Source organism: Stegodyphus dumicola, chromosome 2, assembly GCF_044657685.1.
Source record: "Stegodyphus dumicola isolate Sdum_Otavi_A_Nest chromosome 2, ASM4465768v1".
In the NCBI taxonomy this organism is placed as follows: Eukaryota; Metazoa; Arthropoda; class Arachnida; order Araneae; family Eresidae; genus Stegodyphus; species Stegodyphus dumicola.
In genome coordinates this window covers 182,952,340-183,024,428 of record NC_140769.1, presented here as the reverse complement: position 1 = coordinate 183,024,428, position 72,089 = coordinate 182,952,340, and the positions used below count along the sequence as shown (strand labels likewise).

General features: G+C 34.8%; 1 protein-coding gene across 3 annotated transcripts; it reads right to left on the bottom strand.

Moving 5' to 3' along the window:
* Positions 1–39,170: 39,170 nt before the first annotated feature.
* On the bottom strand, positions 39,171–69,000 carry LOC146998669 (uncharacterized). 3 transcript variants are annotated; one of them, XM_085811492.1, is made up of 5 exons: positions 68,788–68,998; positions 66,741–66,919; positions 51,677–51,833; positions 43,443–44,089; positions 39,171–39,666 (listed from the first exon to the last, which is right to left on the bottom strand). In XM_085811492.1, the coding sequence occupies exons 1-5, from the start codon at positions 68,834–68,836 to the stop codon at positions 39,388–39,390; spliced, it is 1,311 nt and encodes a 436-aa protein (XP_085667618.1). In that variant the 5' UTR covers positions 68,837–68,998; the 3' UTR covers positions 39,171–39,387. The 3 variants fall into 3 exon arrangements, with proteins under 3 accessions (XP_085667618.1, XP_085667619.1, XP_085667620.1); XM_085811494.1 differs by lacking the exon at positions 39,171–39,666 and adding an exon at positions 42,945–43,080 and having other exon boundaries at positions 68,788–69,000; XM_085811493.1 differs by lacking the exons at positions 66,741–66,919; positions 68,788–68,998 and adding an exon at positions 52,088–52,114.
* Positions 69,001–72,089: the final 3,089 nt, after the last annotated feature.

Here is a 72,089-nt window from a genome sequence, read left to right as displayed (position 1 = left end):
AAACTAAATCTCAACCGAGACACATTGACTTCCGTCAAAACATAGAACTTTGTATTTACGCATAACATTTCGGAACAAAAGAACAAAATTTTATAGAAGATTTTAACTTATCTTTGAGTTTTCGATGATTGTAACTCCGACATCCTCTTCTGGCAGATCTGCTCCCATGTTATAGATTTCATCGACGTCAGTCGTCTCCTTAGGGTCCTTCGAGTGTCGTCCACGTTGCCTCTTCTTTTTCGCCCTCTGCATGCTGGCCTCTTGGAGTGCTAGTCGTCGGGTTGCTGTCTTTTCCGTTTTGCCCCTGGATGGCTGGTCTTGGCGTCCTCCGGTCTGGAATCGTGCTTGGATTTCTTCTGTTGGTGGTGCTCTTTTCGTTCCTCCTTCTGTCTTTTCGTTCTCGGGAACGGCGGCCTTGTTTGCACCTGACTCTCTGGCCCTGGAAGCGTTCTCCTCGATGTAGAATTTCTACTGCGATATGTTGTAAGTGGTGTTTTCCTCTTTACCAAAGTGTCTTTACGCGGCGGCTTTGCTTTCTTGTATTTCTTAAATGCTGGAGTCTGACGTTTTCATTTCTTCTTTTCGGTACCGTCGCATGACTTATAGAAGGGCTAGGTTTCTCTTCAGTTCTCTGCTTCTTGGGTTGTGGAACGGGTGACATTACTTCTGGACCTTCTACTTCTTTTACGCTTGAGTCCTGCAAGAAACTTTTAAGGATTTCAAAATCATTTTGATTATAACATTTTTCACCTGGTCGGGACTTGCTTTACAGATTTCCCCCCTCTCGTTCTTAAGGTACGATACGACTCCCTTGATTTCCTGAATTACATAGGGGCCTTCAAATTTTGGAGCTAACTTTGCAGTAAAATTGTCTGGGGCACTTGATAAAAAAAATTTCCGCTTCAACACTTTATCTCCAACTTTAAATTCTGCTTCACGGCGTTTTCTATCATAGTATAACTTTTGTCTATTTCTTGCCGTATCCGAGCTTTTAACCGCCTGGTCAATAAGTGTTTGCACATCTTTCTGTTTAAATTCTTGCTCTCTTTGTTGCACAAAGAATAATTTATCTAATGGCGTAATTAACTTTCGTCCTAAAAATAATTCTGCTGGGGTTTTCCCGTAGTATCGTGATTTGCCGTTCTTAAAGCATAAGCTAACACATTTATGTAGCCATCCCAGCGCTTGTGACGTGTGCTAACATAACTGCGAATTATTTTTACAATGTTTTTATTAACTCCTTCTGCTATGTTTGCCTGTGGTCTATACGGAACCATTTTGATATGGCGTATACCAAGTCCAGTGCATATGTTTTCAAATATTTGGCTAACCAATTGTTTACCGTTATCACTAATGACTTTTATCGGTGCACCGTATTTTAAAATGTATCTGTGTAAGAATGCATCTGCGACTGTTTGGGCTGACGCGCGTTGAAGTGGAAGAATTTCTGGCCATTTTGAAAAATGATCTACAATTATTAAAAGAAAACGATTTTTATTTAACTCACTCTGGGGGAAAGGACCAAGAAGATCTGTGCCTAAAATTTCATTCGGAAATGTAGCGCGAATGTACCGGCCGGGCTGTAATTAATATCATTTATTAACTGACATTTATTGCAGGACCTGACATACGCAGTTACTATTTTGTATAATTGCGGGAAATATACCACCTCGCGTACCCTTTTTAAAGTCTTTCTGACCATTAAATGACCCGCTGTTTTCGCGTCGTGTAATTCCTTCAAAATGCTTAATCGAAGTGAGGCTGGGATGACTGGTTTGTATTCAAGATTTTCGTTTGTTGTTCTCGTATAAAATAATAAATTATCTCTTATTTCATAGTTTTCTGCTCTATTTCTTATCGCATCGATATCTGTGTGTTCAAAGCTTTCGAGGTCTTTCAAATACGCATAGATACTTCCAAATTCAGGATCAGCTTTCAATTCAGCAATAATTGTATCTCTAGAATCTAAAATTTTTGAAGTCAACACAGCGCATTTAAGTTCATTGCCTTCATCGTCCAGTTTTATACGAGAAAGTGCGTCAGCTACATTGTTTTTCTTACCCGGTTTATATTTGATTATGAGATTATATTCTTGGAGTTTTAAAGCCCATCTTATTAACCTGGGCGTTAGGTTTTTCCACAAGTAAAGTCTACCAACAGCTGCATGATTCGAAAAGACTGTTACTGGCGCTTTGCCGAAATAAACTCGAAATTCGTGTACAAAACGAAAGTATGTTTCGATGTCCATCAAACAAAAAGTGGAATTGCTGCAAAAAATGGATAAAGACATGAAGAATGTGACAGAGAGGTTAGTGAAAACGAAAAAATTTCGATTGACAAGTTAGTCGGTATTCTCGGCACAGCAATTAACGGGACTTGAATAGCGGAACTTTGTAAGTGAACAAAAAATTATGTCTGTTTATAGAATTAAAGAGAAAGTATTATCACATAAAACGAAACAACTTACATTGAAAGAAATGTTTAATAAAGTAAACAAATAAATATTAAGCTTTTTTTTTGTAAATTTTGATACCCTTTAGATCATAATTGTTCTTTATTTCATAAATTACGGTTTCATATTTTTTATTTTAGAATTTCTGCATGCCTTAATACGGCTAATGTTTCTCTCTCTGTAGCTGTATAATTCCTTTGTGTATGATTCAACGTTTTACTAAAAAATGACAAAAGATGGCCATTTTGCATAAGAACCGCACCCACAGCATAGTCCGACGCATCTGCTGCAATTTCCAGGTTTTTGTCCCCCTCCGCGAATTTCAAAACAATGGCATTGATAAGCACTTCTTTTAACCTTTCGAATGCGGTATTTGCTTCTCCTGTCCACGTGAATTTACTTTTCTTTCTTTTAATTACTAACAAGTGTTCAACAATATTAGCAAAATCTTTTATGAATGGCCGATAATAAGAACATAACCCAAGGAAAGAAGAAAGTTTCTTGGCGGTGTTGGTAGGTGGGAAATTCTTGATTGCTTTTATTTTTTAATCTTGAGTTTCTATACCCTTTTGCGAAATTTTATAACCCAGATACAGTCAAAAGTCGTTAATCCGGACTCGTCGGGACTTCGGTGATTCCGGATTATCGATTTTTCCGGATTATAGATCATCAGTTTAAATCGCGTAAGATGGCATGCAGAAATTCTAAAATAAAAAATATGAAACCGTAATTTATGAAATAAAGAACAATTATGATCTAAAGTGTATCAAAATTTACAAAAAAAAAGCTTAATATTTATTTGTTTACTTTATTAAACATTTCTTTCAATGTAAGTTGTTTCGTTTTATGTGATAATACTTTCTCTTTAATTCTATAAACAGACATAATTTTTTGTTCACTTACAAAGTTCCGCTATTCAAGTCCCGTTAATTGCTGTGCCGAGAATACCGACTAACTTGTCAATCGAAATTTTTTCGTTTTCACTAACCTCTCTGTCACATTCTTCATGTCTTTATCCATTTTTTGCAGCAATTCCACTTTTTGTTTGATGGACATCGAAACATACTTTCGTTTTGTACGATCCTTTCGGAGCTCCAGAATCAAAAATTCTATTTGACATAATCGAAAGTTCAAGTTTACTTTTTCAATATTGCTCTTACAGTCTGCAAAAAATAATAAGCCGGATCCAATTCGAAAATTAAGGAACAACGCAATCATCAACATTAACTGAAATAGATAATTAGATAATTTACACCGTCCGTTATACATAAAACGCGCACGTGAAAACGTATTCTGCACTTGCGCACACGCAAATGCGCAGTCGTAAGTGATGCTAAAGCAAAGTTTAAAGTTATTAAACATTTAGCAGTATTAGCAATGAAAGCTCTCTGAGTTATGCTGTGCAGACATTGAAGACAATAAAAGATTTTGAACTTAACCAATTTATTAACAATATAATAAAAAAATAAAAACACATAAAATAAATTTCAACAATATTAGAGTATTAGGCAGAACATAACATAATCATCATTCATCAAATATTTCTACCTGTACTCCAAAACACTGGCATTCTATACAAACAAATTTCAAAAAAAAAAATGAAAAAAGTCCTAAATAGTGACTATGCCGCCTAAAAATAAAGCAGGCTACCCATTCCATAAGTCCATAATCAATGGTCAAGAGAACACTTGAAAAATTTAAATGTGAAACCACTTAAAACCGGCCTAACGCCGTTTGCATAAGGAATCGTTGCAGCTCACGTATTTTTAATTCCACCCTCCTTGAAGAAACATGAACGCTGCCTACGGCAGTCACTCACAGGACAGCCCCCGGAACTGAAGAAACTTCAATCTGGAACCATTATCTTGTAACCCGGAATCAAGGCATCCTTTCACCGGACTGCAGGCATCCTTTGGAAGGGGATGGAAACCGCTCACAAACCAGCCGGGAAACCAGGAACTAGAAGGGGTTGAGCCAGAGCGATGCGAGATACTTATAGCAGAAGTAGGAATGACGTCATCTCACGGCAACCAATCAGCTATCGGCACGAATCGGCTTTTCAGATGACGTAACATTGTTTCGTTTTTGCATCTCAATTAGGTTGAGACAGTCCGTTTTCAATGCAAACAGTGGCAGCAAGAAAAAGAAGTAGAAGTAACTACTATGTTATATTAAAATAAGGACTAAACTAAATAAAACATTTCAAGGAGGAGAGATGATGCATTAAAAAGTTTAAAAATAAGTATTATTTTCCAACAAATGCCCCCCACATCATCATCTCCGACCTGAAATAAAAACCGAATGCCAGTATCTCTACAAAAATTCAAAACAAGAATAAATAAATATCACAATTTCATTCAGAAATTTTTAAGAACATTTTTCTTTGGGAAAATCTTATCCCATTATTCAAAAATTTTTACCGTAGCAAGAAAGTCCAACATGTTACAAAACAATACAAAGTCATATATATGATCATACGCTCAATACATTTACCCAGGGCCCTGGTAACTCATACAACATTTTACACTATACAATTTTACATTTACCTAATATCCATCATATATGACTTATAACATATTTTTCAAATTAACAAAACTCTTAATTTAAATACACACAAAAACAAATTTCATAAGAAAATTGTTCCACAAAATTTTACCAGATTATGCTTAGTCAGCGGTTTTGTCATGGGATCAGCCAGATTATCTTTTCTTGGGACATATTTTAAATCAAAAATTTCCCTGTTCAATAGATCACGAATGAAAAATAGTTTCACATCTATATGTTTTGTCCTTGAGTTTTCAATGGGTGATTTTGTAAAACATATAGCAGCCATGTTATCAGCAAACAATATTGGCCTCGAAACATAGTTACTTGCAATTTTAAACTGAATGCATTCATCCAAAATGTTTCTAAACCAAACTAATTCTTTTGCTGATTCAGTCATGGAGATAAATTCAGCCTCCATAGTAGATAAACTCACTCCCCTTTCTTTAAACGTACGCCAAGATACAGGTGATTCTCCCAACAAAGCTATTTGTCCACCAATAGACACCATATCATCCCTGCTTGAAGCAAAATCCGAATCTGAATATATATTGAGCTTCAGTTCCTTGCATACCAGCTTGAGTTTGTGCTGTCTGGTATTGGAAACGTACCCTAAAAGTTTAAGTAATCCTTCCCAGTGAAACTTACCAGGATTGCTTTGGAACTGAGAAAATATATTAACAGCATAAGCTATATCCGGACGAGTACGATTGCAAAGAAACGATAGACATCCCAAAACATTTCTATAAGGATAATTCATCATTTCAGTCGTTTCTTCTTGTGTACTGGGACTTTGAGACTTTGAGTATTTCACACCTTTAACTATTGGAAGGGAAGTAATTTGAATTTTAAAAGACTTAAATCGATTAACTATGTCTTCTATATATAATTGCTGATGAATTAAAACACTATTTTTCTCATATTCAAACTCCACACCCAGAAGCTTTCTTGTTTTACCTAAAATTTTCAAATCAAAATGTGAACTCAGGACTTTTAATATCCTTTTGGCCTGAACTTCACTTTTCCCAAACACAACTATATCATCAACATAAACCAACAGAATGACAAAATCTTTAAAACGATAGACACAATTACACCACTCAAACTTGATGAACCCTAGGTTACACAGTGTTCTATCCAACTCGTAGTACCATAATCGGCCACTCTGATGCAAACCATACAAGGCTCTATCTAATCGACACACAAAAGTTTCTTTATCTCGCTCCACAAAACCCTGAGGTTGGGACATGTAAATTTCCTCTGATAAAGGAGCGTAGAGATAGGCACTTTTCACGTCACGTTGTATATTTGCCCATCCTAGGTGTGCAACTAAAAGGGAGAAAAAGAGTCTTATTACTGAAAAATTGACTACAGGAGAGTAGGTTTCATCATAGGTATCGTATTTAATTTGCCGATAACCCTGAGCCACTAAACGAGCTTTAAAACGAACAATGTTTCCAAATTCGTCACGTTTAATGTTAAAAATCCACCTGCAACCTAGTGGAGTCTTGTCTTTAGGAAGTGGAACAAGATGCCATACCTTATGCTTTCGCATGTTGGCCATTTCCTCTTCCATTGCCTCTATCCATTTAAGCTTTTCTGCAGATTTCATTGCCTGGTTATAAGTGTTTGGAATTGAAACATCTAGTCAGCTATCTCGGGTATACGACGTTGAAGGAGTACCAGTTGGGTCGATTTCACCACTATAAGTATTGCTTCCCTTGAAATCAAACAAGGTAGGATCATACTGAATATTATGTTCAGTGCAATACCTTTCTACATCATTTGGTGATCGTAGTCTTTGATTACACCCCCTTTCAAAATAATACACATCCGTACGAGTGCCGTCTGGCCTTGGAACAGGTTTACGAAGCCAAGTTACTTGTCTCAATGTAGATTGAGTGTCAGTGCCAATTGTACAAAAAGGTACATTGGTATCGGTTCTTTCCTCGATTTCAGGAAAATAGCCAACTGGAGTGTCAGTAGATTGGAACTCTACCCTTTCTTCAGATTCCAAATCAGGTAGGGTGCCCAGTGCAGCTCCACTGCCACTTTTCTGCATTCCAATCGACTCTTTAAAAGTAGCATTTAGGGTTTCTACTACCTTTTGCTCATTTTCCAACCAAATTTTGTACCCTTTTGTTCATACACTGTACCCAATCAATCGGCCCTTTGTTGCCTTTGGATCGAGTTTAGAATTTCTTTTAGCCTTTGGAATTCCCACATAGGCAATCGTTCCAAATGCCTTAAGATGACGTACTGATGGTTTCCGCTTAGTGTATAATTCGAATGGGGTTCTATCTTGGCCCTTATGACAAATTCTATTAAATGAATATGCAAAATACATTACTGCATCTGACCAAAATTCAGAACTCATTCCACTATCGTGTAAGATTGCACGTACATTATTTAGAGCTGTTTGATTAAATCTCTCACAAACTCCATTCTGTTCTGGAGTATAGACATCTGTAAATTCATGCTTTACACCATTTTATTACAATATGACCTGAGTTGATTGTTATCATATTCTCGCCCATTGTCAGTCCTAAAGTATTTCAACTTAAGGTTCAAAGATCTTTCTGCACGTGCTATATGCCTTTCAAATACTTCAAACACCTGATTTTTCTTGACAATGGTGTACACTACCACATAACGAGAATATTCGTCAATAAAGGAAACGAAATAAGGTTCACTATTCCTACCTGGAATGTTAATAGGTCCCTATACATCAGAGAAAACCCTTTCAAGCGGTCTCTTTACTTGAATACCTTCTAAAGGTCTATAGGAGATTCGTCTTTGCTTATTGATTTGGCAATGTTCACAAAACAAATTAGGTGAGTGCTTTAACACAGGAAGACCTCGAACTGAATGTCTCTTACTAGTCCTGACAATAGTATCATAATTTATATGACCAAACCGACCATGCCATAATTCACTATTATTATTCTGAACTGCGGATGCCTCAAATTTTACAGATTTGCCCCCCTTTTTGATTATTTTCGGGAACACATGATAGTTACTTCCTATCAACTTAGCCTTGTACAAAGTTGAATTCTCATCATCAGTAACTTTAATTTGCCCATTTTTACCATAAAATCTTGCTCCATTGATATCCACCCTATGTCCAGATATTAAATTTCGTCTTAGTTCAGGTGAATATAACACATCTTTAAGCAAAATAACCGTATCCCCAAATTTCATTTTAACAGTACCCTTCCCATGAATTGGAAAAGTTATCCCATCAATAGCTACTAGCATATTCTCATATTTCACAGGAGAAAAAGTATCAAACAATTCACGATTTTTACAAAAATGATGAGATGCAGCCGTATCAAAGACCCAACTATCATCATTTTCTTCCAAATTGTTAACATTGGCTTGAGCTATAAAATGGGACTGTGCATGGGAATTATTACTTTTACTCAACTTGGGTTTATTCTTACACTTAGAAGATGTTTTATTACTACTAGATACAGCTGAGGAAACAGAAGAAGCAGGTGAGGGTGATCTGGAAAAATTACCTCTCATTCTACAGTATTTTTGAATATGACCTGGACGGTCACATTTATAACACTTGAGCCCTTTAATCTGCTTAAATTTGGGTTCACAGTACTTCTATAGTACTGTTCTCTGTACTTCTATAGTCTTATTGGAGTTTTCCCTATCTATCTCTCTTAAATTAAGACACGTTTCCTCTGCTAGAATTTCAAGCTCAACATTTTTAAAAATGAACTTTTCATCTGGCCACCTCAAAATATTCTGAACTACTTGATCAAATTTATCTGGAAGAAACCTAAGAAACTGGAAACATACATATACGTCTCTTAACAGCCTGATTAATATCAGCTAACTGTTCAGTTACGCGTTTTAATCTAGAAGAAAAGAAACTAATACTTTCATTTGGCTTGATTTTGCAATTTAAGAACTCTGAAAACAGGGACATATGTCTCGACCTATAATCTGGCTGGAAATATTTGGCAAGCGTATTCCATGCCACTACTGGGTCATCAATTTCACATATCAAGTTTCTATATTCAGGGCTTACATTCATATAAATTAACGATATTGCCAATCGACTTCTATTTTGAAAGTCGGTAATAATTTCTTTTGTAATACCCTTAACATCATCTAAATCAGGACATTTCTCAACACCTTTGACCAAAAGCCATGCATTTTTTTCATTCAAGACAAACTTCATATCTTTGGACCATGTAAAATAATTACATGCATCAAGTTTAGCAATATTATGCATGACACTAACAGTAGCCATATTTGAATTTTAACAAAAACCGCCCCCCCCAATCTCTTTAAGTCCTAAATTAACTTTAAACTTCAAAAGTCTGCACTAAAAATAACTCAGGAGCTACTGGGCCCATAACCAAAATGATGCTAAAGCAAAGTTTAAAGTTTAAAGATATTAAACATTTAGCAGTATTAGCAATGAAAGCACTCTGAGTTATGCTGTGCAGACATTGAAGGCAATAAAAGATTTTGAACTTAACCAATTTATTAACAATATAATAAAAAAATAAAAACACATAAAATAAATTTCAACAATATTAGAGTATTAGGCAGAACATAACATAATCATCATTCATCAAATATTCTTACCTGTACTCCTAAACACTGGCATTCTATACAAACAAATTTCAAAAAAAAAATGAAAAAAGTCCTAAATAGTGACTATGCCGCCTAAAGATAAAGCAGGCTACCCATTCCATAAGTCTATAATCAATGGTCAAGAGAACACTTGAAAAATTTAAATGTGAAACCACTTAAAACCGGCCTAACGCCGTTTGCATAAGGAATCGTTGCAGCTCACGTATTTTTAATTCCACCTTCCTTGAAGAAACATGAACGCTGCCTACGGCAGTCACTCACAGGACAGCCCCCGGAACTGAAGAACTTCAATCTGGAACCATTATCTTGTAACCCGGAATCAAGGCATCCTTTCACCGGACTGCAGGCATCCTTTGGAAGGGGCTGGAAACCGCTCACAAACCAGCCGGGAAACCAGGAACTAGAAGGGGTTGAGCCAGAGCGATGCGAGATACTTATAGCAGAAGTAGGAATGACGTCATCTCACGGCAACCAATCAGCTATCGGCACGAATCGGCTTTTCAGATGACGTAACATTGTTTCGTTTTTGCATCTCAATTAGGTTGAGACAGTCCGTTTTCAATGCAAACAGTGGCAGCAAGAAAAAGAAGTAGAAGTAACTACTATGTTATATTAAAATAAGGACTAAACTAAATAAAACATTTCAAGGAGGAGAGATGATGCATTAAAAAGTTTAAAAATAAGTATTATTTTCCAACAGTAAGAGGTCTTACGCGCACGCGTAAACGCCTATGCGCATGTGTCAATGCGGAGCATGCGCAGAAAGTTTTTAGCTTTGAGGTCCGGATTATAGATCATTCCGAATTATGGGTGTCCGAATTAACGACTTTTGACTGTATTTAAGTTCTTTAGTTGCGAACTTGCATTTTGAGGCGTTAATTGTAAGACCGGCCTCTTTTAATAATTTAAAAACTTCTTCTAGATCTTTAATATGTTGTTCCAACGTACTACTCGTTATAATTATATCATCTAGATAGATTAAAGTCGATTTTCCTAGGACAGGCTTTAGAACAATGTCCATAGCTCTCTGGAATGTTGATGGGGCCCCACACAACCCAAAGGGCATGCGTAAAAATGCATAAGTGGCCGATTTTGTTATAAACGCGGTTTTATGTATGTCTTCGGGTCTCATAGCTATTTGATAGTAGCCAGACGTTAAGTCAAAAGTAGTCATGTATCTTGTAGATTTATCTTTCTAATAATTTCTTCTATAACCGGCAAAGGGTAAACTGGGAATTTAGTAATACTATTAAGTTTTCTGTAATTGATAGCAAACCTCCAAGCCCTTTTATCCGAAGGAGGAAACTCGTTCTTTTTCTTACATAGTACGACTGGACTCGCGTACTCACTATTTATGGGCATTATTATTTTGTTCTTTAACATTTCCTGAATATGTTCTTCTATGATTTGGTCTTTTTGTTTATCATAGCGGTAAGGTTTAGTCCTACAGGGTTTGTCGGCAGTTAACCCACCGGGCGGCTCGCATTCAAATCTAGTTACGTCTCGAAAACTGCAGTAAAAATTAACCATGTTTACATTTTTTTTTCACTTACAGTGAACCAACATTGTCCTGAAAACGGCCTTTGTTAGATTTTCTTCCCCCCTCCTTGTAGGGCGATCAACAAGTCGTTTCACTTAAGTGATGGCTTCCTACTGTCCTTTGATTACCGCCTAGAGGCGATTAAGCAGATGGGCTGCTTTTGCCCCTACAGAGGACGGAGCACGTTTTGTGTCCATGCTTTGGTTAGACGAAAAAAGATATTTTTTCTGGAAAACCAAAACAGAAAAGGAAGTTTTGTATTGCATTGTTACTAATTTTGTGCATATTTCTAATCTTAATTGCTTATCAGAGCCGTGCCAAGATATTTTTTCACCTGAGGCAGAAAGGTCAATGCGCGTCCATATAAATATAAAAATAGCTACACTTGTATTAAGCAAAAGTAATTGTATTAAATCAAAATGTCATAACTCTTATAGCATAATGATACCATAATTCTTGAAGTATTTTTTAATCGTAGTTTTATTAATTCAGAGAAATAATGTAGCCAATTATTTATAATTTTCAAATGAAAACGTTAAAAGATTCGTTTTTGATAAATAAGAAATAACACTGAAATGCATATTGCGTTAATTTCCAGGTTTTCTTGCAATTTTTTTGGTTTGTTTTATTGATTTAAGTTTGACGAAGCTTATTTCCCCTAATAATTAAAGTAATTTTTGAATTCGCATAGCCAATTTGGCGCCTCTTCTAGTGATTCCCATGAGCCCGGCTTTGTTGCTATTTAAGTATAAATGTTATTAATTTTTATTGCGTTTCGGTATTTTAATGTACGTTTATAGAATGTTAATTTGTTTTTATATGCATATTTCAGTAATATAATCTTACGACTAGTGAGACAGTGTAGTTTAACTAATTTTCTGTTATTGATTCATGTTACCGAGCTTTAACGCTAAGAAAAAATTTATAAGAGGCTTAAAATACCTAATTCCTATTGAAAGGTACATGTAATTGATAATTAAATTATTATTAAAATAACAAACACATGCTCAGTGTCAGTCATTTCGACATAATGTTTGTAATTCATTTTACCACAAATTTATTTCGTTTATCTTGTTTCATATTTATAAAAGGGGAGTTTACCTTCATCGCATTTATTGTTGATTGAATATTTTGAAACAAATTTCAGTCATAATAACCTTATTAAAAATTTTCTACATATAGACAAGATGTTACAGATACCTCTCAGTTTCCGAACTAAATTACATGGTACTGAAATTCGGTGCATTTCCATATTTTTATTTTTGACAGAAAGAGTTACCTTACGTAAATCACAAAAGAACATTGTTTTAATTCTTAATTAAATATAGCACTTGTATTAAATTGCTAAAATTCATTGTTAGGAAAATCTCGCTCTAAAAAATTAGACACTTTTACCTTTCAAAGTGGAATTTTTGTGGTTTTCTCTGTGCATAATGTGGGCGCGAGTAAGTTTTTCTTAGAATGTCCTCCACGGAGGCATTCCTCCCTTTAGGCAGATAGCTCTCCCTTGCTTTGAAGGAAAAATAAAGCAAACCAAAACAAAAGCTTCAAAATTGGTGTTTAACATTTTTTGGGGTTCAAATACGCAAATTACTTAGAGATCTCAATTCACATTATCAAATGTTATTAGTTAAATAAATAAAAGCAAGTTCAGGATTTCCATTTAAATTGTTTGTTTTAAAATAAAAAAATAAGAACAGTCAGTTTTGAATAAATCTTGTCAACATCAAGCAGGGACAGGAACATGCCAATGTAAAATTTAATATTAGGCCAAAAAGAAACGCTTTGACGTAGATTTTGGATAAAACTTAATCAAATTCGCAGGTAGTCAGAGACAGGCCTTTCTTCAGTAGAGAGAAAAAAATGTTTCTGAAGTATTTGTGTATTTATTACATAAATGTTTTAATGCTTCCATAGCACTGCTAATCGATAAAATTTATTTGATGAAAAGTAGGAAGTTTGCTTTTAAAATTCCGATTTTTCAACCTTTTCCAGTGACATATGTGGCATCGAAAAACACGTCTGGCCAGGAGACAGATTAATGCTGAAAAATTCTTAGAATTTAAAGAGGCATCGAACAAGAAAATTTAGGGATGGCGAAATTCTAAGAATTTGGAACTTGACAACGGCAAAAGTTTTAGAATGTAGAGAGCTACAGAATTTAGGCAGGGCAAAATATTTTAAATTTATAGAACATCGGTCAGTAGAATTAAGATCCCACAGCGATTGCACTGAGAAACAAATCGACCTGCTTCTCGATTATGCGGATGGACGCAGATTAACTTCCGAAAGCTCTGCAGCTATTTACGATTTCTGCTATAATAAACTGAAATTTAATATAATAATTTAACACTATATATCAGTTTACGAAAACATGATGATACTTTTGAGAAATTTTCTTCAATTCCCCAGTACACTAAAAAAAAAAAAAAAAAAAAAAAAAAAGTACAATAGATTATATAATGATATTACTAACAAAATGATGTCGATGATGCATTTAATTTTTATCTTTTTATTAATCTAAATAAATATGTCAGAGTTTTCCATAACTTATAGTTTTGCAAATTAAAAATGTTCAATAATATAATATGTGATTATGGTATTACTCGGTATGGTACTATTCAAGGCAAAGCACACGAGGGTTATCTGCCTAAATGGAGGGATGCCTTCGTAGAGGACTTTCTAAGGAAAACTGGCTCGTATACACGTTACACATGGGGAAAACCACGAAAACGAAAATGCAGCCAGCCCGTTTGCGGGATTCGAACCACGGACCGAACTACCAGTGTTCAGCGCCTTTACCGCTCGGCCGCTGGTGGGTAATATGTGATTATGAAAGCTGTGTAAAAGAAGAAAAATTCTTGCACATTCGTCAGGCAGCATACGATGGGCACCTGCTTGAGGAAAAGGATGCGTTTGTAGATGACTTTTTCAGGGAAACTGGTTTGGTATATTCAACCTAAAATTCACCAAAATACCAAGCAACGAACGCATTCGCCGGAATTCAAACTTAGGCAAAACTACCAGTGTTCAGTTGCAAAAGAGAGTTAACAACATAAACAGGTAACATGTCTGAAATTAGTATTTATTGCATCCAACAGAGATATGATTTTCTGATATAATTTAATGGAATTAACTGTAAAAGAATGGGAATCTTTTTTTTTTCTCCTTTTGCAAGATTTTTTTCCGCTTTGTTTTCAACATTTGGTTGAAATGCAAATTAAATAAATATTTACAAATGCAGAATATTGGATAGTTATTGATGATTTCGAGATTCAGTTTCTGAAATCCATTTCATGTATCATTTCCTTAAAAAGGTGATACTGAAACCAACTTTCGAGGAGTAAAATGATTACTAGAAAAGAGTTTCCGATTTTTTTCATTCTTTTATTCCCATTATAAATTTATCCCGTAGTTCTTAGAACATTCTTCTATCCGTAAGTGATGATTTGCTTTCCGAGAAAATTTTCTGAAAGGAATAAATTACTTAGTCTTCAAACCATGGGAAAATCTTGCCATCGCCGGTACTTAATTCCCTTCATTTACTGAGATAACCTGCTTTGTTATAAGTATGGTACTTGTTTTCTGATTTTTACTGAATTTGCATGCTCAAACATATCTAAATAAAGAAACGCTATTGTGAATATCAGGGTATGAGTACATATATGAAAGGGTTATATATAATTTTCAGAATTCCCCTATGAGCTGTTTATTCTTAGGGCAGAAAGAGGAAAAAGCTTGCATACATCACCATTCCCGGAAACTAGACAGTACCGAAAACATTACTAGACAGTCCGGTTTACCAAACAATAGAGTTTATCTGATTCCAAGTTGTAAAAGCTGACAGTTATAAATTGTTATGTTCATGACGACCTTCAGAAGGCATCAAATTACTTCAAAAGTTCCGCTGCTATAAATTTTCAGACTGCAATTTTGTTCCTTTAAATTTTCGAAAATACCTATTTTTTAAGTATTTTTCGGTACTTATATTAATATTGATACAAATAATATAGAAAGCACCAAACGTAGCTATGATGTATTTCAATTTGTCCTTAGTATTTTCTCAAAACATCTATACTATTAAAATCTGTGTGCCTCTGTCTGTTTGTGTGTTTGTAACATCATCTCCTCGGGAACGGCTGGGTGTAGAGCTTAGCGGAAGGTACCGTTGGATTCAGAATGCCCGTGGCTCGCCGGATTGACCATCGGCATCTTCGTGCGACTTTAACTAGCCGAGATATTAATTAAAAACTGATTTTTCCCTACATTTCCCTACGTTTTGCACTTTCTTTCACGGGTTTCCCCTATTTTAGGGATTTGGCCGAGTGCCAAATTCGTTTTTCTCGAATATCTGCGGAACGGCTCCGAGTTGCGATTCGAAACGCATATCCCCGTATTCGAAAAAAATCAACGAATCCATCGATACCGGTCCCATCTTCGTAAGACAATAATCGGCGGAGTTATTAATTAAAAACTGCGAAAACGTTATTTCATTTTTCGGAGTGGCAACCGTCTCGGAATTAGCTGAGATAAAATTGCTTTTTCGAAAGCGCCGGGGGGATGACAATTGCTTCCGCTCGAGATTTGTGCTGGCGAAAGGTCACGTGTCAATTTCTTTTTTCTTAAATATCTATGGAACGGCGCTGAGTTGGAATTCGAGGCAGGTGTCTGCGGATTCCAAAAAATTCTACGAATCCAATGATACCATTCTCATCTTCGTAGGACGTTAATCAGCTGAGATATTAATTAAAAACTGTGAAAACGCTAATTTTCGGGCTCATTTTTCCGATTGCAACAGTTTCTTGAATCGCCGCAGATACAAATCAAGGTTATATTCTAAAGTTGAATAAAGCACGCGATTGCATGTTACCTAACTGTATTTTAAAAATATTTCGTTAATGTAGGCATTTTAAATAAACAGCTGCTTTTCACAATTTTTTTTTAATTTCAGGTTAGGATGATTGTCACGTTAATTCTTTTATTGATATTGAATAAAAGTTATTATATTACATTAAATTTAAATGATGACGTTCTTGAAGTTGTACAACTTTAATCAGCTGGGATATTAATTAAAAAATCTGAAAAAGCTATTTTTTAAAAATATGTTGTTATTTTTTTAATAATAAATTTGATTTTTTGGAATAATATATTTTTTTATGTTATTAGATACGTGCACTTAATTTAGATATTATCTTTTAATGCAAATGATATTTTAAATAAGTTCGCACCAATAAAAATTAAATTCACACTTTTTTTTTTTTTTTTTTTTTTTAGATTAAAGATTTTTCTTTGCTCCTTTGAGATGGTATACGGTAACTTTCGAATCCCGGTGAGCAGGCAGGCTACACTCGTGTTTTTTGTGATTTTACGCATATCTGTTGTGTATGCAGTGTCTTCTGGATGCATAAATGAATAAAGCTGAACTCTGGTAGTTCGGTCCTAATTTCGAATCCCGGCGAACGGGCTGGGTCCATGGGTGTTTGCGTGATTTTACGCATGTGCCTCGTGTACGCAGCATCTTCTGGATGCATAAGTGAATAAAGCGGCCGAAATTCGCTCAAAACCTCTGATTACTGGTAGTTCGGTCCAACTTTCGAATCCAAGCGACCGTGTTGGCTCAATGTGTGTTTTCGGGATTTTTCGCATGTGTAACGTGTATGCGGTATCTTCTGCATGCATACTTGAATAAAGCGGGAGCAGCCCGCGCAAAACTACAGAACAGTTCGGTCCAACTTTCGAATCCAAGCGACCGTGTTGGCTCAATGTGTGTTTTCGGGATTTTTCGCATGTGTAACGTGTATGCGGTATCTTCTGCATGCATACTTGAATAAAGCGGGAGCAGCCCGCGCAAAACTACAGAACACTGGTAGTTCGGTCCAACTTTCGAATTCCGGGGTACTGTACATAAAATTTGGTCGCATACGTGAATACAGCGCGCGGATACCGGGTAAAACCGCTGAACACTGGTAGTTCGGTCAAACATTCGAATCTCTGCGAGCGGGCTGGCTGCATGGGTGTTTTCCTGTTTTTCCGCATGTGTATAGTGTATAAAGTGATTTCTGGATGCATATGTGATAAAAGTGGGCGCAGCCTGCTCAAAACCTCTTAACGCTGGTAGTTCGATCCAACTTTCGGTGTCGGCGAACGAGCTGGCTCCCCGGGTGTTTTCTTGCTTTAACTCATGTGTATCGTTTATGCAGTATCCTCTCCATGCTTATGTGTATAAAGCGGGCGCAGCCCGCTCCACAAAATCACTGAACACTGGTATTTCGGTCCTACTTTCGAATTCCGGGGTACTGTATATAAAATTTGGATGCATACGTCAATAATTTCGGCACTCAGTCTTCCGAGTGGCAACAGTCTCGGCAGTCGTCGGAGATAAAAATGCTATGGGAACGCCAAGGCCGTTCGCCACTAACAAACTAAGAATAAAAAATTAAAATAACTTAAAGGAATAAACTGAAAAGCTAAAATAAAAGTAAAATAGAAACATTCTCTTCATTTAGTTGTCGTTAATTGAATGTAGATTGGTTTATGCCCTTGATAAGTTGAGTAAATGACGTCATAGGTAAAATAAAAAGTTTTGTTTCCCGGTCTGGCAACAGATCAAATAGAATCAAAAGTTTAGTTTCCTGGTTTGGCAACAAAAAATTTATTTACGAATTTTGGATTTGGAAGGAGACCGTCGCAATTTTTTCCAGCATTTCAAATTTCGTAAATATTCTTATTATTACTCATTGCACTTAATCTTTATTTCTTTTTACAGGATATTTGATTGTTTTTTGCATTTATATTTGCAGTTTTAGTAATTTAAAGTAGTATTTTAGACTTTTATATGCTCCTGTTAGTTTAGAACTTGAGAATTCTTCGGAACATTAACTTGGTGACTCTTTTTATATATTTAATGTATTATTTTGTATTTTTTTAAAGATCTATTCATTCGTGTTTTATATTTCTGTTATTGTTGCTCGATAAATTGCATTTACATTTTATATTTTTGACATTTTCCTGTGTGCGATAACAATTATCGTTTTAAGGCGATCGAATGTTCTATATTTTATTAGATTTGTTATTTTGTTAGGTTTGTTATTTGAATTTCAGAATTGATTTCAGAAGTTCCTAATTTATATTTGTATTTATACCTTTTATTTATTTTGTGTTTAGGTTTTCATTTTCTGTTTATGTGCATTGTTCTCAGATTGACCTAATTATTAGAAATATTTTCATAATTTTTATCTGTGCTTGGAATTTTTCATAATATTACCCATATTATTTCTTATTTGCCAGCAATTTTTTAACAGGGAAGTTTTTGTTTTACATTTTTGATTTTTTAAAATTAATTTGCTCTTAAGTGGAAAATTTTTCATTTAGTCTAGGATTATTTTAAAATTTGTGTTGTATACATATAGAATGCATTATTTTTTTTTCCAGCAGTATTGGTTTAATGAGCAATTTTTTTCTTTCATCTGCGTAGTCAATTTTTTGAGTCGAGTTAATATTTTAGTAGTGCTTTTTTTAACGTACTGAAATGCCGAAACGGAAAAGAGGCATTACAGGAGATGCATCAAGAAGACGAAGAGCTGAAGCACAGAGTTTACGGCGAGCTGCAGAAAATGAAGAAGAAACTGCTGCGAGACTGAGCACGCAAGCGCGTCGGCAAGCAAACCTACGCGCTCAAGAAACGGAAGAAGAAACCGCTACGAGACTCGGCAGGAAAGCTCAACATCAAGAAAATTTACGTGCTGCAGAAACGGAACAAGAAACCATTAGGAGACTCAGCAGGCAATCCCAATGTCAAGAAAATTTGCGTGCTCAAGAAAGTGAAGAAGAAACCAGTAGGAGGCACAGACTGGACTCTCATCGTCATCGTCAAGTTCGAGCGGAAGAGTCGGAAGAGGACGCTGCTACACGAAGAACGCGAGACGCTGCACGCCACAGACAAGTCCTATCCGAAGAAACAATGTCCGTACGAGAAGACAGGCTACGCATGAATGCAGCACAACGTTCACGCAGCACTCTTCACAATGCAGGAAGATGTGGACTCGAAGTTTATGTTGAGCAACACAGCTCCGGTTCAATGCAAGCTTCCTGCGATCTCTGCAACGGATTGTTCTTTACGGGAGAAAGGAATGCAAGAGGAAGACACATGCACTGCTGTAACAATGGAAAAATTGTCGAAGCTGAAAGAAGATATCCAAAAGAATGGCACAATTTAATGAATGGGAACCACCCGTTTTCTGAAGAGTTTTTTGCCAACATACGTACTTACAACTGCCTGCTCAGTTTTGCTTCATTGGGTGCCAATATAGAAATGCCTTCGGGTTCGGGTCCCTACTGCTTCAGGATTCACGGTGCCATATATCATCGAACGAGCCACCTTCATCCGCCTCATCCCGGTCAAGAACAGTATGCTCAGCTGTACATTTTAGATTCGGATCAAGCCCTCAGGCAGAGAATGAACATATTTGGAAATGTTGCCCTGAACGCCGAACTCCTGAGACAGTTGGACACAGTTTTAAGGAACGTTAATCCATATGCGGAAGCCTACAAGATGCTGAAGGAATTCGAAGAAGAAACTGTACGAGAGCAAGGTGCCGAAACTGCTGCGGATATCCGCATGTACATCAAGGGTGAAAGTGTTGCTGCAGGCGAGCACAGGGGACGTTACAATGCTCCGAAAGAAAATGAAGTTGCAGTCGTCTTCAAGAGTACGGACGGCGCTCCTCCATCGAACCGAGACATCGTGATCCATCCGAGAGGTGGCGGTCTCATCAACATCAGTACCTTAAATCCCAACTTGGAACCCATGACGTACGTAATTTTCTTTCCTCACGGCGAGCAAGGATTCAGAGTCGGACAGCAATACACAGAGTTACAGTTTTACAGTCACAGGGTGTCCGTACGACGAGATTGCTACAACCCGATTTTGTATGGCCTGAAATTGTTTCAGCAGTATCTCGTGGATGCATACGTAAAAGTTGAAGGCAACAGGATTGCGTACCTCCGGAGCCATCAGACGAATCTGAGAGTGGAAACTTACATGGGTCTTGCCGATCACATTTACAGAGTTGGTCAAGAGACGGGCGTCCGCCCTGGAATACCGGTTATACTTCCGTCAACGTTTATAGGAAGCCCTCGCTGCATGCAGCAAAACTATCAGGACTCGATGGCCATTGTGCGCGACTTTGGTAAACCGGATCTGTTTTTGACTTTCACGTGCAACCCTAAATGGCCGGAAATAACAGAAAACTTATTCCCAGGACAGAAGGCCAGGACAGGCTCACGATCGCCCGGACATCGTTTCGAGGGTATTTGACCTGAAGAAAACGGCTTTGATGCAAGATTTGACAAAGAATCACATCTTAGGTGCGACCATTGCAGATATACACGTCATCGAATTTCAGAAGAGAGGATTGCCTCATATGCACCTTTTGTTGTTTTTAGCGGAAGAAGACAAAATAAGAGATGCAGAGTGCATCGACTCGCTGGTGTGTGCTGAACTTCCAGATGCTACTCGACATCCGGAGCTACACAACATTGTGAAGTCATCGATGATTCACGGACCCTGCGGTGAACTGAATAGAAACTCTCCCTGCATGAGTGATGGTGTATGTTCGAAAGGATTTCCGAAACCGTTTCAGGCAGAAACTAAAGAGAACGTGAATGGCTACCCACTCTACAGAAGAAGGGACGACGGAAACTTTATCGTGATCAAGAGTCATGCCATCAATAACAGATGGGTCGTTCCTTACAATCCGTATTTATCGAAAAAGTACAACGCCCACATAAACGTTGAAGTATGCAGCTCCATAAAATCGGTGAAGTATTTGTTCAAATACGTGTACAAGGGTCATGATGCAGCTAAAGTTGTTCTGGAAGAATCTGGAGATAGAACTTTAATGTGGGACGAGATCAAATGCTTCTTAAATGCAAGATACGTGTCTGCCCCTGAAGCAGCGTGGAGGCTGTTTGAAAAAAGAATGCATTCTAAGTCGCACTCCATCATACGACTACCGGTTCATTTGGAAAACCTGCAGCCCGTCTATTTTGCCGAATCCGAAGAAAGGAATGCTTTCCAGAGAGCTGCCGAGAAAAATACCATGCTCACCGGATGGTTTGAACTGAACAGGACAGTTCCCGAAGCGAATGGTTACCTGTATGCCGAAATTCCTAAACATTTCACCTGGAGGAATCATGCCTGGCAGACACGAGTTAGACTTGGAGATTACATCATTTCAAGAATGTATTCTGTTAGCCCGAAAGATGTTGAGCGTTTCCATCTGAGGTTGCTGCTGTGTCACGTTAAAGGAGCGAAGAGTTTTGCCGACTTAAGAACTTACGAAGGTGTGGAGTATTCAACGTTCAAGGAAGCCTGCCGTGCAAGGCATCTGCTGCAAGACGACGAAGAATGGAAAAATACTCTGGCAGAAGCATCAGCTTTTCAAATGCCACCGCAGCTAAGACAGCTTTTTTGCTTCATCTGTGTTTTCTGCAACCCTGCGGAACCCGTCGCTTTGTGGAATGAATTCAAAGAGTCCCTTTCTGAAGATTTTGCGAGATCTTACTCAATGAACATTAGCGTTGATTGTAAACTGTTTTGCTAATTAGGAGCCTAATTAGTAGGTTCATTAAAAAAGCGCTACTACCTCATCTCCCCTTCCTAACTCTTCGTTGATGGCCTTCGACTCGGAAAGCGACGGGTGTCGGAGGGGGGAAATGGTATCCGCTCGATTGTTGGAATCGTCAAGGCCATTCGCAGGGGTTGAAATTAGCGTAGTGACGCTTTTTTATTCATTATGCTAATTAATCATCTAATTTTCCAATCCATCTAGAACAAAGAGCATCCTTCATACGACCATCCATCGGTTGTAAATTTCTAAATTTGGAGCCGATCGCATGATTGGTTCCGGAGATACAAAATTTTACTGAATTTTTCTTAATTAGAGAAATTGAGCCGGAAAAATGCACAAAAATACGTAACTTTTCAAAGAATTAACGGATTTCATTCAAATTTTGAATTTTGGCACTTCCCGGATGCTCAAATAACGGTTAGCGTTCATTGTAAACTGTTTTGCTAATTAGGAGCCTAATTAGAAGGTTCATTAAAAAAGCGCTACTACCTAACTCTTGGTTGAGGGCCTTCGACTCGAAAGCGACGGGTGTCGGGAAAGGGGAGATTGGTTTCCGCAGGACTGTTGGAATCGTCAAGGCCATTCCCCATGGATTAAATTAAAGTAGTGGACGATTTTTATTCATTATGCTAATTAATCTTCTAATTTGCCAATCTGTTTGGAACAAAGACCAAACCGCTTTTCAAAATCTGGCAATTATAAGATTGTAAATTTCGAACCGATCGGACTGTTAGTTGTTGAGATACGCATATTTTGTGCATTTTTCGAACAATTCGTGATTTTTGGATCTGAATAAGAAAAGCAACTTTGAATAATACAATTTAATATTTCTAATTGCTTAATGTTACTGAGCTACGTAATCATTCACTGCTTCTGTTATTATATATAAGTTCATTAATATATATATATACTGTCGTATTTTTGGTAACAAAGGTTTCTGTTCGCTTAAAGCTAATATTAAATTTAATTTTAACTAAGAAATTTTAATTGCAAAAAAATTAATAAAATATGAATAAACTATTTATTTAAATTCTGACTAAATTTTATTTTTCGTTCAGGGTTTTAAATTGAATTTCTGTTGCTTGAACATGGTATATGGAAAGTTTTCTTAATATAAATAATTATGGTTGATTAATTACATTAATATATATATTGATGCACTTTTGTGTGTGATTATGTTGAAGTTTATCAAAAGGAGTTTTAATAACGAATCTGCTGTTTGAATATTTTACACGAAAAGTTTTCCGCTTAAACTTGGCAAAAAGCCTGAGCAGTAAAATCGCTGAACACTGGTAGTTCAGTCCAAATTTCGAATCCCGGCAAACGGGTTGGCTCCATCAGTGTTTTCGTAATTTTGAGTATGAGTAACGTGTATGCAGTATATTGTGAATGCATACGTAAATAAAGCGGGCGCAGCCCACTAAACACTGGTAGTTCGGTCCAGCTTTCGAATAAAGGCGATCGGGCTGGCTGCATGGGTATTTTCGTGATTTTGGGTATGTTTATCGTGTATGCACTATTTTCTGGACGTATACGCCAATAAAGCGGGCTCAGTCCGCGTTGAACACTGGTAGTTAAGTCCATCCTTCGAATACCAGCGAGCGGGCTGGCTGCATGCGTAATTTAACGCATGTGTGATTTAACGCATGTGATTTAACGCAATTCGTGATTTAACGCATGTGTATCGTGGATGCAGTATCTTCTGGACGCATATGTGAATAATGCGGGCGCAGCCCGCTCAAAACCGCTGAACACTGGTAGTTCGGTCCAACTTTCGAATAGCCGTTAAAGAGCTGTCTGTATGGGCATTTTCGTGATTTCACGCACGTGTATCGTGTATGCAGTATCTTCTGGACGCATACGAGAATAGAGCGGGCGAAGCCCGCGCAAATCTGCTGATCACTGGTAGTTCGATCCAACTTTCGAATCTCGGCGAACAGGCTGCCTCCATGTATGTTTCATGATTTTCCGCATGTGTAATGTGTATGCAGTATCTTTTGGATGCATACGCGAATAAAGCGGGCGCAGCCCGGGTAAAATCGCTGAACACTGGTAGTTCGGACGAACTTTCGAATAAAGGCCAACGGGCTGGATCTATTGGTGTTTTCTTGAGTTTCCGCATGTGTGTCCTGTATGCAGTATATTCTGGATGCATAATATAATAAAGCGGGCGCAGCCCGCCCAAAATCGCTGGACACTGGTAATTCGTTCCAACTTTCGGCAAGCGGGCTGGGTGCAAGTTGTTTTCGTGATTTTACGCATGTGTAACGTGTATGCAGTATCTTCTCGATACATACGGGAGTTAGGCAAACGCAGCCCGGGTAAAACCGGTGAACACTGGTATTTCGGTCCAACTTTCGTATACCGGGGAAATTTAACACGGGAACTCTTTTACACACGAGCAATATATAGCGGGCTTCAGCCCGCTCAGCTGGCGGGCTTGCCCGCTAGTCTATACTATTAAAATCTGTGTGCCTCTGTCTGTTTGTGTGTTTGTAACATCATCTCCTCGGGAACGGCTGGGTGTAGAGCTTAGCGGAAGGTACCGTTGGATTCAGAATGCCCGTGGCTCGCCGGATTGACCATCGGCATCTTCGTGCGACTTTAACTAGCCGAGATATTAATTAAAAACTGATTTTTTCCCTACATTTCCCTACGTTTTGCACTTTCTTTCACGGGTTTCCCCTATTTTAGGGATTTGGCCGAGTGCCAAATTCGTTTTTCTCGAATATCTGCGGAACGGCTCCGAGTTGCGATTCGAAACGCATATCCCCGTATTCGAAAAAAATCAACGAATCCATCGATACCGGTCCCATCTTCGTAAGACAATAATCGGCGGAGTTATTAATTAAAAACTGCGAAAACGTTATTTCATTTTTCGGAGTGGCAACCGTCTCGGAATTAGCTGAGATAAAATTGCTTTTTCGAAAGCGCCGGGGGGATGACAATTGCTTCCGCTCGAGATTTGTGCTGGCGAAAGGTCACGTGTCAATTTCTTTTTTCTTAAATATCTATGGAACGGCGCTGAGTTGGAATTCGAGGCAGGTGTCTGCGGATTCCAAAAAATTCTACGAATCCAATGATACCATTCTCATCTTCGTAGGACGTTAATCAGCTGAGATATTAATTAAAAACTGTGAAAACGCTAATTTTCGGGCTCATTTTTCCGATTGCAACAGTTTCTTGAATCGCCGCAGATACAAATCAAGGTTATATTCTAAAGTTGAATAGAGCACGCGATTGCATGTTACCTAACTGTATTTTAAAAATATTTCGTTAATGTAGGCATTTTAAATAAACAGCTGCTTTTCACAATTTTTTTTTTTTAATTTCAGGTTAGGATGATTGTCACGTTAATTCTTTTATTGATATTGAATAAAAGTTATTATATTACATTAAATTTAAATGATGACGTTCTTGAAGTTGTACAACTTTAATCAGCTGGGATATTAATTAAAAAATCTGAAAAAGCTATTTTTTAAAAATATGTTGTTATTTTTTTAATAAATTTGATTTTTTGGAATAATATATTTTTTTATGTTATTAGATACGTGCACTTAATTTAGATATTATCTTTTAATGCAAATGATATTTTAAATAAGTTCGCACCAATAAAAATTAAATTCACACTTTTTTTTTTTTTTTTTTTTTAGATTAAAGATTTTTCTTTGCTCCTTTGAGATGGTATACGGTAACTTTCGAATCCCGGTGAGCAGGCAGGCTACACTCATGTTTTTTGTGATTTTACGCATATCTGTTGTGTATGCAGTGTCTTCTGGATGCATCTTTCGAATTCTAATTTGCCAATCTCTCTGGAACAAAGACCAAACCTCTTTTCAAAATCTGGCAATTATAAGATTGTAAATTTCGAGCCGATCGGCCCGTTAGTTGCCGAGATACGTTAATTTTGTGCATTTTTCGAACAATTCGTGATTTTGGGATCTGAATAAGAAAAGCAACTTTGAATAATACAAATTAATATCTCTAATAGCTTAAATCAGCGTGCTCATTTGTGTTACTGAGCTACGTAATCATTCACTGCTTTTGTTATTATATATAAGTTCATTAATATATATATATTGTCGTATTTTTGGTAACAAATGTTTCTGTTCGCATAAAGCTAATATTAAATACAATTTTCATTAAGAAATTTTAATTGCAAAAAAATAAATATAAATATAAATAAACTATTTATTTAAATTCCGACTAATTATTTTTTCGTTTAGAATTTTAAATTAAATTATTGTTGCTTGAACATGGTATATGGAAAGTTTTCTTAATATAAATAATTATTGTCGATTAATTACATTAATATATATATTGATGCACTTTTGTGTGTGATTGATTATGTTGAAGTTTATCAAAAGGAGTTTTAATAACGAATCTACTGTTTGAATATTAAACCCGAAAAGTTTTGCGGTTACACTTGGCAAAAAGCCTGAGCAGTAAAATCGCTGAACACTGGTAATTCAGTCCAAATTTCGAATCCCGGCAAACGGGTTGGCTCCAGAAGTGTTTTCGTAATTTTGAGTATGTGTAATGTGTAATGTGTATGCAGTATATTGTGAATGCATACGTAAATAAAGCGGGCGCAGCCCGCGCAAACCGCTGAACACTGGTAGTTCGGTCCAGCTTTCGAATAAAGGCGATCTGGCTGGCTGCATGGGTATTTTCGTGATTTTAGGTATGTTTATCGTGTATGCAGTATTTTCTGGACTTATATGCGAATAAAGCGGGCGCAGTCCGCGCTGAACACTGGTAGTTAGGTTCATCCTTCGAATTCCAGCGAGCGGGCTGGCTGCATGCGTACTTTCGTGATTTAACGCATGTGTATCGTGGACGCAGTATCTTCTGGACACATATGTGAATAAAGCGCTGAACACTGGTAGTTCGGTCCAACTTTCGAATAGCCGTTTAAAGAGCTGTCTGTATGGGTATTTTCGTGATTTCACGCACGTGTATCGTGTATGCAGTATCTTCTGGATGCATACGAGAATAGAGCGGGCGAAGCCCGCGCAAATCTGCTGATCACTGGTAGTTCGATCCATCTTTCAAATCTCGGCGAACGGGCTGCCTCCATGTATGTTTCATGATTTTCCGCATGTGTAACGTGTATGCAGTATCTTTTGGATGCATACGCGAATAAAGCGGGCGCAGCCCGGGTAAAATCGCTGAACACTGGAACTTTCGAATAAAGGCCAACGGGCTGGCTCTATGGGAGTTTTCGTGAGTTTCCGCATGTGTGTCGTGTATGCAGTATATTCTGGATGAATAATTTAATAAAGCGGGCGCAGCCCGCCCAAAACAGCTAGACACTGGTAGTTCGTTCCAACTTTCGGCAAGCGGGCTGTGTGCAAGTTCTTTTCGTGATTTTACGCATGTGTAACGTGTATGCAGTATCTTCTCTATACATACGTGAATTAAGCGGGCGCAGCCCGGGTAAAACCGGTGAACACTGGTATTTCGGTCCAACTTTCGTATACCGGGGAAATTTAACACGGGAACTCTTTTACACACGAGCAATATATAGCGGGCTTCAGCCCGCTCAGCTGGCGGGCTTGCCCGCTAGTATAGTATTAACACTTTGTCTACACGTTTCTAATGTTTCACCATAGTAAGCCTTCTCTTTCCGAATGTATTCAGTTCCTTTTCGCTTTGTTTTCTACTTCTTTTTTTTTTTTTTAATTTTATTTATTTATTTATTTATTTAATGTTACCATATCCTGAGTTTTACTCTAGCTATTAGCTAGAGTAACTACTAGGTAGCATTCATTATAGTACATTCATTATATTCATATAGCTACTAGCTAGCATTCATTATAGTACAAAAACTAATATAGCTTGTCAATATCAACACATTTTTATCTTCAATAAAATCCACTAATTCGATTGATGCTGTAAAAATTACAATTTAATACTTCAGCCAATTATTCTGATTATAGTGATTTAAATTCGATTTTAGGCAACATATGCATTCTTTCAGAAAACGCGATATATTGGAGCACCGCTGTTACAAGTAAATACTGTACATTCAACCATTTCATAATATGTAAATGTAGCATAACTTCTTTTCGAGTGCTTGCATTGAGAGTCTCCTTCAAGTAAACCTTAATGGAACTTTAATTTTGAAAATTTAGAAGTATTATAAAAGCCTCAGAATTATTTCCATTGCAAAAATTTATGAATTATGCAGAAAAATATATAAGAAATACATCAATGAGAAACTATTATCGAATATACATTTCATGACAGTAGTAAAACATTTTTTCAGTACCGACGGTGTTAAAAAGCTCAATATTGTGATAAGTATACTAATCTATAACACTCATTTGATATTTTTGCCATTAGGAACTATAATGTAATTCTAACCATTAAAGTAACATTGTATTTGTATTAACTACAACTGTAATTGTAATTTCAATTAAATTTATCAGTACTCCTTGTTTCCTGCACCTTGAGGGAGACGCATTATTATTATTATTATTATTATTTTTTTTCTATTATATAAAATACTGTCCTCAGAAAAAAATGTCTCTAGACATGATTCTGTCTCCAAAATTAATGGATGAGGTGAACAGAAATAATCTTGGAACAGCCTTTGGGCAAGTGCTGCGAGTATGCGAAATATAAGACTGTAATTAAACTTCGACCATCCTGGAGACTACACTTTCTTAGAATATTGCCATTCGACAAATTATAAGACCTTCATTTATCTTTAAAGTTTAAGCTATCTGTTATTGACTGAGAAAAGCTGGTAATTCATTGTAGTTACTTTGTAGTTAAAACTACAACTAATGCAGTTATAATTGTAATTGTCCCGCCCAGATGGTATAGTGGTTAGGGAAGCCTGACTGCGATACTGAAGGGCCTGGGTTCGAATCCCGGAGAAGGCATGGCTTTAACTGTTCGTCCTTTTTAGGAGGCGATGGTGGCCCACATATTAGATGCCTCCATAATAAAGTGACTGCAACTTCTGGCCTTGTATAGACTAATGGACTGTGTTGCACTGTAACTGTTCCCAATCTGCCATTGGGGGAAAATAATAATAATAATAATAATTGTAATACAATGATTGTTCGAATTACAATATAACTTCAAAAGCAATTAGATTTTTCGCTCAGCAGAGTAATAAGTCGTCTTTTGAATACTACAAGTTCAAATCGGATGCCCATTTTGGCAAACAATCTAAATGTTTAGATAGCTCCGTGGATTTCCTTATGTGTAACATGAATACAAATCATTTTATTTTAGAAAGTTCTCTATGAGTACATCATTCTTCTTAAACGTTTCACTGCATTCAATTAAATAAAGATCTTTTCCTGCTTTTATTAACGGGTGATGTGAACATGAGCCAGTTTCCCTTAGAAAGTCCTCCACAGAAGCATCTTTGCAGTCTTTACCGTAAACCAAATAATATGACAATCACAGGTGCATAAGAAAATTGTACTTTTATTTGTTCTTACGTGAAACAATGATGGAAAATAGTTCATGTAAGTACTTTCACTTGTAACTGAATAATGCATTTTAACTATTTATAGAAAATGTGTGTTATGTTGAATAAAAGACCAATTCGTAATTTTTTTTTTCCAATGGCAGGGAGTAGCCGTTTATAGACATTGATCACTACTAAGGCCGGTCATGTTATTAAGGAGGGAACTAATACGTGGGCCACCGTTGCCACCTACGAAGAGGACGAACAAATTACATTCATGCCCTATCCGGGATTCGAACCCAGGCTCTTCGGTACGGCAACCAGAGTCACAAACCGCTTTACTGTCTGGGCGGTAATTCATAATAAATGGATTTAGTAAAATGCCTAATACACACAGCAATTAAGCATACTGATTGCTGATCAGAATCCTTTTTTACCAGCTAAAGCAATAGGTTGGACAAGCGTCCCGTAACAAATCTTTTGCGAAAACATCCCTTTGCACTGGCATAAACTCTTTGCTTGCTTTCCCTTAATCTTGTAATTTAAGTTCACATGTATATCGAAGATCATAAACATACATATTTGCTTACTAACGTTATGTGCATTTCGGTCTATATAAAACATTTCCTTTAAATAGACTCCTATTTATGCTGGTACCGCAAACTACAAGATATGTAAGATGATTCAGAAGACATGACAGAAAATATTAGTATTTTTCTTATAGGTGATTATCCCGTTGTATTATTTAAAAACTCATTATCAAAAATGCAGAAACATTTTGAATATAATATTATTGACTGTAATTTTCAAATATTATCACGATTTCCTTAGCATATGTCACTGAAATTATAAGGAGCAGTTGTTTTTCTGATTAAATAGTTACAATTATCTGCTGCGCGATTTTATTTAAGAGGTCATTACAACTGCATTGTAATTTTTATTAAATTATATAATTACAGTTATACCGTTTATTCAATTAGATTTCACAATTAAAATGCAATTATAATTAAAATGCATTTGAGTAAATTGTATATATAATTAAAAATTGTTACATTGTAATTACAAGATAATTGCATAATATTATTCCAATTACTATGTGTTTTCAATTGCATTCTGCAATTACATGTGCAATTAAGATCATGATTTTCCTGGGCTACGTAACTGCTTTAATCAGAAACAATTGCTATCTTAATTACATTATTATAATTACTTACTGGAGTTACATTGACAGTGTAATTGTAATTAGATTATATGTTTGCAGTTGCATTGAATATGAAATTGGATTTCACAAATATAGAGTAATTGTAATTTAAGTGAAATTACGTAAATTGTAATTAAAAAAACAGCCACTTTTTAACTATAACTACTTAGTAATTGCATAATTTTATTACAATTGCATACTACACTTAGAATTACAATTATGATCATAATTTCACTCTGTTAAGTAATTCTAATTATCAGAGACAATTACTTTCCTAATTACGTAGTTATAATTACCTACTGCAATTGCAGTTAAAATTACGTTGTAATTACCTAATATTACCATAGTTGTGATTAGATGCAATAAAATTTGTAACTGTAATTAGATTATATAATTATAATGTTTGTGATTATCATTGCATTGTAATTGTAAGACTTACGAATTAAAATGCAATTACATACATTATTGTTGCATTTAAAAAGTACTTACTTTCTAATTGTAATTGCGAAGCTAATTACAATTGCAATATAATTGAAATCACATATTTCAAAATATTGTTGCAGTTTCTTGCAATTTTAATTCCAATTACATTTTGCCAAACTGCATCTAAAATTTGGAGAATAATTAGGCAGGAAAATGAAAATTCTCTTTACAAACATAAACATTTAAGTTTACTATAGCTGGTATAAGCACAGAACAGCTGGAAGTTTTGAACGAGCTATTTATTCCGAGCTGTTATTCAAAACCTAACGATAAAACCCATTTGCCCCTAGCGAATAGATAGTTTCCTCTCCTCAATTACCTCCTGCAGAGAAAAATTATAACCTGTCAGTTTACATTAAGAGCAGAGAGGGGAGGGCACTCTGAGACAGGCCGTATATATGCTGCTTTCCCGTTTCGGGCCAAAATTTAAGTTTATGTATATATGCTGCCTTGCCGCTATGAGAGCCATTATTTTCGAACGCATATATACGGCCTTGCCGCCTGGAGGGTTAACTGTATCTCATTCGTAACTATTTGACAGCTACCAGGCCGTTCTGAAAACAAGTTTGAAAAAGTACTCACCACTTGCTGGATGGCTTGACTTCCATGGTCATTCAAATGGCTAAAGTCAACTTGCGGTTGTTCCACTGGTTCCATCACCCTCCGATCCATCTCCAGCATGATAGAACTTTCCTGAAAATTCAGTTTGGCCTTCGTGGCTTTTAAAAACTCCATATCTAACATAAGTGGACTTTGCAAATTTTTTACTACAAAAATTAATACTTTAAGGCTTTCGTTTTGAACTTGAATTTTTAAAGATAGTTTTCCAATACAATGACAAGTTTGTCTTTGCGCTGCTATGATTTCTGTGTTTTTATTTTTAAATAATCGAAACCTATTAAAGTTCTTCTTAAAAAAAAATATCACTCATAAAATTAACTTCTGCTCCTGTATCGATGAGGGCTTCTACTGGTACATCGCCAACCAGGACTTGTATAATTGGTAACTGAGTTCTTTACGATGACCGTATTTAAGTGTCTTCTTGAGGGTTTTTTCAAAACTTCCGGGGTCTGGACCCTCGCTTTCACAGGCCCCTCTACTCGTTTAAAGCTTTTCTTTCAACTTCTGCCTTCTGGGTACGCGGACGGTTGTTTTCAAATTTCCTTTTTGGGCCTTGACCTTCGAGCTTCGATGAGTTGGCTTGATAGCTCTTTCCCCCATAAGAGCGGTTTGCATTTCTGGTCTGCTCATTTGAAAATTGCCTTCGGATACTTTGAGAATATAATGCCCCTCTAGCTTTTTCCACTATTCTGCGATTTTGGAACTTGACCGCTAATTCGAAGAGCTCCTGCAATGTGCTTGGGTTTCTAATTTCGAAGTAGTCTTGAACAGCAGGTAACAATCTTGGTAAGATTATTTCAATAATCTCCGCGTCGGGTTTCTTCCCATACAGCATATCCGTCAGCTTAATTTTTCGCAGAATAAAGTCCGTCAACTCTTCTATATTCCGTTGATAAAAACTATACAGTTCAGCTTCAAGCCTTGCTCGATTTTTCACTATGGGGAAGGCCTTTAATAACGATTTTTTGAAATTTTCAAATGTATATGTCTGGCCTCCGAATTCCCCTAATAAATATTTGCCTATAATCTTCCACCATAGCGCGGCCTGCCCTCTAGTGCAGATGTGGCGATGGCAACTTTTTGTCTTTCAGGCACAGGGTAGAGCTGGAAGTGATTGTCGAGGCATTCTAGAAATATCGTCACCGGATTTTTTCCGTCGAAATTGTCGTTTGGCTTGATTGACGCTGTCATCGTCTGGACCAGGTATCCAAATCCTTCCGATTGGCTTGCCATTTCTTGTTGTTGTCCAGCAACTTCCATCCAATTTTCAGCCATTTCAGTTCGACAAGTGTTGGGGCGCTAATGTTATGTTGCGCGCTTCCAACCTGCACGCAACAATAGTGGTGACTGCTAAGAACTGGAAATTAGACAAATTCTTGAGAAGGTTTTAAATCCCTTTTTATTCAACTTTAGAAACTACAAATGCGTGCTCTTGACGCTGGCAAACTACGCCGACCCGGTGGTAAAATAAAAATAAGAAACTAAAAAAAGAATAATAACAAGTGACTAACTACGAGGCTCTCTAAACGTAACTAACCTCACCGCGTTCTAAGATACCGCTGATAATTCAGCAAACTTCTGAATATTACGTTGAAAAATTAATCTGCCGAGGCAAGCACACAGGCCGAAACGCGTGGTTCTTCAATTTCTAACTAGCCACCTCCACGCTCGTGAAGCAAGAAAGCACACCTTCGAATTCTTTTCCCTTCTATTTAACTCAGATTACTTCCGCTGACAATTTGAATCCTTTGCGCGTTTTATTAAAATTTACATACTCTGGCATTGGCTATTCCAGGGGAAAGTAAGGCTTGACAGGAAAGATAGTTTAAACTTGAAATAAATGTTAGTTAAAATAAATATAAACCCTACACCCTTAATGCAAATAATTATTATCCTAATAAAAAAGTAACCAACTTTCCGTTGAAGAAAAAAAAATATGCAAAACTTTTCGGTATCTTACAAACAGTGAAATAAGCAAAAATTAACATGAAAACAACTCAAAAAAACATAAAATTCTGCGCAGAATTTTACTCTACAGAACAACTTTATCAAAAAAATCAATAAAAATGTATTATATATATATATATATATACATGACAATGAAATATGCCAATTTCTTAAAACAGTGACTTGTATTATTTAACGTATAGTCTAGTCACATGAATTGTTTTTCCTATAAATATAATTTTATACATAATTAGTCAGATAATTGTCACATCTCAACACAAGTTAATACCTGAAGCTCGCAATATGATTTTGATAAAATAACTATACATATGAAAAAAATGGCTAGATAAAAAGTACTTTTTAAACTAAAAAATTGATTCAGAAATAATTTGGATGCACACAAAATATTTAACATTTTGATACACATGAATAATACATTGATGTTGTACATAATAAAATCCTTTGTTAAATTTTACTATCTTTTCAAAGATGGACCTTTTTTTTTTTTTTTTTTTTTTTTTTTTTTTTTTGCTGTGCTTCCTGAATAAAATGTAAGAAATGCATGAATCTGAATTCTGATACCTGATAAAAATCAGAATTTGCTAGGCATTAATTTGGTTCATTAAACCAGAATAACTGTTGCTATATTTTAAAGATAGAAGCATGAAATTTTCCACAGCCCTCAGAAATCAGTTTGGATACTAAAGCCAAGACTTTTCCATAATGTAATAAAGTGAGGCATAACTTAAATATCATTCAAATTTTTTTAGAGTCTTAAGAAGTTGTTAACTCATACTTTTTGACTTGATAACAAAGTTAATAAGTTATTCATACTTTTTGGACTTCAGAAAGCTTTTTGCAGTGTGAAGAGAAAAAAAAAAAAAAAAAATTGATTTCAAATTACATTTACCATGAACAAGATTAGAAATGTCTTTCATTTATACACATTTAAATTTTAAAAAAAATGATGATTGTTCAATATTTTAAATTTAAAACACAGCTTAATGCACAAATAAAATAAATAAATAATAAGGGATGAAATAAATAGAAAATAAAACAATATTAATGTTTTTAGAAAAAGCCAATAAAAATTAAAATTTGAAAAAAAATCAGACCTAACTTGGTCACACAAATTTTAGTCTGATTGCAAATATATGAAGAATAACAGAACTGAAAATCATACAGTAATTTCTTTGACATATATATGTCACTATATATTTAGTACAAAAAACCATTCTGTATTGTAATTACAGTTTTTACTGATCAGTTAAAACTAAAAATTTGTCCAGTACAAAGTCCATAATCCGGACCTCAAAGCCACAAACATTACGCATGCGCGTAGAGAATGCGCATACATTAAGCTTGCATGCATTGAAAGAGATGTTTAATAAAGTAAACAAATAAATATTAAGCATCTTTTTTTTTTTTTTGTAAAATTTGATACCCTTTAGATCATAATTGCTCTTTATTTCATAAATTACAGTTTCTTATTTTTAATTGTATAATTTCTGCATGCCATCTTACCAGATTTAAATTGATGATCTACAATCCGGAATCGAAGTCCCGACAAGTCCGGATTACTGACTTTGTACTGTACTAACAAATAAATATAAGGGAGGAGGATGGATGTGATGTTTGCCATTAGTAATCAAACTGATTCATTTAATTACAAATGTCATTGATAAATTTAGGTAAGCAGCAATAGCAACAAGAACTCCCAAAATTGATGCCATTCTTAGGAAGCAAAGAACAAAAACGAAAAGATACTTCTTTTCCTTTTTGTTGTCTTTTTGCTATCTTTTTGTCCTTTGTTGATCAAGCAATGCGATGATCCGAAGTTCCGACGAGTCCGGATTACGGACTTTGTACTGTATTACTTCCCTATCAACACTTTAAAATCTCCACAGAAATCTGTATTTACATTTCTTTTTTCAGTAAGTCATTTCCTTTTAAAAAAATATTTTTGTCATGCATACATGACTTGCTAATATTAAAATATTTAAAGCAATCGAGAATCTGGTGTAACGTCGTCAGCTATTTTCCCACGGACTCCCACGAAGTCTGGGAAAAGGAGACTTCAAATGGGCGCCAGATGACCACCCTGATGACACTTACGAATTCTTGAGGTCGAACGTGACCCCCAACAAAGTGCGGAAAGCATATTGTTTTTACGAAAGGAGAAAACTTTCATACAAGTTCTCACGGGTTGTGGAGTGTCCATTGTGTGTATGCGACAGACTGTAGTCAACTGCCTGTTTCTCGAAATAATTCAGATAGACCTCCCAAAAAGACTTTCTGAATTTTCCCACGGAAAATTTCAGTTTCTCAGGCTGTCAAGACAGTATCTGAGAACAAATCACCGCCTGTTAACCAATGGAGAGATGCTCCGAAAAAAACGTTTAGCGAATCACTGCAGTAGACGCACAAGACACGCCCAGAAAACCTGGACATAAAAAACAGTGAGTGAAAATAATTAGATAGATTAGTCTGAAGAATACGCAGTCGTTGCGTAGAGAAGAGAGAGCCTTTCTCTTGTATTTTACGGCTCGTCCCGAGTCGCTAGTAAGCTTTAGAGAGCCCTTTCTCTCTTGTGTATTTTACGGCTCGTCCGAGTCGCTACTAAGCTCTGTCAAGAGCGGAAAAAGAAACTCTCAAAGAAGCGTAGCCAGACTTTTTCTCCGCTACCTTTGTTTGGACTTTGTTTGAACTCAAGTGATTATCGTTTCCTATGTAAACGGACTATTTTGCTAAGCAAACTACTTTGTTATGATAAGCAGTTGAACTTACCTTAAAATTCAACTTGTGTAATTTAGCACGTATCCTTCAGTTAAATAAATATTTTATTTACGCTACCCAAAATAAAAATCTGACTGTTCTCAAATCGCTACACTGGCTATACACTCTCTATAGGGTAAGAGCAGATTAGTAGAATTGGAAATAGTTGTGCCTCAGTTGTACTACGCAATTGGAATTTTTGTTATATTACATACCAAAAACTTTTCAATTGGCTAAACAGAGTATTTTCGCCCTTAAATTAAGTTTTGGTAATTGCTTATAGCAGTTATCAGTGGTAATGTTTGAGTATACACCAGAAGGTTTAACAAACTGGCCATTCTCTATTTTACCTGATATGCAACAATTCCTCCCCGTCCTTAGTAAGCCTATAAAAAGTCAGACCTAGATAATCATTTTTGACCAACCTAATATTTAATGCTTTTCCCCCTAATATATAATTTTTTTAATTGTTGACACTGTATTATTACTCTACTTAAATTTTTAGTACACATGCTGTGGTAAATAAACTATGTCAATGTATGGATTTATGAACTAAAAATTTAAAAGCATATACCATATATTCGAGAGTATAATGCAAACCTATAATTTCAAATTACTTTTTTTTTTTAATGTTTAGGTATATTCTCCATATAAAGTGCACCCTTTTCTTATGAAGAAACCTGAAATATTCATATGTGATGCTCTTATTTTTTGAAGTCACTCATTCAAACAATAATATACTGAATTGATACGTGATGTGATAAGGGGAACAATAATATGTGTGTGGAAGAATAATGCTTGAAGGAGTAAATAATTCTGCAAGCAGGATGGCTTGTATTCAGTGTAGGTGAGCACAAGAGTTCTATTCTATTTTTTTTAAAAAAGGGGGCACAAATTGGAGTAAGAAAGCATTTCCAACCAGACAACCAGAAACTGTTCACATAATTAAGAAGTCAGATTTTTTTTTTCTTTCTCCAGTCATTTGAAGCCATGCTTTTGAAATGAACATCAAAGGCTTTAGTAAATCACATTTGCTTCAGTTGAAATAGAGTTGATTTAGTGTTCTCTTTAGCAGTAAATATGGCTCCTGCCAAATGGGAAAAAAAAAAAAAAAAACAGTGTTCATTTTTCAAATGCAGAGTCATTCAATTTGAGAAGAGAAAATGGAAATTGTGCTGGAGAAAGAATGTTTGGTGTTGGTGAAAGCTTCATATGCAAGTGGAAGAAAAATGAAATCCCAATAATTAAATAATTAATATACCAAAGAATAAATGTGCTTTGAGTAAAGGAATAATGAAATGGACTATCCTTGCAGAAAGTGTTGTGAACTGGGTCCTAGAAAATCAAAAGAATGGATTAATTATAATAAGAAACAGTGTACATTTACTTGCCTTAAAAAGAGGGGGGGAAATATGCAAATGAAAGAAAAAAACTTTAAAGCAACTTATAGTTGGTATAGTAGATTTATGGTGTAGTATGGTTCATGGTATAGTAGATTTATGGTACTTATAGTTGGTATAGTAGACTTATTAGTTGGTATAGTAGATTTATGGCAAGGAATAATTTACTTCTAAGAGAAAAAAACAAAAGTTTTGCAAAGGCTTCCAAAAGATTTGGATAATAAATTGATTAGTTTCCAGAAGTATGTTATTGACCTACGAAGGCAAAAAAAGTATTTACTGTCACATAATTAGAAATATGGATGAAACTCCAGTAATGTTTGATATGATAAGAAATAAAATAATTGATACGAAAGGATTCATATGAAAATATGTGAAAAGAAAATGGAAACTGTTTGGTGTTGGTGAAAGCTCCATACGCGAGTGGAAGAAAAATGAAATTACAATAATTAATATGCCAAAGAATAAATGTGCTTTGCATAAAGAAGTAAAGAAATGGCCTATTTTAGAAGTCAGAATATCCATTATTTGGTCACGAAAAATCTTATTTCATTGTAGGGCTTCCGTGCTTAGTGGACTGTACAAAATTAAAACCCATGGTTACTTTTTAAAAATTGGCAATGCTTAAATGTAGGTTAGTTTAGTTTAGGTTAGGTTAAGTGCAAGGGCCACCTATAATTTACCCCAAGTAGGTAGGTACAGGCCGCTTTCATTAGCTGTCCAGATTAGCAACACCTTCCTGGGGCCGATGGTATTGTTCTGGTGCCAAGGTGCCACTGTTACCTGATGCAACTATCATTGCAAGATCTACCATTGCTGGAGGAGTCACCGGTTCTCCCATCTTATGCCCAGACCTACTCTGGCTGGTGGAGAACTTAATTGCATGTTCATTATGCCTAGCCATTCATTGCTTATAGATACAATCCATGTAGTTAGTTCTTTTACACACTTTGATTATTATTGAGCACTTTGATTTTTTATAGCAATGTAATTTACACATACTGATTCGTTGACTTGCTGGTGTGCTTAGGTGCCTCATACTATTTATATAGCAATGATTGTGTATGATTTAAAATGCTTTCATTGTTTGCTATGACCACTTTCAGCTAGAAATTCAAACAATAATAATTGGTGGCTTTTCTTTGTATATTGATTTGGTGAGATCACTGTGTGTTGCATAGTTCTAGACTCCTTGATGCCAGAATATCTATTATTTGGGTTATGCACTTCTTAATATGGCTATTATTGACTGCACATCTGAGGTACTGATTCACATCTTGTTCCAATCTTTGTCTTCTCAGGTGCAGATTTATTGTCATTGTGTATCTTTTCAATGTTTATTATTATAGAATTAAAAATTGCTTTTGCATCTTCTTATTAAATTTTATATAAATATGAAATAATGTGTGTTGATAGGGTGCAAGATTTCAGAGTGGTAGGGTGCTAGATTCACTTATAAGTACAACAGTTTATTATTAAACAGTTTTTTTAAAAACCAAATACATTAGTACTAACAAATACTGGTTATTTCTTTCACAAATATTTTGTTTTTTATTATATAAAATTGATACATAATAATGAAAATATAATATATTTAAAACATACCAAATAATAACAGTTTTTGCATTTGATATTATTTTCCAGGATCCAGATACTCCAGTTATAAAATCAGTCAGGACTAGATTACCTAAATATTCTTCTAAATTAATTTGTTTTTGTATTTCTCGTTATTTTGTTCTAATTATTTTGTTTTTGTATTTCTCAATACACCAATCAACTCGGGAACCTCGTTCCATAATCGTAAAGCACAAGAAAGAAGCACTTGAGTCCTCAGGTTATGCTTATTAAATTCAGGTAGCATTACTGGTCTCACTCGAAAATTTAAACGCAAGTTCATAACATAGTCAATCATCATCAGTTGATATATGTAGCGAATATGCATAGCAGTACCTTGCACCTGCTGTTGGGGGTGAATTTGTTCCAGGAATGTCATTGAAACTATGGGAACTATAAAATCCACCTGTAAAAAGATAATTATTAATTTTTTTTAATTTTGAATGTTACTTTTATATAATAGCAGCTATAGAAAAAGTCACAGCTTTCACAATTAATCACCGAAGCTGACTGCCATTTAAAATCCAATCAGATTTCAACACCTTGTGCAAGCAAATTTAACTATTGCTGTCAACAGTTATTTTAATTTATATTTTTAATTACTTACATTTAATGGATAGGAGTTCTGCCTCAAAATATATACAGCAACACAGAATAGAACAGTTAAAATTAGTAACCAGGAACCACAGAACAAATTTTCATCATAAATAGCTTTATCCCACAATTTTTAACAATGCATCTCCAAATATTTTCATCACTGATATAAATGAATTTTGTTACCATTTTTGCACACTCTGTTATGAGGTAAAATACATTTTCTTGAACAAATCCTATATATAGCTCAGCATTGCCTTCAGTTGTACCAAAATTCATGTGGCACCAGTACAGAGGAAATTAAACTATTTTGAAGCTACATTCTCTTCTGTAATATTTTTGCTATTTTTGCCTGACCTTGCCCTCCTTTTTTACACCAGGCACAATTTGTGCTCTGATTACATTCATAATAAGTTGCTATAATATTAAAGTACCATTTAAATTATTACAAAATCAGAAAATAATGAACACTGTTTAACACTTTCAGGGGCATTAACGTGATGTAGTTATTTCTGTTAACAAATATTCACTTACAAGGAAAGTGCACAACCTTTGCCCTGTTCATTTTACCTGAATTCTGCATAATTAGAGATAGAAAGAGATCTTCTCTCCCCTTAAAAACTGGCAAAAGCATATCATTTATCACTTTGCTTCTGATTTATTATTGTCGTGGTTATTAAATATTACCCAGGAATAAGTCTTCTCCCATTCTTTGTCATACTGACAAATTCCTCACATTCAGATGCTGGAGGAATAATATGACAATTGTATCATTTAGGTTTTTTTTTAAAACATTCATTTGATATTTATTCATCTTAACAGTTTTATATCTGGAAAAAAAAAAAAAAAAAAAGGTGAAAAATAGGGTTAGAAACTAACACAATAAATAAAAAATACCCAAAGTGTTGTGATGTCACCCAGAATAATGCCCAACCTTTGTAAATACAGATTAATATTGCCAAAGCAATAATTACTCCTGTTTGAAATTACACAGGGTGTCACTTGGACATCGCACTTTTGAACCTTGCTTTTGACTTAAGTAAAAATTACCTGACAGGACTTTCTAACTTATGTTTGGTGGTTATTACCAGATTTAAAAAAAAAATAATAATTTTGGAATTTTTGTTGTGAAAAGCAATTTAAAATGGGGTATTTCTAAAGTTTTACTCAAGTTAGCCATTCATAAACAATAAAAGTATTTTCTATCTATCTATCTATCTATATATATATATATAAAGTTTACTCTTTTTATGAAATAAATAGTAAATAGACTGTTAACAAAAATGTAGAATAGAAACATCTGTCAACCCTACCGGTACTGCATTTTTGCATTTTTAGTTACACACTAATTTAAATATTTGGCTCTTTAATTTGCATATGACCCTGACCTTTCTAGAAACATGACCTCAAACTTTAAAACTAAATATCTCTGTTGATTTTCATTACATAGGTGTCAAATATCTTATATTTTACTTTTTAGAATGCATATAAACTTTTACTAATTATAACTGTAGAAATAATAATGGGACCGTGTAAAAGTTAGATTTCATAACTTTTAAATTTTTTTAAATGATAAAAAGCATGTATATGTTTTCTTTAAAACCCTTTTGTTGTTGGAAATATATGAACGTGACCAACAACTGTGGAAATTAAGGCCATATAAAAACCTTTATGGATATACAGTGGATGGACAAAAATATGGAAACACCTTGTGAAATGCATGTTTGAAAAGAAAGATTGATTTTAATGAAATATGTACATGGCGCTGGCGTTTTTGACTACTGACGCCACCTATACAACTTCGTAAATGTGCTAAACAGTTCAGCTGTTGTCGGAGAACTGTTATGTGAAGTTGTCATTGCATTATGTCAGAGTTAACAGACTTCGAACGTGGGCAAATTGTTGGAGCACGTATGGTAGGTGCTTCCGTAAGAAAGGTAGCCGAGGTGTTTAGTGTTTCAAGAAGTACTGTATCGAAGATTTATTCCGCATATTTGAAAAGCGGAAAAACATCATCTGCTAAATCACAGCGCGGATGAAAGCATGTCCTGAGTGATCGTGACAGACGATCATTAAGGGCAATTGTGGCGAAAAATAAGAAGACCACAGCTGCAAAAGTTACTGCTGAAATGAATGTTGTGTTACCGAACCCTGTGAGTACCGAAACAATTAGAAGGAAGCTTCGTAAACAGGGAATTGCTGGCCATGCTGCAATTGAGAAGCCACTCATCAGTGATGCTAATGCCCGCAACAGGATAAGGTGGTGTTTAAGTCATAAAGCCTGGACTATAGAGCAGTGGAAGCGAGTAATATGGTCTGATGAGTCTTCTTTCACATTCTTTCCCACTTCTGGCCGAGTTTACGTCTGGAGAACGCCATTTCAAGCCTATAATACAGACTGCTTGTTGCCAAGAGTGAAACATGGCGGGGGTTCTGTTATAGTTTGAGCAGCCATATCGTGGTTCTCCGCTAGCCCCATGATAACTGTGTCAGGGCACATGACTGCCAAGACTTATGTGAACATTTTGGCCGATCAAGTTCATCTCATGGTACAAACTTTGTTCCTCGATGGTGATGGTGTCTTCCAAGACGACAAAGCCCCTGTTCACACAGCTCACATTGTCCAGGACTGGTTTTCTGAGCACGAGGATGAGTTGTCCCATCTCCCCTGGCCACCACAGTCACCAGACCTGAATATTATCGAACCTTTGTGGTCTACATTGGAACGGAAAGTGCGTTCTCGTTATCCACCTCCAACATCGTTATCTGAACTTGCCAACGTTTTGCAGGAAGAATGGTATAATATTCCCTTGGCAAACATACAGGAACCGTATTTATCCATTCCGAGAAGAAGACTGCAAGCTGTTTTGGATGCCAACGGGTTTCCTACACCATATTAAGCAAAGAAACATGTTTTTTTAAAGGTGTTTCCATATTTTTGCCCAACCCCTGTATATTATAATGATAGAAAGTCAGCGATAAAATTATAAGCACCAGTAGACGCACTATGCATAAATAATTTAGCATGAAAGTTTTTGAAGATAATAAGCGCCATTTGCTGAAGACTATTTAGCATAAACAACGACAATACATTCTTTATAAAATAACAAGATTATGTTTTAATTTTTAATAAGGAATTTTTAATAACAACATAAATCCAGTCTTAGAGCTATCTATCTTCTACTGAGTACACAGCAGCCATGATTACAGTCATCTATGGAACCATCTGAAAACAATCTAATTAATTACTTTCCATATATATTGCTCAGCAAAATAAATTTAGATAGCAGGCAACAGCATATTTACAATATAAAAACCTTCAAAGTAAATAATAAGTTTTAATAAAAAATGCACTTTTTTGTAAAATTATTTATCCTATACATCTATTTAGTAAACCCATTCTCAAAATTTCTTGTCGTCTATATTAGCTGTCATTTGTTTCAAATTTCTAAATTAAGTACCCATTATTTACTTAAATTAAAACTCTAAAATAGCAATTAATTAGATACTTTAGCTACTACAATTCCAGAGAGTGTTTATGACATCCAAATAAATACAAAAATCACTTTACAGAAAGACTTTGCTTACCTCGAGAAATATGGCACTTAAAGCTTCAAATGCATCAATCATTAGCAAGTAGTCAACCTCATATAACAGTCTGACAATTAATCCTTCACCTTGAAGTATATTTGACAGTCTTTGAGCTTCTTTAAAGTCCATTTCAGTATGAAGAATAAAAACAGAAATAGTATCTACTGGAGGTGCAGAAGGACCAGGTGCTCTATCTATTGAAAGGGTTGAAATCTGCTTTTCAACACAAGACACTGTTTCATTCTCATAATTATTTGAAATGCACGAAGCGTTTTGTTTTTCAGCATTAGAAACAGTTCTATTTTTAGATGTATTTGGAATACATGAAATTTGTTTTTCTAAATGAGAGACGTTATTATCTTTGGAGCTCCCTTGTATACTACTACTTTCATATACAATTTCAGATGCAACAATATTCTTTTTCATACTTTTATGCACATTGCTTTCAGGTGTTTCATCTTTATGCTGCAAATCACACTGCACAGATACACAGAGACCAGTTTTCATCAGTCTTGCAGACCAGTTTTCATCAGGATTAATTTCATTATCAATCACTACTTGGCAACAATCACAAAACACAGCATTTGTTTCTAAATAAGAACTGTCATTTTCAGGAAATCGAAGTGCTATCTTTCTCAGAATACCTATAAAAAACTATTATTTAGAAATGCATGTAACAAAGTAAAAAGTTTTTTAAAAAGAAAAGAAAACTCAGATAAGAAAAATTTAATTATTAGTAATACAATTTTCTTTTATTAATTGAATACCTGAATCATCTTTCTTAACCTGAAATTATGGCAGACAAAATAATACCTGAAGAACAGCGGAAAAAAAAAAAAAAAAAAAAAAAAGAAGGAAGCAATTAATTTTTAGTTAGTGAATTGAGATATAACTCCAGTAACCTGACAGCAAAGGAAAATAGAACAGTTTGTTTTATTATGGCACAAAAACGGGTAATTTTATTATCATAAATTAGTTTGACTTTCAGAGGGAAAAAATATGGCAATAGAAGAATAGCATTTGCATTAAGGAAAAATCTAATTCATGATTAAGCACATCAAAACTTTAAAAATTATAAAAAATTTTGGCCTATTTATTCACTAAATTTTCATTGTAGCATTTTGTTTAAAAAATAAATAACTCAAAAGAATGAAGTATTATTTGGGGTGGGGAATTAAGAGGCAAACAGCAGGCAGTCATTCATTATATTATAATAGTGAAACTACATATCGAAACTCAGACAGGAAACAATGACATAGCAATAACCTGAGTAAACAAAAACAGAGTTTGATTGCTATAGCTTTTATTTTAACATAAATGCTTTCAATAATTCAATATTATCACCTTCTTCAATTGCAACTGAATGAAAGATAAATACTACAAACATAGATATAGGTGGACAAACATAAACATAGGTGGATTTTAGTACCTCAGCTGTCGAACCTCGCAGGTGGACTTACTCTGCCCTAATTTTCATGCAGAAATCTTGAGCAATGGATCTGAGGGTCTCCTATCTCTTTTCCCCTCTCAGTAGCCTCTCAAAAGGGCTTTCAGCTCAATAGTATTTTAGTGCTCCTATGCAGAAAAGACACTACAGATGTACAAACATCCATACATTGTAAGTATTCAAATTTGACCTATTATAGTCAACTCGTCTACCGCAAATCAAAATTTCAAGAATTTACTACAGTACAAAGTCTAAAATCTGAACATTCAGTATACAAGATGATCTAATTTTTAGACACTGAGAGGAGGGGATTCTCATTAAAAGTCTTGGATTGGAGAATATAATACTTAATAAAAAGTAATTTTTCCACTGACTAACTGAGATTTGTGGAGGTTATGAGCAGGCTCTTGAGTCACTGTACGGGTCTAGCATTTTTCTACCTGATGTAAACAGTAAATGAAGTCTCAAGACATATTTTTTAAAATGGAATGTTGCTTTTTTTTGGGGGGGGCAACAAAGAAGGTAGGGGAAAAAAAAAAAGATTCTAAGGAACCTAAGCTGAATTTAACCTACCAAACTATGCTTTCTAATTTGACCCAGCTTATTATTTTTTCCGTGCTATTTTTATTGCAGCTATCTTATCAGAATTAAAGTTTGAATAACTGCCATAAAAAGATCCTCAGAGTAAAAACATGCTTCAATGCTAATCAAGCAAAAAGAGGATTTACTTTAGGAAAAAAAAAAGATGGATGAAGGTACATATGTCTCAACATTATGCAAAAATTATGGGACTGCAAAGTCAACAGAAGACAATATAAAAACAGAAAAAAGAAACTATTTGAATATCTTGTGGATTTTGATATCGCACTCAAAATGAAAAACAAAAAATTGTTCATTATACTAAAAATTCTCATCATGACAGAATGATGATTGAATGGATGAGAGAGCATCAAAATGAGGACATGTAAATTATGGGTCAATGCTAATGGTTTAACCCTAAATATTTCACGAGAAAACAGGCTAAAAACTGAATGCACGTATTCAACAGGTTGGTTAATCACATTTAAAAACTGCAATGGTACAAGGCAGTTAAAGCAGGTGAAAAATCTTCAGTTGATACTAAAACAGCTGAACAAAACATTATCTTCAAGACAAATTTCTAACACTGACAAAACTGATCTTTTCTAGCAATATATAGTCCTCCAAATACTGTGGCAACCAAACCTGATGATGATGGAAAAAAAACCTGATACCAAAGATTTCAAAGCGAGACTAATGATTATGGCATGTGCAAATGTTGCAGGAAAGCAAAATGCATAACCATGGGCATTTAACGAATCATTTCATTCCCAAGGCTAGGCAACATTTGAACCTGGATGTTACTGGAGATATAAAAATTGCTTTTCTTACTATTATGTCTGCATTATATTCTCCAATCCAAGACTTTTAATGAGAATCCCCTCCTCTCAGTGTCTAAAAATTACTATGACTATTTGTATCACATTTCACTTAAAATTGTAGTGTTCCCATCTTGTTCTTTCATCCAAATTCTACATCAATCATTCAGTCATTCAGTTAGATTTTATGCACAGAAAAAAATCAAATTTTATTACACACACACACACACACACAAAAAAAAAAAAAAAAAAAAAAAAAAAACTGAAATTACTTTCTTGCTAACCGAATATATAAAGATGACATGACAGAAGTTTTCCATTGCGATGCCTCAATCATCAATCAGTTAAAGAATTGCGAATTTTGCAATATGATTTTAAATTTGGAAAATTTCCCTGCTGATAGTGAAGAAAGTAACGAAGAGTTAATTGAAATGAAAAGATACTGAATGACAATTTAGTGAGAATTCTCAACACAGCAATTATAGGACTTCAACAATGAAATTTTCTAATTGAAAAAGAAATCACGAGTCATAAAAAATGAAATAGCTTACATTGAAAGAACTGTTTAATAAAACAAGCAAAACAAGATTGAGCTTTGTTTTTTCTTTTTGTTGTTGTTATTCCTCCCTCCCCCCCTTTTTTTGTAAATTTTGATTCTTTTAAGGCCATAAATGTTTCATTCTTTAATAAATAACTATTTTACATTTTTAATTTTAGAATTTCTACATATCATCTTACTAGATTTAAAATGATAATCTAAAATCTAGAATTGCCGAATTTCTACAATTCCAGATCTTGGACTTTGTACTGTAGTAGCTACCCATGACACTATCTATAATGGATCTTGACACAGCTAAAGCATTTGACAGGACCTGGCATACATGTATCATAATCAAGCTCATGCAAATTGATTTTGCAGCCCAATTTATTCACATAATTAATAGTAGCTGACTAATCATTCTTTCTCCTGAGTTAATTAGATTATTTCATCAACCCGTCAAGTTCTTGCTAGTGTCATGCAGGAATCTCTTCTTGAGCTAACATTATTCAACATTTTTATCAATGACATCCCAAGATCATTTAATGTCATTCTAGGACTTTATGCAGATGACACAGCCATCCTCTCACGACACCCAAGCTTGAACTATTCTGGTACAAAATATTATCTCCCCTGCCTTAAGCTCTGGCTCGTTACCTGGAAAATTACGATAAACATCATTAAATGTATTACCATGATTTTTTTCCAGATCACCCACCCTGTATTCCTCCATTAAAAGTTTTTGGATGACTATATTCCCTTGTCAAATACTTAAAGCATTTTAGGAGTGATACTTTATTCTAAATTACGTTGGTATCTCCATATTGAGTCCATCCTCAAAAAAGGGAGATTATCAAGTCCCAGTTATATCCATTATTAGCTTGAAAGAGCCATCTGTCTATTAAAAACAAAGTCTTCTTTACACCTCAATCATCAGACCAATTTTTATGTATGCTTATACAATATGGGGTACTGCAGCAAAGATGCATGTCAACATGCTTCAAGCCTTTCAAAGTATGGTCCTTTGTTTAATCCTTAATGCAGCTCAGTACATTTGTAATGATATGATTCATTCAGACCTAAAAATTACATACCTGCTTGCATTAATCAATATAGTCAAAATTTCTTTTCCAAAATTGAACAAATTAATAACTGTCTTCAACAACTCCCTGCCTACGACTCCGCGATTCATAGTTCAGTACACTGTGAATTGCAGGATGGGATCTAGATCCATCCAATGACGGATCTAGGTCCATTATGGAATCTTTCTGATTGCTAATAGGCAACACCATGCTCCCTTTATGTCAGTTCCAGTAGCGATGATGCCAATGATGGATGCAACACTCAGAGCTCCTGCTTCAAGAACTTAAAATGCTATGCTTATCATTCTCCAGCTCAAGATATCATCTACTGCCAAAAAAGAGTCCTTTTTTACACTGTTATCAGTCTGTTTGTACTTAGAATCATATCTTACCCACATAATTAATTTCTGCTTATGGATCTTACCTCACATTATAAGCCTATAAATCATTAATTGCTTTTTTCTCTTCCTTAATTTATATTGTTGTACTGTATTTAAAAAATATTTTAAAAAAAACCCTAAAATATAAAATACAAAAAGAATACACTTTAAATTCTCTCTTCATGAGCTTTCTTGAGCCATGTGGCTAGCTAAAAATTTTCCATTATTAACTACTATGTATATTTCTCTTTCTGCTCACTTTTAAATTTTCTGATGAGGAGGCAGATGTTTATTAATTGTATGTAACAAAAAGAAACAAAGCAGGTAGTGCTATGTAAGAGTAAAAAATGGAATCAGAAATCATCTCTTTGTAAATGGGTGGAACAAACATGCTAGAATTTTAGACATTGTTTAATGTCCCACATTAAACAATGTCAATTTATATAGATATGTAAAATCCCAAGCAAATCTAATTTGCCAATTCAGTTTTTCTAGAAGTATTCATTTACAAATTCATGCCACCAGTTTTTTAAATAATTATTTCCTTTAACCACTTGCGCTACGACTAAACTTCACAGTTGTGGTGCCGTGCGCTACAATATAACAAGCGGTAAAGTGCCTCATTTACGCCACTCCAGGTCTGCGTCTGCAAGTGCATATGTGCGATTATGGCAAAGCCTCGACGGCCATCTGCCTAAGGGGTGGGATGCCTTTGTGGAGGACTTTCTATGGGAAACCGGCTCGTATACACGTTACACATGGGGAAAACCACGAAAACGCCCATGCAGCCACCCCGTTCGTGGGATTCGAACCTCGGACCAAACTACCAGTGTTCAGCAACTTTATCGCTCGGCCGCTGGTGGGCCCGCATCTGCGAGTGCAATCCAGAGCTGTAACTCAAGAATAAACAATCTCGTTGTCAGGCGACGTGTGCACCACGTTATTTTAATTTTTTAGCGTGGTTTGAGACAAAAGCATCTTGACGTGCGTGGCACGTCTTTTTAGCGCAAGTGGTTAAATAGGGACTATATTTTGTATATAAATTAATCCATATGTCACTACTTGATATGGCCATAATTATTAAAACATAGTCAGTCATTCACAAACACTAAAGCTGGCATGCATGGCAAAAGAGTACTATCACTCATAATGGGAAAAACCAAAAAAGATGAGAAGTTAAGACATGCCTACATCATAAAACTAATTGCTGATCCTCTGTGGCACTCTAAATTACCTCTGCTTCTAAACTTCAGATACATAAACTTTATAAGATTTGTTTACTAATAACTGTAAAGCCCATAAAGGCTATCAATATTAGAAGGAATTTAATAAAAATGAGATTATGAATAACAGTAATGCATTGCTATGTTTGTCTTTCTGCACAGCACACATGTGGGAAAAAATAAGGCTATACATGCAGAACTACATCCTGCAGTCATCATATAGATATAATTGACAGATAATAAGATATGCAAATATACTAATAATATGCCATATTGTGTTAAGAAGCTAGTAGCTTTTAAAACAACTATGACCTTCAAGTACTCAGAACAATATTAAAATATCAGTTCTTTTCCAACTTTACTATTATTTTTATTTTTATTTTAGCATACTTCCTTAGCATCAAGAACACCAGTTTATTTTACCTTCATTTTTGATAACATTTTCCTTGCACAATTATATTTTTCATTTCATAGCTGTTTTTTCATTCAACAATCATAGCTTTTTTTCCTTTACTACAATGGATTTTAATATTTTAAAGATTTGAAATATTTCACAGTGATTATGTTTACCCAGCCTTATGACTAAATGGCATACGCATTCTTTTGAGTGCTTGTGAAATAGTGCAATAAATGCTACCCTGCCAGACTTTTGACTCATTTAATTGAATTCATGTGGCATCATATGCATCCCAAAGAAAAAAATGTCTGCTATGCTAAATGCCATCTTTTACTTTTATGCTTGTTGTTTAAAACTTTATATTATTCTTTTTATTGCAATGTTTATTAATTAACATTATTTTTTTTTTATTTTAGTTTTGCAGTAAATTTGAGTCCACATTTTGCCTTCCTTTTGAACAGGGAGAGGGATAAGAGATTTTCAGGGATAAAACCAACAGATATCAAAAGGGAGAAATTATCAACAGAAGTCTAGTAACAAGGGTAGGAGACTTAAAATATAAAACAAAAAAGGAAAGATGCTTAGTATCGAGCCAAAGAAGTAAGTGAAAATGTACCTATATGATATTCAAAATGCATTTGGTGGCTTTAACAAAGTACTGAAATATTTTTGTCAGACTTAATATTTGTACTACAATACAAACTCAATAAACACTGGGAAAAAATACCCTTGACTTGCCCTTAGAAAGTGGCTGCACTTTTGATCCAACAGCTTAGCAAACAATAGCTCCCAGCTCTGACTGGTAAATTTGGCATTTTGGGCTATACATGATATTACTTGAACAGTTGATGGCACTAGCAGTGCATTACTTATTCAACTGAACATAACCACACATTACAAACTACTACTTTGTATTGCTTTTTCCTTACACAACTCAATGCACTGAGGCCATTCGTACACCTGGAGCTCAGCTTACACATACTTCTCAATACAAAGAGACTCATTTATCATATTGGCACCAGTAAGAGCACTGTGGTGGGGGTTTACTAAATACAGAAAACAGATCTCCAACCTGCCACTGGATCATGTCACTTTCAATCTGATGAGTAAAAAGTGGATTAGAAAACAGCTGTTATCAGATTCAATTCTAGCTGGTGAAACTGACATTTTTAACACTATTCTCCTTAACAGGCAGTATTATCAGCAACATGTCACTCAACTTCAGACAGCTTGTCATTACAATAACAATATAAAAATGTAATTTCTTCAAAATCTTAACAATAAATTAGAATTTGCTTTCAAAACAGTTCTATAATAAAACTTTCATTTATTTAGGGCAGCCATCAAATTATTTTCACAGCATACTAAAATACATCTGGATAATAATTAACACTGGCTGCAACATTTTGCTTCTCAGTATTTTATGCAATTTATAAAAACAAATCTATGAACAAATTCTCATTATTTTCTCTATTACTTAGCTTCAAGTAAAGAAATATTAACACAAACAAATACTATTTCTCACAATTTTTCACCAAAATAAATGCAATTAAATATTGTAATAAAATTTAATTTCTTAAACCTGAACAATATTTTCTTGCAGAACAAGTGAAAATTTCTGGAATATTTTATTTTCTACTTTAGTAAAAAAACTTATTAAAATAATCTACAAATATTTGCTTACATTTATAATGATACATTCTATCAAGAATCTTGCATTCAAATGGAGTTTTAAACAAAACTTTTGGGAAATGCACAAATACTTACTTCGTACAAATGGCTGTATATGAACTAAAATGTCAAATCTTTCTTTAGTCAGAAAAACTCTAATTATTTGTTCCAGATATACACTTTCACTTAAAGGACCCCGCAAAGCACAATAAAATGGGAGCAGTCTGCATAATGGTGCATGAGTTTCAATCTCCTGAAATAAAATTTTAAATTTAAAGCAATACAGTCAAAAGTCGTTAATCCGGACTCGTCGGGACTTCGGCGATTCCGGATTATCGATTTTTCCGGATTATAGATCATCAGTTTAAATCTGGTAAGATGGCATGCAGAAATTACAAAATTAAAAATATGAAACCGTAATTTATGAAATAAAGAACAATTATGATCTAAAGGGTATCAAAATTTACAAAAAAAAAAAAAAAAAAAGCTTAATATTTATTTGTTTACTTTATTAAACATTTCCTTCAATGTAAGTTGCTTCGTTTCATGTGATAATACTTTCTCTTTAATTCTATTAAACAGACATAATTTCTTGTTTAGTTACAAAGTTCCGCTGTTCAAGTCCTATAATTGCTGTGTTGAGAATACCGACTAATTTGTCAATCGAAATGTTTTCGTTTTCAATAACCTCTGGGTCACTTTCTTCACTATCGGAAGCGAATTATAATGACGAGGAACTTGATTTAAATCATATCAAAGACAGAATGAAATACTACACTTAGTATGGAATTATAAACCAAATAAAATAAAAACATCTGCCCTGAAGATAAGGACAGTGTTGACAGATCAACTCCCAATCCGCCGCGTGAAATTGATAAACAGATTTCGGATCTCAAAACATACTTTCGCTTTGTAGATACAAATTATATATTAGTAAATATATATCGGAAATTCTATTTGACATAATCTTTCTAATCTATCATAATCTAATAATGACGTTTCTGCCCCCCCCCTCTGCCGCAGAGCAGCGTGAAATTGATAAACAGATTTCGGATTTCAAAACATACTTTCGCTTTGTAGTAAATATATATCGGAAATTCTATTTGACATAATCGAACGTTCAAGCTTACTTTTATAAAATTGCTCTGACAGTCTGCAAAAAATAATAAGCCGGATCCAATTCGAAGATTAAGGAACAACGCAATCGGCAACATTAACTGAATTAGATAATTTTAGCTTAGCGTATAACTCCGTTACAATTTAAACGCGCATGCGCACAAACATATTCGCAGCCGTAAGGGTCTTACGCGCTCTCGTCAACGCCTGTGCGCATGCGTGAACACGACGCATGCGCAGAAAGTTTGTAGCTTTGAGGTCCGGATTATGGGTGTCCGAATTAACGACTTTTGACTGTATATACCTAAAATACAAACTTTCATAAAACAGATTTGCTGAAAAATTTTTAAAATAAGAGAAAGGGGGAGAGAAAAATAGCTCCTTTACATAAACATTCCTACACTGCTTCCCCAAAATAAAATATTTCAAATTAAACTGCTTCTGTAGTTATGAAATTTAATTGACAAATAACAAATAGTATGAAAAATTATTGAATAACATAAATAAAGCCCCATTAACTGGAATTTTATTTTAATGAGCATTCTAATTAATGGAGGGATTTTTAAGTTTCTAGATGCTGGAAGTGCGAGACATACAGTTAGTCAATAAAGTCTGCGTACATCAAGAAAAGTAACATCAAATCCAAATTTTAAGGTGCGAAAAGGGTAGTTTATTAAAGTTTTATTTTTTAAATATTTAGTTTCAATAAGGGACTTTAAAATTATTTAACTGTAATATTTTCATATCTAATAATTTATGCACACTAATTTTTAAAAGATAAGTGGCCAGAAATCAAAGCCAATAAAGTTTGCGTACAACGCGAAGGAGGCGGGGGATTTTTAATCTAACTTTTAAACTTCAAACTTGAGAATGCAAAGAAGGTTACACTTTCAATGTCATTGACTTCCGAAGCGAATTTCACGTTGATTGGAAGTTATTTCTATTTTCTTTGACGAAAATGACAACCAATAAAAAAATTCCTTTAGTTACGAGACAACTAATTATCAAATTGGGAGATGAAGGTAAAACTCTTCGTTATATTGGTAAAACCATTGGAAAACCATTTTCTAGTGTGCAAAGAGTTATTCGAAACTATATTGACACTGGTAGTCTTGCTGTAAAACCAAGATGTGGGAGACCGAAGAAGCTAATGCAGAGAGAAGAAAGAACAACTCTTTTATGAATTAAACAAAATCCTAAATTTTCTGCTGCAAGCATTGCAAAAGAAATTTTTTTAACTAACAACAAGAAAATTTCTCCTGAAACTGTACGAAAAGTGCTGCGAAAAGCCGATTATCATGGACGCAAACCTAGGTCTAAGCCATACATTTCCGAGACAAATAGAAAGAAAAGAATTGCTTTTGCCAAAACACATTTAAACTCTTCGCAGGACTTCTGGAACAATGTAATTTGGTCAGATGAAAGTAAATTTACAATATTTAAAGTTAATGGCCACCCTATTGTATGGAGAAAACCAAGAACAGAACTGAATCTGAGAAATTTAAATCCAACTGTCAAACATGGAGCTGGCGGTGTGATAGTATGGGGGTGTATGTCGTCGAAAGCAGTTGGAAATTTTCACATTATTGATAAAGTCATGGATAAGTATGTTTATCTGGATATTCTGAAGAAAAATCTACGAGACAGTGCCCGAAATTTAAACCTTTCTAATACCTTTATTTTCCAACAAAACAACGACCCGAAACATACAGCTATAATTGTGAAGTAATATCTCCTCTATCACACTCCAATACAGTTGTGTACTCCTCCACAGTCACCAGACCTCAATCCAATCGAACATTTGTGGGCAAAATTGAAGAAATGAATTCGAAAACACAATATTACGTCGTGAAATGAGCTAATTAGTAAATTGCAGGAAGAATGGGCGAAATTTACGTCGGATGACACTGAAAAACTAGTTCAGTCAATGCCCAGACGTCTGCAAGCTGTTTTGAAGAATAAAGGATATCCTACAAAGTATTGAAGTAATGTAAAAAACTTATATTTTGCTTTTTTTGAAAGTGTATGCAGACTTATTGGAAGGAATTTCTGAGTTCTTTTAATAAAATATATTTTTGAAAAAATGTAAAAAGTATTACACTGATATTATTTACTTTTTATTTAAGCTTACAATTTTAGCTAATAGAAGAAAAAAATGCAATGATTAAAATACATTTTCCTATGCTTTTAAGTGTTTTTTTAATTTCAAATTTAGTCTGTACGCAGACTTTTGTGACTAACTGTATGTGTTCCCACTCACAGGTAAAAGTCTTAAGTGTCCCTTGAATGTCCACTAAGAGAAGGTTCAGTTTCGTTTTATAATTTGCAAGAATTCATGCTTACTTTACAAATTGTCTATATTTTTCAATTAAAATCATACCACTTGCTTGGTGCTTTTTCATTTTGGTGTATTTCCTTGACACCAGGTGTTACCAGTTCCATTTGGCTTCTTTCCTGGCAATAATTGTCTTTATAATTATTGTATAACTCATGCAACCATATTTTTCATCCAATCAGTTTATTTATTTATTAGCCAAAAAGGACCATTAGCCCAAATGGGCTATTTGTCTCAAAATGAGATTTTGCATTGAATCGCTGAATACGACGTACAACTATTCAAATTGTTGCCACCAAATATTATCGCACTTTTGCCATTTTTAGATATGTATATATCTCATATATATTATTCTGAGGTTGTGGCTCTTGGTTACGCACTGCTTCTTTTTTTTTAGCATCATTTCTCTCGCCCTCAAACGAACTCTTAAGTGGTATGCTTCTTGGCCAATGGGATATGAGACCTTAGGTAGAAGGAGTTTTACGTCCGATACAACCAAGTAGGAGCAACCTCCTTTGGCAAGTCTCATCCGACCCTCGCACTGTATTATCATAATTGCACTGTATTATTTTTAAAGAAATTAAATAATGAAAATCTGCATGAATGTATGAATGTTTTTCACAATGTACAAAATCTGATGTGTACACTTCCTTGTACGGAACTTCCACATGACTTCCTTGTACGGAATATTAAATAATACACATTTTTTCTTGCATTTCATTTAAACTTATTGGATTGAATTAAATCTACTTCGCCGACAGCGCACAACCACAACAAAATAAATGCATTCTTTAAAATTCACTCTAGTATTTGTTTACCATAGCGACACTCTGCCGCGAGGTTCACTTAGCAGTATTATATTTCGTTCATATTATAACTCATAATGCACAAAATTTATATCATTTAAAGAATAGAATTATCTAATCGTTGCCACATGTTCTATTCAAATACTACAGTCAAAAGTCGTTAATCCGGACTCGTCGGGACTTCGGCGATTCCGGATTATCGATTTTTCCGGATTGCACAGTGGTAAAAGGTCTTACGCGCATGTGTAAACGCCTATGCGCATGTGTCAACGCGGCGCATGCGCAGAAAGTTTTTAGCTTTGAGGTTCGGATTATGGGTGTCCGAATTAACGACTTTTGACTGTATAACAAAGCTAGAATGATGTATAAAAGCAATTAAGCAAAAAAAAAAAACAAAAAAGAAACAGATTTTCACAGACAATTTAGTATTTCTCATTTAATTAATTCAGTTCTCACTTCGCGAGAAGGCAAAAATACGTAAAAACTCAAAACATCTATATTAAAAATTACAAAGTAAATCTTAAGCACTTATTTCATCGAAAAAAATTCCAGAAAGGATTAAGCATGACTTAATTGGCAAAAATAAATGAAGGCGTTATCTTTGTTGTTGCGAAGCTCAGTTTCTCTAGATTGGCAACAAATCCATTAGTCTGCTGCTTCAAATGTAAACAATCAATGGCCGCCATCAAAAAAAAAAAAAAAGGCTTAGCTGCACTTAAACAAATTTAAAATTGTTGATAATTCTAAAAATATTGCATACAGATTTACTAAAGGCATAAAAATCTTAACCTTAACCCAAAAAATGTACAATTTACAAACATATAAGAGTAAAGAAACTGAGATCGCTGAGCCGGGTAACAGAGTGGATATATATATAAATATATTTATATACGTTTGGTGCGGCCGATTGTAACCAAAATACGAGGTGCACATCTACACGTTATAGCAGTCCTATATATAAAATTTCAACATTCTTAGGCTACTCGTTTTTGAGTTATGCGAGATACGTACGTACGTACATACGTTCGTACAGACGACACAAAAAATTCTGTTCAGAATTAATTTTAAAGCAGTTTTATAATTTTTTGAAGGAAAAGAGTATTTTATTCTGTCCTTACGTACAGATATCACGCAAAAACTTTGTTAAATTGCATTCAATAGCAGTCAAAATGTATATTTTCGTTGAAATATGCTGCCTGAAACTTTTCACGATTACAATACTTCCTTTTTACTTCGTACAAGGAAGTAAAAAACAATGGTACCTAGAGCCATCAAATTTTGAATAATGTAGGAGCAAGTGAGAATGCTTGTCGAAAATTTTAAATATATGTGGTTTTTTAAATATCTGGTGACTTTGCTGTTGAACTGAATTTATGTGGCGTAAGTGCAAAAATTACGATATTTAATAAGCGAAGCTAACACACAAAATGTTAATAATAAAAAGACAAAAAACATGTTTGCAAGCCATCATACTAAGAAAACTGAATACTGATATCATGACCTGAGAAAAGAACAAAAAAATATATAAATGCATGCCAATATAGTCAAAAGTCGTTAATCCAGACACCCATAATCCGGAATGATCTATAATCCGGACTGCAAAGCTACAAACTTTCTGCACATACATCAACGCATAATGCGTTCACGCATGTGCATAATACTTTTACTCATGCACATAATACGTCAAATTTAGTACAAATATCGCTGGTGGTCCACAGGAATAGTGGATCATACTGGATATTGGAAGTCAGGATTTCAGACTTTGTTCTGTACTTGAAATATTGAAAGGACTATTATGAAGAACTTAAAGCTTCATAAAAATACTAGTATGTATCCAGCATCAGAAAGCACACACAGACAATTTACATGATAGAGTGTAGAGACATTAGGTATTTTTTTGGAAGCAAGAGAAGTGAAAAATGAGACACGGCTTCGCCAGGAATCAAACCACAGACCTCTGGAACACGCACCTAGCATGCAGACCACCACACCAAGAAGGTGGGAGAAATAATCTTATATACTCCCCATTTTAAAAGGTGACTGGGGTTTTTAGGGGACCCAATCACCAAATCCTGGGTGTGGAGAATCATCATTCACCACTCTTTTAGTTTGGGTGTCACCGTAGAGTCATTAGGATTATTATTATAATTTTTTTTTTTTTTTTTCTTTAAAAGCCAGAGAGATGAAAAATGAGCAACATCTTCGCCGGGAATCAAACCACGGGTCTCTGGAATACGTGCCCAGTGTGCAGACTTCCACACCACGAAGGCATGCCAAGAAGGTGGGAGATATACCTTATAAGAGGAGTTTACTACAGTAGACGCTCGTTTTTACGGACTCGTAGGGACTACGAAAACAGTTTGTTAAATCGAGAGTTCGTAATTTAGAAAGGCATCGGAAATTGTTAGTATTTCACATTTTAATGTTTTCGAGACAGGTTAGTGATACTATTCCATGCTTTTATTTATGTATTAGGAATTATTGTTAATAGTATTAATACTTAATAAATTATATCCATTCTATTAAACAAACAAGAAATATAAAATATTTGTAAAACGTACCTTTATTAAGTCATTGAGCAACAAAATAATCACTTATCTTTGTCTGTTTTAAAACAACAGATTGTACAATGCAAGACTCCATCTTCTCTATATTTGTTAGCATTTCACAATTATCACTGGCCTCAAAAAATCGTCTAAGTTCTGACAAGTATTCAGCAGCTTGTTTTAAAGTTGGTCTTGGTGTTACTTCCTTTTCTTCTTCTTCTTCTGGATCTGAAAGTCTCTCATTCTCGTTGATTATGCTGCTAATAATATCGTGATTCGATATTTCCTCCGTGCAGATGACATTAGAATCCATATTTAAAAAATCCTCGATTGAAAGTTCTGGCAACTGTGGATTTCTACAGCGAAGTTCATGCATGAGAACCTAATCTTCGTCGTGAGATCTATTGTCATGGATTTCTTCAGTTACGTCTGTTTCTTTAATAAAACCTGCATGTCGAAAGGCTTTAGAAATTGTTTCATCTAAAACATCATTCCATGCACTGATTGATAAATGCATTGCACCAAGAATATCAATCTGATAAGGTTGTTACCTTTCCAATCCAAGGATTACTCTTTGTAAGAGCACTGTCTTATATTTTCGCTTGAAACTATTGATTATCCCCTGATCCATTGGCTGTAAAACTGCAGTTGCATTTGGTGGGAGATATTCCACACGGATTGCCTGAAGCCCAGTGACTTCCATGTGTGCAGTACAATTGTCCACGATTAGGAGAACTTTGCGCTTCTCTGCTGAAAAACGGTTATCTAAATCTCTCAACTATTTTTCATAGATGTTGCCAGTCATCCAGGCCTTATTATTAGCATAATATGCAGCAGGAATCTTCTGAACATTTTTGAAACACCTTGGTTTCAGATATTTTCCAATAAAGAGCAGAGGCAATTTTTGTGACCCAGTCATATTGGATGCAATCAAAACTGTAAGTCTCTCTTTAGCTTTATTACCTCCAACACATTTATCTCCTTTGTAAGCTAATGTTCTTTCTGGCAAAATCTTAAAAAACAAAGCCGTTTCGTCCGCATTAAAAACGTCATCTGCAGCGTATTCAGAAAGAAGCAATTTCAACTTTTTTCTTTCCATTCATTTGCTGATGACGTGTCTACTGCTGCACTTTCATCACACACTTTCCGGAAACTCAAACCATTCCGAAATTTAAATTTCTGTAACCAATGCCAATGCCAATGATTTAAAAATTTCGGAGTTCCTATGGTTCAAAACCATTTACCTCCACATCAGAATTACTAAAAGCGAGCAGAAATAAGAAAAACTTGGCATAAGTGATTTACTTGATGCACACTAGAGGGAGCCACAGGCTCGAGAAAGTTTAGGGATAGAGGTGAGAAATAAAAACTTAAGTTTCATAATTTTTTTATAAGTTTTTAGGTTTTTTAAAAATTTTTTTGTATTTTATATTTTATACTTTTTTTTTGGTTTTTTATAATTTTTTATACACAGTACAAACACTAAAGCAGAAAGTGGATAGGAAAGATTTTACGATTAATAGGCTCATTGGCATGTGGCTTGTGTTGCGGAGTGCAAATAATTATTGAGATCGCGATGAAAATATTCTTAGGCAGATTTGAAATCTGCGGGAGATGTGATTCTTAAGTAAACAGATTGATAACTTTGCTTGAAGATCTTGATAGTGGTAGCAGAAGATGTAATAAGCAATTATATGGCAGCTCGCTGAAGAGACGTCCTTCCTTCATGGCGCGGGAGCTGGAACTGATGTTGAGAGGGCGTGTCTTGCCCTTTTGGATGGAGGGTAGATGCCGAACTCTCGGCCAATCACGGCTCTCGGTCTCTTCTGTGAGCTGCGAATAGCAGGATCGTATGCTGGAATCCGCTGAAGTGCTCGGTTATCAATCTGTTCAATTTTGAGGAATAAATTTTGACTAAGCTTTTTAATATGGTAATCTACAGGTTTAATATTTAGGTCCGAATGAATCACATCTGTACAGACGTACCAGGCTGCATTCAGGGCCATACGTAGGGTCTTACTTTGAAAAGATTGAAGTTTTTTGACATGAGTTTTTGCAGCAGTACCCCAGATTGTACATGCATACATGAAGACAGGTCTTATAATTGATGTATAGAGAAGAATTTTGTTTTTAATTGACAGTTGGCTCTTCCGAGCTAAAAATGGGTAAAGTTGGGCTCTAGCACCTTTCGCTTTATTGAGAACACTTTCAATGTGAAGGCGCCAGGTTAATTTAGAATCAAGTACAACTCCTAGGTACTTGTAAGAGTTTGACCAGGGAACATAATCGTCGAAAAACTTTAAATTAATGGAAGGGTATGGGAGGGGGCTACGTTTGAATATCATAGCAGCACATTTAGCAACATTAATTTTGATTTTCCAAGTGATGAGCCAGTGCTCAAGACTAGAGAGATAACTCTGAATGGTTTGGACCAAGTTTTCAAGGCGTTTGTGTTGAGCTAGGATGGCCGTATCATCTGCATAAAGTGCAAGAGTGATACTAGGTGATTTTGGTATGTCATTTATAAAAATGTTGAACAAAATTGGGCCTAAAAGTGACCCTTGGGGGACGCCGCTGAGTATGGGACGGGGTGCCGAAATGAAAGAATTAACTCGTACAGAAAAAGATCTATTAGTGAGGTACGAATTAATTATATGAATTAAATGGGCCGAAACGTCAAGTCGTATGAGCTTGATAATAATTCCTATATGCCAAGTCCTATCAAATGCTTTGGCTATGTCAAGAAATAAAGCGCCAGTAAGCATTTTGTTACGAAACCCTTCGTGAATGAACTCCACTGTCCTCAGCAGCTGGTGCGTGGTGCAGTGTTTTGCTCGAAATCCAAATTGTTCATCAATCAGAACGTTGTGATTTCGGAGAAAATCATTCAGGCGTTTAAGTAACACAAACTCGTATATCTTAGATAACGAGGATAGGAGGCTGATAGGTCGATAATTTTGAGGGTTAGAAAGGCTTTGGCCTGGTTTTGGAATAGGCACAATAAGTGCTTGTTTCCAGCTTTCAGGAAAATAGCAATGCTGTATCATAAAATTTATAAGCATTACTAAGAAAAATAGATAGCTGGTGGGTAAATTTTTAATCATACGATTAGAAATAGCGTCCATACCAGGGGCTTTTTTGGGTTTGAGCTTGGTAATGTATTCACTTACCTCGCTCATGGATGTGTAGTGTATTTCTCTCGCGAAAGGCGAGGAGAGGAAACGTTCAACATCTTGTGGGAAAGAATTTGCGCTGTTCGCAAAAATTCCTTCATTATGTGGTGTAAATTGAGTTTGAAGAGAATCCACAATTAATTCGGATTTCTCAGCGTCTGTGTGAGCCACCGCTGCGTCCGTAGCTAATAACGGAATGTTAGATTTGTGTTTGCGTAGGCAGGCTGATGCGCGCCAAAGACTGTTATCATTGGTCGTTAAGGACTGAATGTAATTCGTGTATTGTGATTGGAAGAACTGGTCACATGATGCCTTGATCTCATTTTGGAGAGTACGGAGTTGAATTTTTAAGCCAGGATTTCTATTTCTTTGCCAAAGTCTCCGTACTTTATTCTTTTCTTTAATTTTGAGTTTAATTTCTTGAGGTATTTTACGAAAATTGGGTCTGAGGATGGGTTTTGATACTTCCTTATAAGTATCAGTTAGGGTGTTCGTTAATTGATCTACTGCTTTGTCAATATCATGGCTGGATTTAATTTCGAGGGAGGGTATGCTTTTAGAATTTAATTTAAAGCGAAAATTGTCCCAATTTGTAGAGACGAGTGCCGTAAAATTTTGAGTAAAAATAGTACAGCTAAGGTCGATGGTTACGGGGTTGTGATCTGATGATAAACAATTTTCAACAGTCACTTGATATCCAAAAGGGATGTTTCTAAAGAGTGCCAAATCAATAAAAGAGGGGGCACCCCGTGAACCATATCTAGTGGGGGAATCCGGCGCAATGATTTTAATTTGGGCGCACTGAGCCCATTTTAGGAGGCCACGACCAGCAGGGTTTGATCTATGGCAACGCCAATGCTGGTGGTGACAATTTAAATCACCAGCTATGATAAGATTATTTGAAAAATTGAGCAGTTTGTTAAAATCGACCACAGGAAAATTTCCACCTGGTGGAAGATAGGCAGAGATCATGACTAGGGATGGTGAATTTTGAATAAAAATTTCAATAATTGTTGCTTCAAGTTTGCTCATATTTGGAGTGTCAATTCTGCGATGCGGGATTGAATTTTTTATGCAAATACAAGTGCCACCATGATAAACATCACGTGTATTCGAAGCTTGTCTGTCATTTTTATAAAGTGCATAATTTACAAGCTTGGAAGCTCTCCCTGGCTGGAGTTTGGTCTCTTGGACAAGAATGATATCAAAATCCTTCTCTTCTACATAGTCTCTAAACTCATGAAATTTGGAAAGAATGCCATTTGCATTCCAGGTGCATAGTTTAAGATTTTTCAACCCTTTCAAAGTATTGAATTTTAATGGATGTGGGAATCAAAGAATTGGAGAGTAATATAACTCTCAAAGATGTAGTAAGCCGCGTCAGCACCAGATGGAGCCACTCTGAGCTGCGGTAAGGCGTTTTTGAATGCCAAAAGTAATTTGCTCTGGTCAATACCAGGCTGGTTAGAAATTTGGATTATAGCCAAAAGGATTTCGGTGCAATTTAGATTCGAATTTACTCCAGTGGGGACCGATAAATTTGGAATAAGTGGGGGTGCAGTCTGTTGCATACCCGTAAGGGCAGCAGAGTAGGATACTCCAGGACGAGTATTATTTGCACTGGGAGTGTGTGCAGCCGGCAGTGTTGGAAATGAATTGTGTTGTATATTAAATTTGTTCGTGTTGCCAACGGTCTGACTGGGTTTTGTACTTGGCTTTGGTGGTTGACGATTTTTGGATCCAGGGAATCTTGGACAGGATCTCCAGTTTGCTGCGTGGCTCCCGGAACAGTTGGCACATTTGTTGGGTTCTTCGAAGGGCTTGGTGCATTCCTTCGCCTGATGCGGACCAGCGCATCTGACACATCGTTGGGGTAACGTACAGACCTCCGAAGAATGAAAGAATCCCTGGCAACGCCAGCATTGTGAGGGACCTTTCTGCCCTTTGAAGTGTTCCATCACCACTTCTGCACCAAGGAGTTCGGTGACTGAATATATTTCTGATGCTTTGAGGCTGTTATGTATCTGGAGATAGAAGAGTGGCATAGGCATTTTTGTCTTGAATTTTTTCAGCTGCGATATCTTATGGATCTTAAAACCAAGTACTTCGACCGCAGTCTGCACAACGTTGATCGGTGTGTTGGAGGGTAATCCCCTAATGACCACTTTGAGTGGTCTGTCCGATTTTAGTGTGTGAGACTTAAATTGAATGTTGTTTTCGGTGAGAAATCTAACGACTGTTCGATAATCAGTTTCGTTAGTGGTGTTGAGGCGTAGAAATTCGATGTCTTGTTTGGATTGGACAGTCGGTGCGTGTCTGCGTAGCTGATTCAGTAAAAAGAACCAATCAGCACGCGGTTTAATGAAGATGGGTGGTGGTGTCTGAGTTTTAGGTGTTGTAGTTTCAGCCGGCTGCTGCGTTAAGTTTTCTGTGGTTTCTGTGACGTTTTGAATGTTAGCGTAAGAGTTTGTAATTGTAATGTTGTTAGAGTTTTCTTTAGTGTTGGGTAGTTTCTTTGCAATCAAGTGTTTAGGGGGGATTGCAAAGCCGTCACTGTCGACTGGCCTGGATCTTTTTTTGGTATCAGTCTGAGAAGTTTCTTTGGGTGGGTCTGAGGATGAGGGTGAGTTAGATTTTGGATTATTGTTTTCAGGTTCAGAGGCTTTGGTGGTTTTTTGGAATTCCTTAATAAATTCATCTTCTGTTGCTGGTAGAGTGAAGAGGTTAATGTTGAGGCGGGTGCAGAGTGTGTGTAAGGAAAATAAAATTTTCTCACCCTCATCCTGTAGTTGTTTCATCATCAGGTCCTTGTTGGGAGTTTCAGATCTTTGTAGACGCTGAATGTCAAATAGAAGATCAGTGTGTCGGGTCTTTAGAGCGTATATTTGAAGTGCGCTTTTTGAAAGTTCTTGAGCTGAAGGAGAAGCAGGAGGAGTTGAGTTTGTAGTGTCCATATCTGTAAGTACTTGCAAAGGTTGTGAAGTCGAGGGATTGCCTGCTGGCGGCGCCGTATTCGTGGTATCCGTTTTCGCATTGCGGAGCTCTGAGCAAATTTCTGTAACCAACCATCCGATGCTTTAAAATCTTTGATGTTTAATTTGGAAGCAAAAAAGTGTGCTTGTTCTTTAAGTACATTTCCATCAATTGGAATGTTTAAGCTTCTCATCTTTCGAAACCAAACAAGCAAAGCCCTTTCCAAATTTGGGTGTTTTGATTCTTGAAAATATTTTCGAGAGGAGGGTCTACATTCATCGTTTCCGTTTTTAGCTCCAAAGATCTTCTCTCTTGCCTTTAAAATCGTCGATAAACTATTTTTAGGAATTCCATATTTCTGAGCAATTTGTGTCTTGCTTAATATTTTTTCGTCAACTTCTTTTAAAATTTTCTTCTTTATTTCAACCGCTAAACAAATTCGTTTCTTCATTTGCGACATAGCTCTAAGAATCTTACTTAACCAAAACTGGCCCAATCTGCCTCTCGACTAACGAGACTTCACTGATTGAGTTGTCCAGATCAAATGACTATGACATTACAAAAGGCAACAACTCTCTTTTAGAAGCAACCCAAACCCCTTTAAGACGAATGGTCTCACCCCCACCCAACAACATCAGGCCGATGCTCTTCTGAGAGCTTCCCACAACAAACAACACCATAAATTTGTCCTAATTCCCCCTCTTCTCCGCCCCTCCTTCCTTACTGTACTTCTTTGAATGTTTCGCACTTGCTGCCTCAAAATAGTTGGAGATTTTATTTGACCTTTACACTTCGTCCCAATGAAACACGCAGAAGTATGAAAACTGAGTTCGCAAAAAAGAGATTTTCCTGATTTGTAGTTCGTAAATAAGAGCGCAAAATTACATTACATCTATGGGAGTGTATTCGGGACGATTCGCTAGTTCGTCAAATCGAGAGTGTTCGTAAAAAAGAGGTTCGTAAAAACGAACGTGTACTGTATTTTAAAATGTACAGGTTTAGAATAGGAGTGTGCTATCCTGGACTACATAATAGTTAACAGAAGAAGACTGTTAATCCAAAACTAAAGATAAAGGCAACTCTGGCATAAAAGCTTGGCCGTGTGTGTATGTTATTCACTTCTTCATAGATGTAATATGGTTGGCTCTTGTGGCAAAATGAGAGCAACTTTCCTGTGGTGAGATAGTTAAATGATTGAAGGTTCTAGTCATTCCTGATGAATGCTTAACAAGTAAATATAAGGCTATTGGATAGAAACAGTAACAACAGACAAGAGTAACAATAGAGATAGACTATCAAGATGCATTGCAAATTTATTTTATTCATTCATTGCATATCAAACTTGCTATTTCTTGATTATGTAGTCCATTCCCAGAATTTTTGAAAGTCACAAATTTCAAGAAATATTTCCCAAAATCTTGACAGAAAAATATTCATATATCAGTGCATACCTATGTTGTATAAAAAGTCAACTGCCCTAGTAATACGCTGTACGTAAACCTTTTTTATTGGCCATCAGAAGTTTTATAGGGTTCAGAGTATACTACAAATGGAAGATTATTTCATGGTTTACCACAACTCTAAAATTAAAGCTCAGAACTCATTTTCTTTTATATATTTTGTCAGACTGAACATAATTACAGCACTTAGTTTTTTCACTACATGTCCTCAAAACTAATGAAATATAAACTATTCTTCTACCCCTTAATATTTTAAAAACTTTTATTAAAGATAGTTTAGGACTATGAATATGGATTATTCATGCATTAAAGATATCAGAAACGTAGCAAAAATTAATGTATCTTAATAAATAAAATTTTAAAAAAGATTAGAGATTTATTAAAACTGCTATTAGTCACATGATCAAAAGAAATAACTTAATGGAAAGAATACAAATTACCTAAAGAAATTATAAATGTATCTGAAATTTAATTTTATTTACTTATTTCTTCATATTTATACTTAAAATAGGAATTTAATTACTCTGATCTCATACCAAATTTAATAATTAAGTACATTTCAATCATTATTTAATAAATTATATTTATTAACTTGTTTTTAAAAATTCAAATAATAAAACCAAGCAATCATCATAGCTATTAAATCATTATTTAACAAATTAATTTCATCAACTTGTTTTAAAAATTTCAAATCAGAAATTTGATTGCTGAATCTTCATTAAAAACACTAAACAAACATGAGGAAACTTACTGATATAACTAGATGATTTGAAATACCCATTTCTTCAATATATTCTTTCCAGTAATCTCCTGATGAAGTCCGATGCAGAATTACAGCCATGTGTCTTAACACTCTGGTAGGTATCTCATAAACAGGAAAATTTGTCAAATATCTAAGATTTTTTATGTAGAAATCTTTCAATGAATCTTCTATAAAATGAAACAAATTTATTACCTTTGATTTCTTAAATTAGAATAATAATGGCTTAACACCTTTTAATATTATAATTAGTTGAGTTTATTTATTATTATTATATCCATAATCAAAATCCTTTGTTTCAAAACATAAAATTGAAAATTAAAGGAATTATAAAGCTATTCAAAAATTTATTATATTCTATTAATTATTTTAAAATTATGTTAACCAAATTTTAAATTATTAGAGAAATATGAAAGAATTGTTTTCTCATCTACCTTAAATGAGGAAAGAAAGCACAGCATTATCACACTGAGTGGGAAAAAAAAACTAATTGTAATATCTAATAATCTTTAAATATTATCATTTTTAAGATGTGTGAATATCAGTGATATAGGAATGTTAGAGAAAGTAGGCACACTTACTAACAATTCATTATTAGCATATTAATAGTGTTTTATAAAAGAGATTGAACACTTAAGATTCTGAAATTAATTTCAAAAAATTAAAATGCATTAAATTGAAATCTTATGTATAGTTACTTAATGGTCTTCTGTAAAGCATGTGTTTATGTTCTTTTTATACTACATTTGTTTTTCGAAAATAAAATAGCAAGCTTGAAATCAAATACCTTTTAAGAAAAATTAACTTGAAAGTTCACTGATGTGACTATAAACAAAATTATATGCAAACTCTCCTTAAGTAGCTATAGAATTTGTATTATTTTATGGTTTTTTGTCCTAGCTGTTTCAAGACAGTATATGACATCAGAAATTTATAATTTAGCTCTCAATCTAATTTTCAACTAGAAAAAGAAGATTTATTATAAATGTTTTTGAAATTATTAAAGTATTCATCAGTTCTTTTATGCAATAAAATGATCATAGCATCATATATTCAGAATGAAAGGAAGAAGAGGATGATCAATGCTGGGATCAATACATAATACAATACATTATTAAAGCATAAATTAAATAACTGAAAGCAGTATAAGGTCTAAGAAACAGAATTACTTTTTAATTCCAGTAGCATTATAACAGTAATCCCATTTACTACTCATGATGATAAAGAAAAGGTTATGTTATGAAAAATTAGAAATATTACTCTCATTCTCAAACTCTGTGAGAAATAATAACATTAAACTGTGGAATAAAATAATATGATAAAAAATTCAATAAATACACAATCAGATGCTCAGATCATTAATTTGTGATACAGCAGACAAAAAGCTTAGCTATAAAATTAAAAATAATGAAGCTGGTGCAATGATATGGAAATAAATGCCATTCAAAATGTAATAGTAAGTTTACTGAATGAAGATAAACATACAGAGTTTTAAATAAAATTTGAAATCAGCAGCAGGGCCAGTGCTAGACTTTTTCCGTTGACCTGTGCAAGCTTTATGGCTCCTAAATTTTGCCACCTAATACTTTCCTAAATTCTTAAAATTCTCTCTTCCCCAACCTCTAAAAAATGCTGATTCCATATCAAAAACATTTTTGCCTGTTTACCCCGTTATAAAATTTTCTACCTGATTATCAAAAAAAAAAAAATTTAAAGCACATTCTTTAATATTCGTTACACAGAACATGAAATACCTAATTATAAGAAACATTTCCTCTTTACTCTAGTATTATACACATATTCTATCATATTATGAAATTTTCAATTTCTTCTCTACTATTTTCATGAGCTATAAAAAATGTGAAATACTTATAAATGTGCGATAAAAAGACATATTTTCTTCTTCTTTTTTACAATCATTTATTAGATTATCATTATGAAAAACATCACTGTCCAAATACTTATATGTTTTTCCCCCTTCCCTCACACAGCCATCAGCATATTAATAACTACAGAATTTACATAATTAAGAAATTACCTTGCCATTCTTTTTCAAATAATATTTCTCCAAATAATATTTCTTCCATTTTCGTTTATGCTTCTTCTTGTAATATTATCAAAAAATATTCATTTTTAAACAAGGCATAAATTTGTAGAGTTCCTTATCTGTAAATGTTAAAAGGGGAACTACTATGATACGCGCCCTCAAGTCGCCAAATTCCACGCTGCCATATTGCTATCTAATAGAGCTGGAGCAAACCGCATGTATTCTTTACTGAGTAACGGGTACATCGGTTGACTCGAAGTACCGATTCGGTACTCATAAATTCATTTCGTTATTCGCATCTGTTCGTTACTCGCATCTGTCGTACGATGCGGTTTGTTCGAGTACGAATGATGCGGTTTCTATGCGAATACGAATGATGCGGTTGCTGTTCGAATAAGAATGATACGGTTGCGTCACAATGCGCTCATATTTTTCATAGATAATTTTGAATTTTTTTGAGCATCGGGCAAACTCTTGTTTACATTATGTGTTTTAGTTGAAATACTATTTAGTTGTTGATATTTAAGAAAATGAGCAATTTTGATAGCGCGAAGCGTTATTTTGTATTTGCTTTTTACTATTGCTATTTATGTTTGTAATTTGAAAATTTAGATGATTCTTTTTTTTTTCCCTTCAAATTTAATTAATTCTTAAATTAATGATGAATAACTAAGTAATGAAATAAAATACCAGACATTGTCTTGTTTGGGGGCTGTGGCTAAAATTGCAATTTAAGAACTAAGCCGAGCATTAGCTAAATTTAGGCTTTTGATGAGCAAATAATGTACTGTTTACCAGAGTATAGATAGAAATTTGGTTATGTAGCCCATTCTTCTAAAACGACGTTTCGTAGCTGCCTTCCACCACCAATACCTTTTTTTTTTTTTTTTTTTTTTTTTTTTTTTTTTTTTCAGTTTCGGTTACAGCAAAGCACACTAGGGCTATTGCCGACGGGGAGGGAGGCCTTCGTGTAGGATTTGTTAAAGGGAACTGACTCATATGCAAGTTACACACGGGAATAACAATGAAAACGCCCGTGCAGCTAGCCGTTAGCCGGGAATTGAACCCCGGAAGCGTATTTCCAAACCCTACCCCCCTTTTCGAATTTTTGACGTCATGGACAAATCGACTAGTTTCGCCTGGATGGTAATTCTTGAGCATGCGCTGAAGGGTGAGAAGTAACATAAACAGAACTTTGGCTTGCGCTTGTAAACAGTATTAAGTATATTGTCTGAAAGTGGATTCGTTTATGTAATTGCATAATTTTACTGTTTCTATAATAAGAAAACTTCATTCAGATAAAATTTATTTTAATATTATTATTATCTGGTTATAGGATTATACGAAATGCTGAATACTCTAGGTACTATCGTAATCTTCGCATAACCTTTCACATTGGATTTTGCCTTATCATTTTAAAATATATTGTATTATAAAGATTAAATCAAAGCAAATTACTTTGTTAGAGATGTGAATGTTCTAACTGAATTTTCTTTTTATCACTTATTATTTATTTCCTCTTTGAAAACACATTCATATTTGACAAATCATTATCTCCGCTGAAAATTTTTTGATCGTTTAAAAACTATATTTGTCAATAATGTAATAAAAACTCACTAATCTAGTGCTTCAAAGATGAATATGACAACGAATTCAAAATGCTTTAAAAACAGTTCTTTAATCTTTATTTTGTAGTAGATGCAACTGTCACAGAGAAAAAATATTTCAATAAAAAAAGTTCTCCATGTTAATTCAATAGCAAAATTATTTCTATTTCAGTGAGAAATCCACTTTCAATGCTTATATAACAGAAAAATGTAAGATAAGCATTTTAGAAGTTTTAAATATAAGCTAAAGGTTTACTGTTTAATTTTATGTAAGAAGCGTAATAATTTACTTTCATTCCTTTTAAATCCGGATATTAGTTTCCAATCAACTAAAATTTTTGGCAAGTTAGAGACTTAACACACAGTATTCTGTCACTTAAAATATCAATCTATTGTTCTTTTTCATTTAGAGATACATTGGAATTGAAAATACCAAAGGCAAAATGGGTCACATATCCAACCTAATTCTTTATTTGGAAATTTTTCAAAAAAATTTCTGCCAATTTTATCATATGTTGTTTTAAACAAGAAATCTGTATTATTTGTTTAGTAAAATGTAAAAAGCATGTTTCTGCTTTTTTTTTTTGTTTTTTTTTTTTTTTTTTGTTCAATTCTCTTTGCCAAAGTATTGGCTTAGTTTTAAAAGCTTACATTAGTACAAACTGTGAGACAGTGTGTTGTATGAGGTTTTAAATTTTTTGCAATTAATTATGAAACTTTTAAGGATGCCTGTAAATCCTTCTCAGGAACTGTTGTATATTTTTTCAAAAATACATTTTAATTTTTCATGCTCTCAGCTCATTCCTTAAAAAAAATTCTTCGGATTTATTTACTTAATCTTTATGTTTAGTTTCTGAGGTACTTTTCAGTTTCACTGGCGCAAATCTCGCCAAGCACACTTTGTTGACAACATACAATATACACATAAAAGATGTTAACAAACATTAGTTCAAAGAATTTTTTATTTTGAAGGCACAAACATTTTAATATCTTTTAAAATTTTGTAAAAAGCCAATAAATAAAGATAATAAATTTGTAAAAAGACATTAAGAATTTACTATATTTTCATGGTTCAACATCCTGATTCGCGGGTTCGTATCACGTAACACCACGTGATCTCATCTCGCGTAAACTACGCTACAAAAATCTAATTCTCTCAGTGATTATCTACATTAATTTCAAGTTAAATCTTAATTTGGAATACAAGTTTAAATGCAAGAATTATTTCAATTCCTACAAATAGCTTACTCAGAAATTATGAGAAACCGCAGTGCTTTACTTCACTACTGCATTCTCATTAGAATTGATGAATTTAACCCTTCATTTTGCCTTCGGGTGAGTGGTTTGATTGCAGTCTAATTGTCTTAATTACCGCAAATGGTCTTGGGGCATAAATTTTAATTATCTTGTAAAAATTCTATGTAATTGTATGCCAGTATTGAAAGAAACAATCTGATAAGAAATGGCTGCGGTTTGTTTCGAAAATGAGGCAGAAAACGTTGGCAGCGAAGATATTCCGTTTGGCATCAGTAGTACCGTTGTTGGCGACTTTAATGTTTGCGGCGGCAAAACGGGAAAATTACCATTTTTAAATGTATTTTTAATTTCGCAGGTTTCATGCTTTCCATTTGCCAAGTTTTCACTGCATTTAACACACAATAGATATTCTTTTTCCATTGATAATGC

Excerpts from the sequence above, each read along its gene's own strand:
- LOC146998669 (XM_085811492.1), bottom strand. The coding sequence starts at position 68,836 with ATGGAAGAAATATTATTTGGAGAAATATTATTTGAAAAAGAATGGCAA. Across the intron at positions 51,834-66,740 it reads CAAATCATCTAGTTATATCA|GAGATTGAAACTCATGCACC; the intron begins GTAAGTTTCCTC and ends ATTTTATTTCAG. Across the intron at positions 44,090-51,676 it reads TATACAGCCATTTGTACGAA|GTATTCTGAGAAAGATAGCA; the intron begins GTAAGTATTTGT and ends AGTTTTTTATAG.